This window comes from Antennarius striatus, chromosome 14, assembly GCF_040054535.1.
Source record: "Antennarius striatus isolate MH-2024 chromosome 14, ASM4005453v1, whole genome shotgun sequence".
Lineage (NCBI taxonomy): Eukaryota > Metazoa > Chordata > Actinopteri > Lophiiformes > Antennariidae > Antennarius > Antennarius striatus.
Window position 1 is genome coordinate 3,303,766 of NC_090789.1, and position 60,948 is coordinate 3,364,713.

The following is a 60,948-nucleotide window of genomic DNA, read 5'->3' on the forward strand; positions in this document are numbered from 1 at the left end:
GGTCTTCCTCTGCGATTTATTGCGCCGGGCAGGCAGACAGCGGAGAAACCTCCCTGTATGGAACGATCTGTCATCTCAACATTATCATCCAAACACACCGCCTTCCATATTGTGCTACAAGGGCTTGGGCAAATTGCTATTTTTATGGGACATGATAAAGGAAATGCTGCCTTATGTTCACATTTTTTACTGCCCAAGTGTTAAAGCAGGACATGTCATGATTCACTATACTGGAGACCACTGTAGTTTGTTGCAAAGTGTGATTGTGTGTCTGTTTGCCGGGTGGTTGAAAGGAAAATAAACACCGACATCGCCAGCGAAATTGTCAACCGTTAGACAGCACAGACGTTCGATTCAACAGATTCTACAATCGTGTCGTGTAATCATAGTAATGAGGCGTGTTGAGTCGTTCACGGTTGGGTTAAATTTCACAAAAAATATATAAATCAAGAGATTATCTCACATGCAGGGATGTCGTTGTGTAAAGGTATATACAGTGGTACCTCTACTTACGAATGTCTCTACTTACAAAATGTTCTACCTACGAAACGCCTCAACAGGAAAATATTACCTCTAGTTACCAAAGAAATTTTGGGTTACGAAAGGTAACAATTCAGTATGGGCTGATCCTCGCAGCTCCCACAGGTTCCTGAACGCAACATTCTCATAGCTGCTCTGCCATTGGCTATTACCTAGCATCCTGGCATCCCATTGGCTAAGAGGTACCTCTGTGTGGAGCTAGATCGGTGTCTATGCAGCGTCCTCGTCATTCGGCCCTCGGCCAATGAGGTGTTCTGATAGTTTTACGTAAATATATTAACTTTTAGAGTATTCTTTGTTTTTTACATTATCCACAACTCTCATTTATTGTGTAATAACCTAATCGTAACATGTATTTGTTACATGTTTTGATGCATTTTTATGCTTTATAAAACATTTATGTCTGAATTTTTTGGGGGCTTGGAACGGATTAGGGCATTTGCATGGAAAACGCGTTTCTACTTAACAAAATTTTCTACTTACGTAATTTCTTCCAGAACCAATTAATTTAGTAAGTAGAGGTACCACTGTAGATTGGTTTAAATACAACACATGTGTGTGTTAATGAGTTTTTTTAAATGTATTTATTGGTGTAGAAATGATCAAAAAACAGAGTAAAAAAAAAAAGGGGGGGAAATACAATCTGAGCGAATTTAAAGGCAAAAAAAAAAAGGCAAACCTATTAGCATGTTCTGTGGGTTAGGACGAGCGCGTGTTGACTTCATCTGTCTCCTCTCTCTTCTCCTCTCCTCTCTCTTCCTCCTCTCCTGTCTTTTTCTCGCCTTCAATCCTTCTCTCGGCGAGCCCTCGGCGTGCCTGACAGCCAGCGCCGCACCAAACTGACAGGCCCTCAAACCGTGGCCAAGAAAGCGAGCATTAATTAAGTCATTGCCGGACTGTAATTTCCTTGAGAAGTAAAAAAAAAAAAAAAAAAAAATTTCCTCACACGCGAAAAGGTTACCAAGACCTTTTCTGTGTCAAAATTACCATGCGTCATGAATATTAATGCACTTAATGAAGACAACCTTTGGTTCATCAAGAATGTTCCAGTAGCAGGTGCCAAGCTGATAAACTCGCTCAGTGAAGGCTGGGGTTTTTTTTTTTTTTTCAGCTGTTTTTTTTTTCTCAATCTCTTTCTTCTTTCTCCAGTTTTATGTCAGCTCCTTCGAGAGTCAGTTATTTAAATCAAACATCAGAGTTTACTGACTCACATGAAAACACACGCACATCTAAACATCTTTCCCTCTTATTCACTTTTACTTGTCCTTGGGTTTTGTTTTTTTTGTTTTTTTTCGGCTGGTCTTGACTTTGTTCTTCAGAAATGTGGATTTTTTAAAATGTTTACCACTTCATTTCTCTTGCCAGAGAATAAGGGCGTCGCGAAGATGTGTGAGAATAGTTGTTGTTTTTTTCCTTAACTTAAAGTTAGTTAAAGTTAAAGTGCTGCTCTTTTAGATGCATGAGCCTGTTAGCGTAAGCCAATCAAATCCCTGTTGTGAATATATTTCGGACAGACTTGAGCCGTTTAGATGTTCTTGGGTTTCAAAGCGGTGGCATAAATTAACAAAAAAATCGACAAAATAGAAGCTTATCTTAGCTTAGCTTAGCAAAGTAACACATTAGATACAGCTTAACAGCATTGCATCATCGTATTTTTTTGTACATCGATGCAGACTTCCATTCTCCCCATGCAAACACGTTTCCGATAACATTCGGAAGAAAAGTCTTAGCTAGTTAGGTAGTTTAGCTTACTTGGTTTCCTAGTTGGTGCCACTTGTCAAAAATGCATTTGCCTCCATAAATTCATGACTGAAACCAAAAGAAACGTCTTAAATATTTAAGAAAATCAATCACAGTAGCTCTGGTCAACAGTCCAGAGCAATGGAGAGTGTGGAAAAGAGGTGAAGAAGCGTGTACAGGCAGGATGGAACGGGTGGAGGAAAGTGTCAGGTGTGATGTGTGATAGAAGAGTTTCAGCTAAAATGAAAGGAAAGGTGTACAAAACTGTGGTGAGACCAGCGATGTTGTTTGGTCTAGAGACAGTGTCACTGAGGAAAAGACAGGAGACAGAGCTGGAGGTAGCAGAGATGAAGATGCTGAGGTTCTCTCTGGGAGTGACCAGGAAGGATAGGATCAGGAACGCGGATTAAACATTAGCATTTTACCGACATTCCAGAGATAAAACTTCATGCAGATGCTTCAGTTCTTCTTCTCAAGGCAACAGACTCTTAATGGGTGAATAACATACAGTACAGCATTGCTGTATTGATTGATTTAAACTGATTGGCTCGTTGGATATTTAATGCTAACTTCAACGGGAAAAAACAACAACAACCCATCGATGGAAGGATCTGTGATTTAACCAGCTGGTTTTCAGTCGCGTGCGTGTGTGTGTGTGTGTGTGTGTGTGTGTGTGTGTGTGTCACGTTCACGTTCAGTTTTACACATTGATTTTGAAAATACGACCAATTTGTAACAGAGCGACAGCAGCATTACGCCGACGTGAGAACAAGTCGCCGCTGACAGAGCTTCTGATCTCTCTGCTAAAGCGCTGCCTATTATTTCCCCCTTCGTAATTGAGACGCAGAAACATTGACAGAACTCATTTACTGCGATTGAGAAGTGTGTAATGTGTGAAGGGAACGCAGATTATTACATCAATGCACACACACACACACACACACACACAGACACACACACCAGCCGACAGACACACACACACATCCTGGTAAAAAAAAAAAAAGAGAATGCAATTTGGCACCATGTTTGAAGGGCCTCTTCAATTGTTCTACCAGAATTGGTACTTGTGGTCTTGTTCAGTCTGGATGGGGGGGGGGTGGGGGCAGGGGGGTTGATCAGGGGCGAGAAACATGTCGGGTGATTGCTTCCTGCGCCGCCGGTGCATGCTCAGGTGTTCATTATAACGGGGATTGCGCAGTGGCGGGGGCCAATCGCCCTGTTGTTTGCCGCTTTCGTTAGGCAGACAAATCGCAAACTTCAGGAAAACAAGGCAGGGGGGTGGGGGTGGGGGGCAGACAAACACGGAACTAAAGCTGTAAAGGCGCACGGGATGAAAAAAAAAGGAAAAGGTGGTTCATCCTCTTGAGACAAAGCACCTCACTCACGTGTGTGTGAGCACGCTCCAACACACACACACACACACACACACACAAGAGCACTAAGGTCTGCTGTCATACACCTCTCATTAATTCCTACCTGTCAGCCAGCTCCCCCCCCCCTACCGTATCGGCCCCCCGAAAGGTGACAGCTTTCCAATGACTGACAAAGGCTCTTTAGGTGATACAGAAGATCCCTAGCAACCGCCGGCTTCGATAAAGGACCCCTCAAATGTCACTTTTTGCGGCGCTCGGAGACGTGGGCTGCACACACACCCACACACACAGTATTTTTAAAACAGTGGCCTGCTCTCAAGTCTTCAACCATCTTTGACATCCAGAGGCTACGGGTGTCACGGAGACCTCAGCTCTTAAAGCTTTTAACATCCGAGTGAGACGGCGTTCTTTGACAGCGCTATTGGTGGATGCTGTTGTTGCAACATCAACCCCCCCCACACACACACACACACACACCTGCCCACCCACCCCCTCCACTACAGCTCCTGAGTGCATTGGATTTGCTTGTGTGTTTTTTTTGTTGTTTTTTTTCTCGAGGTGTACGGTAAGATAAAGAAGAGCAAGAAACAGAACAAAAGTTGGCCCCCGTGTCCATTCAGCTGTCACACGCTGAGTGGCAACCAAGAGGAATATTGGTGGGGGCCCGTAGCGGCCGGGGGGGAGGGGTCAAGTACATCGAAACGCCGCCGCCGCCGCCGCCACCGCCGTCTGAGTTGATGCGGTTGGGCTGTCAGGCCTGATTCCAGAGCGTAACCTCAACGATATCCTTTGTTACCGCCGCCGCCGCCGCCGCCGCCGCCGGGTTGGTAATGGTGGGCAGAGACGTGTGAAATGTGTGAGTGTGGTAAAACTTCAGGGAGGAAGAGGAGGAAGAGGGCTTCTTCATCATCCACCCAACCACACTCCTGCAGAAGCGGGTGGGTGGATGATGCACCGACGGGACGCAGGGATCAGAAGATCCATACGTGATTGCGTACGTCCGTCATCCATCCATACATACATCCATCATGAATACACACATCCAACATACATACATCATCCGTCCGTCCATTATCGATTGATCAGCCCTCTATCATTCATCTGTCATACATCATCCATCAAGCATCCATCCATCAATGCATCCATCCTTTCATTGCCCACCCATACATCCATCATTCATCCATCTGTCCATCATACATCATCCATACATCCGTGGATCATCCATCCATCATCCATACATCCCTCCTTTCTTCCTTGTGGTAGCAGCAGGCAAATTAATGGAGTCCAGAAATGTTTCCCACCTCCTCCTGGGGAGTTGGGGGTCCCAAGTACCCCTCGGTACCCTTGTGGTCTCCATCAGGGCGACGCCCATAGGATGATCACATGAACGAGTTCTCTCCAAACCATGATCAATCATCCTATTGATCAAAATGTAAGCCGCTTTCAAAAGCACACCAAAAACTGAATTTTCTCGCATTTTTTTCTGACGTAACTCATCGTGATCTGCTTTTGAGCAAATTCTCAACTCCGGAGTCAATATAGTTCCGACTTTAAACCTCGTAGCTAGACCCCCCCCCACCCCCACCCTCAGTTTTACAATCTCTAAGACCATTCGCTCCCTTTTGTTGGAAATATATGACTCAGGGTCCCCAGCAGAAATTAATTATATAACCTATTGTAGCACACCTCAAAAGTTCACGGTGCATGAAAAACTTAATATGCATGGCCTTCACCTTTTCAGGCTCATAAAACTGTAGAATTGCACCTATTTTTTTAATAATATGACAGAGATAATTTATGAAGAGCGGCATATGTTAATGGGACTCTACATGGGCGACTTTAAAAAAGTTGGGTTTGATGTCCACTCACAAAACCATGAAAAGGTCAATAATATTTTTTAATTCGGCTCTAATGATATTCATGTTCTCAGTCGCCGCTTTTTTAATTGGACTCTGTAGATAGCGTTGGAATTTATACTATTGTATTATGACTGTGTGTGTGTGTGTGTGTGTGTGTGTGTGTGTCTATGAGGTGTGATCATCCTCATCAACCCATCGAATCAGAATCATTCCTGTGGGGGGAAAAAATGTCTATCGTGCAGCACAGGATGCATTTATTATGTTTATTCATTTATTTTGGATGCAAATAAACACAAACTTTTTGTTTATCCCACCTGTTTCACCCTCTGGATATGAGATTACAAGAGTGTGTGTGTGTGTGTGTGTGTGTGTGTGTGTGTGTGTGTGTGTGTGTGTGTGTGTGTGTGTGTGTGTGTGTGTGTGTGTGTGTGTGTGTGTGTGTTGGATACACCAAATCACAGCAGCTCCATCCTCCATCCATCCAGCTCCAACAACCCGACCAATCTGGTGAGGTCAGGGGGCCACCAGGGGCCACAGAAGTGGGATGATGATCTATCTCTCACACACCTCCACTTCTCACTTCTTTACTTTGTCTTTTGTTTTTTCCCCTTTTGCATTCGCATGAAAAAGGATCAGACTTGCCTGAAAATCAGTGAAATTATGAAAAATGCTTCTTCCTGGGTTTTTTTGGATCCCATTTTTATAACTTTATTGACTCAAAGTTCAGTTGTTATCACCCCCCTTTCCCTTATTCAAAGCGTTTTGATAAGATAAAACCTAATGACTGGTATTCAGGTGACGTTCTGTCATTCATGTATCACGATGCCATCTTCATTTTCACACATTCACCCCCCCCCCAGGGGAAAAAAAAAAACAAAACTCCCAGAATACCGGTGTCTGGTTGGTGACAGCAGCTGTTCTGATCCGGATGTCTCTGCCCTGCGCGCCACGGCGGCGTCCGCGCCATGACGTCTCCTGCTGTTATAACGCGCGTAATAGCGAATATTTCACCTGATAAAGCTGCTGCTGACGTCACCAGAGAAGATGAGGTCAGGGAATCTGCTATTATTAGCTGGAGGCTCGTTTTTCCACGATTGTCTGGAAACAAGAAGAAAAAAAAAAAGGAAACCGAGCCAGAACATCTATAATGTAACTCCAGAACAACGCGGCGCTGCCAGATTTATTTCCTTTCGGTCTCGGTGTGTGTGTGTGTGTGTGTGTGTGTGTGTGTGTGTGTGTGTGTGTGTGTGTGTGTGTGTGTGTGTGTGTGTGTGTGTGTGTGAGAGTGTATGGTTGTCTGCGCTCAGGTGGCAGACACGCGTAAGGCAAATCGTTTCAGATCCATTTATTCAGAGGCCGCTGCGTAAAACGGTGCCAAATAAGTGCCACCATGTCAGCGGCTGCGTTTGCTGCTCCGACCCCCCCCCCTCCCGCGCCCACCTCACCTGTGCGCGCGTACATGCGCGCCTGCGCACGTGCACGCGCACGCCGTGTTGTTATTTGGGCGTCTTAGTGTCAAACGACTCATTCAGAGGGAGAATAACAGTGGTGGTGTGTGTGTGTGTGGGGGGGGGGCGTTCTCTGAGCAGCTTGTGTTATCGCCGTGCTGCCTTTCCAATGACTCCCTTCTTGAATCCATCTTCATCCTCTGGAGGGATGGATGAGAAGTTTGATTTGATTACTCTAATGAACAAAAAGTGGATTTCTTTGGTGCTTAAATAGCAAATTAATTTTCAAAAAAAAATGCCCAAGATTAAAAAAAAAAAAAAAAAAAGAAGATATTTTTAGTCCGGGATACATTTATTTTTTTATTTTTTTTTAATGTTTTTTTTTTTATTTTTTTGTGATGTGACAGCTGTCTTAATCTTTGTTCAAAATGAGCTCATTTGCGTGCGTCACTTGCGCGCTGACAGTCAGTTGTGACAGTTGTAAAGTGCTCTTGAAAAGGCAGCCCGACGCGGACACTCAAGGCAGCCCAGACGAAAGATTTGCGCTGCTGTGATGTCTGTGTGTCAAATTACTTATCTCGCTAAGCATATGCTGCCACTTCAGAATCATATACTTCAAAACCCCTCGCAGCCTTCAGAAAAAAAAAAAAAAAAAAAGCGTCAAAACGGACTTTCTTATTCAACACATCAGTCATGTAGCCACCAGCAAAAATGAACGAGATGTCATTTGTACTCAACAAAAATAAATTAATAATAATAATAAAAAGAAAAACCTCCCGGAGACATTTAAAAGACGCTCTCGATGACTGTTTCAATTTGGAGAGGCTGTTAATGATATCCTCTCAGCTGCGCGTTTTTTTTTTAAATCATTATTTATTTATTTCTGGAGACTGACGCGCTTAGATGCGCCCTCCCCCCTCCCCAACTTGAAATTATTAATTTGCCTACTGGAGACAATTAGTAAATCACTCCAGCGCCCCCCCCCCCCCCATCATCCAGCTGTTGCCCCGGATATCGCGCACTTTTGACGGCGCAAACTCCCATCTCCGGGGTCAATTTTAGTCAGCCGCTATAATGACGCAACGGAATAATGACCCCCCCCCCCCCCATCCTCCATCAGACGATCACACGTGTTTCCTGACAAATACAACAACAACAAAAAACCCTCCTTTGTGTGGAGAGAGAATACAAATACAAATACTACTGACCCAGTGATGGAGCAAAAAAATAATAATATATGTTTATCAAACGTTCAGTCTGCTTCCTCATTTGCAGTTTTCTTTTGTTTGAACTCCCCCCCCCCCACTACTCCTTCTCCTTACACCTCCAAACACACACACACACACACACTGATGCACAAATGAAACACACACTATTCCTCCAGCTTTGAGCAAATATCCCGCTTGGTTTGTAGTGTTCCTGATGTTAGAGAGGGTTAAACTATTTCATTGCACTAATTGGCCAGTGCCATTCCTGACGTTTGGATAAACAGTGGAAAAAGAGGGAAAGCCGAGACAAATGATGGCTAATTAAAGTCTGTGTGTGTGTGTGTGTGTGTGTGTGTGTGTGTGTGTGTGTGTGTGTGTGCGTGTGTGTGTTTTGCAGAGACAGAATCTGGCTGACAAAAAGTAGTGACAAACCACCCAGCTTGACAAAAGCAACAACTATACTTCTTGCCACAAAAACTTTTAAGGCGAAGAGGAAAATGAAAAAAAAAATAAAAAATAAAAAAAATAAAATAAAAACCTCCTTTCTGCTTCTCTTGAAGTGCTGACTGAGAGGGAAAAGGTAACGTACGGACTGGAAACACTTTACCTCAAGTATTTTGGCAGGAGCAAGCAATTTGAAGCTTGAACAATGAGTGTTTTATTTGGGTTTGGAGTTGTTGTTGTTGTTGTTGTTGTTTTGTTTTTTTTTAATAATTTTGCACACCTGAATCTTATATTGAATGAGAATTTCCACTAAAAGACGAGTTTATGAGCGGCTCCTCCCCCGGCTTTCACCCCCACCAGTGATCTGATTTTTTCAAAAAAACAAAAAAACATAAAGGAAGCAGATAGAGAAGAAGAGGAGCCAGAAGCCTCTTCATACAAGCTGGGGGGCGCCCCAGTTGAGGGGGGTGGGGGTGGGGGCGTTTGTTTTTCGAGGTAACGTGTTGGTTACCTCGGGGAGATATCTGCCTCGCCATATCTCGGCCACACCGTTTCACCTCACGTTACTGCCCCCACCTCTCTCCCACACGAGTGAACACTTGCACATCCATGCAATCCCTCACACCCAACCCCCCCCCCCACCTCGCATTTGACCACTTGTCAAGGGATGTTTATGGGCCATTGTTTGCAGTGCTGATGATCATTGTCACCGGTTGATTCCATTACCCATAGTCCCTTGATGGATGGGGCCTACCCTGACGTCCACTGATACGGGTTGTCCTTGACCACTGGGGCAGATTCGAGGAACGTGTGTGTGTGTGTGTGGGGGGGGGTGCATCTCCTCTTTTTTATTCTTTTTATATTCCGTAAAAAATAATGCATCAGGAAGCTGAAATCCTTCGTAGGCGTTTCGATACGCGGGAAGTCCTGTCATAATCCGTAGTCTTAAAGCTTTTCCATAATCATGTGACCAGATCACATGACCGAGCGTTAAGCGTCCCAAAGGGAATCGAGTGCGAGAAAATCGCAGCCAAAAAAAAAAAAGAGCAAATCAAACAAATGAGAAAATAAGTCTGTTTTTACGATTTGAAAACGCAACGGAAAAAGGTTTACGATGACGTGAGCGCTGCCCTAATGTTAGCAGGGCTTTGTCGTCGTGGTTACAGGCGTAACCGCATGCTTAAGTTTAGGTTAATGTTTCAGCGGAGGGGAAACAAGAAACCTCCAGTTCTGGTGATTTGTTACCGACATAATTAGTCCACGTCCAAGAGGGATTTGTCACTGGAGTGTGAACATATGTCACTTTTGGAACCGAAGCCACCGGTTGTGTGTTTATTCCTGGAAATCCGAGGGTTTCATTCCTCACGTAGCGCCGATTCTTCGCGGTGACTCATTCGTCGGTGTGTTTCCTGCATTCAGTGGAATTTTACTAATTTTTTTTTTTTTTTTTACATCTTTCCTGCGTTTTTCTGCTTACGCAACTTCTGAACGGCTTCGTGTGACGAATTGTCGTCATAACCGCTGCTGTAAACACGCCGAGGACTCGCCTGCAGTCCGCCCTCCTGCGGCGCTCCAGTTGTCACAATATTATTTGAATGTTTCTCCATCCGTCTCGTTGAATTAGCGCCGAAGCCGACTCGCTTCGAGCTGGACGACTCATTCAGAAGTCCGGCGATTGGAGGGGCGGTGGCTGGTTTTGGGGGGCGTGACGATGGCAAGAACATTTAGAGTATTTTCCGACCTATAAGGCGCACCTAAAAGGTTTTAATTTTCTCAAAACCAACAAAACACCTTATAAGGCAGTGTGCCTTATACAGTGGTACCTCTACTTACGAACGTCTCTACTTATGAAACGCCTCAACAGGAAAATATTACCTCTAATTACCAAAGAAATTTTGGGTTACGAAAGGTACAAATACAGTATGGGCTGATACTCGCAGCTCCCACAGGTTCCTGAACGCAGCATTCTTATCGCTGCTCTGCAATTGGCTATTACCTAGCATCCTAGCATCCCATTGGCTAAGAGGGACCTCTGTGTGGAGCTAGATAGGTGTCTATGCAGCGTCCTCGTCATTCGGCCCTCGACCCGTGAGGTGGTTTGATAGTTTTACGTAAATATATTAACTTTTTTGGAGTATTCACTATGGACCCCAAGGAAGTGACGGAAAAAAGAGGAAAAGAAAAGATTTTTAATTCCGTAGTCTATTCTTTGTTTTTTACGTTGTGCACAACTCTCATTTATTGTGTAATAATCTAATCGTAACATGTATTTGCTTACATGTTTTGATGCATTTTTATGCTTTATAAAACATTTATGTCTGAATTTTTGGGGGGGCTTGGAACGGATTAGGGCATTTGCATGGAAAACGCGTCTCTACTTACGAAATTTTCTTCTTACGAAAAATCTTCCAGAACCAATTAATTTCATAAGTAGAGGTACCGCTGTATATGGAAAAAGGTTTAAAATAGACCATTCATTGAGGGTGCGCTTTATAGTCCCTAAAAAACTCCAGCTAGCATTATTTTTCACTGCGCTTGGGCGCCATTGATCAGGAGGTAATCAGATGGGGGGGAGGACATGTTTAACAAGCTTCTCCGGCGTTTCCCAAAGAAGAACCACATAAAGACTTTCCATTATTATTCCGAGCAACCTCGTATCTGACGTTTCTTTCCACCTATCACAGGTCACGGAGCAGATTGGCGTCATTTGGAATAGATCTGACATGATTTTTACCTCGGATGGAAGCTGCACTTTTTCATAACCGCCTTATTTTATTCTAAAATCTTAATGGTGATGGAGGGAAAACACTTTCTGGAACTGTTTTGTTCTTGTTTCTTTAAGACAACAGCAACATGTAAAAAAATACAAATAAAAAAAAGAATCTAACAAAACAAAAAAAAGCAGGAAATCCTGCGCCGCTAATAAAACTAACATTAATGCCATTGCGATATGCAAAACTATGCTAATTTTATGCAAACTGTCAACCTACATAGTGGCCGTTGTTCGTCGGTTTTCAAAAGATGCGGCTGCAATTAGGCGACAATTGATTGAAATCATTTGCGTTTTATGATTCGGTTACTTTTGAGAGCTGACAGGGCGTTGTGCGATTCGGTGACAGTATATCTTCACCGCGGGGGGAGATTAACTGCGATTACTGACCCTGATGCAAACCAACGGGATATACATTTCAAACAAACTACCTCACCATCTCGCTGATTTGCATGCGGCGTGTCATTTACCATATTCCCTGATTACCTCATGATTTACGCTTTAATATAACGCACGTGGGGCGGGGGCTGGAGGGGGGGGGCGTACGTGTACCTTAGTTTTACGGTGACTTTACATGTCGGAAACAGGGAAAAAAATTGAAATGATAGTTTAAGGGCTGAAGGGAAAAGAGAAGTCTTATCAGTTAAGACTTGCTTTGGATGTAGGATTTTTTTTTTTTGTCCTGTCTGTCTTTGGAAGGCAGGGGTGCAGTTGATGAATTCTTAAGCAGATCTCACTGATAATTGTATTTCATAACTGTCATGCAGAGAGGGACGGTCCGCTGAGAAGCTATTTGTGTCACCGAATCTTTCTCCCTCCCTCCCTCCCTCTGCAGGCCTCTTCAATAAAACTCAAATCACGACAGAGATTGTTAAGTCTACCTCCAAGATTATTAAAACCAAATGGAGAATTTACGGGTGACACTTCATAACAATTAATCTGAGATGCTTGATTAATAAAGTTCCCTCACCCCCCCTTCATATCTCTCTCTCTTTCTCTCCCCTCACTCTTCACCCTCCCCATCACTAAAGTTGTCCTGTTTGAGTGGGATGAAGGAGGAAAAAGGAGGGGGGGGGGGTGACGACAGGATGGTTGTCAGGGACGACATGAGTGTCATTCTTTTTGATTAATGGAGCATTGTGACCCCGCCCCTAACCCTCCTTCTTTCCCAGGATGCCCATTCTCACCTCTGCAAACCCCCCACCCCCCACCCCCACTCCCATCCCCTTCTTCCTCCTCCTCCCCCAATCATATGTAAAAATAGATGCGGGACAAGTTATGTTCTCCATTAGGAGTCAAGTTAGACATCATGTGATGGTAGATGAAGGAGGGGAGGAGAGAGAGAGAGAGACCAAAAGAAGAGAAGAATGAAGGCAGGAAAAAATGAAATCAGACCCAAAAAAATAATAATAATAATCCAATAAAGATGTAAAGAAATAATGAATCGAATAAACGGATAAAAGGCAGCACAAAAAGAGGAGAGAGGAAAGCAGAGACAGATTTTTGGAGAATGTCACCCACCTCACCTTGTCACCATGTTAAGTCAGCTGTGATTAATTAGTGGAGTGAGATGCAATTAGGTCAGGAGTTTGGGTGTGTGTGCGTGTGTGTGCGTGTGCGTGTGCGTGTGCGTGTGCGTGTGCGTGTGTGTGTGAGTCCAGATATTTGAGTGTGTGTTCATGCACAACTTTCCTCTTCATCCTGATCTTAACATCAACATGTAAACTACAAAACCATTCCTCACACCGTGACCTTTATCAGGGCCTTTATTTACCACCACTGTTGGACATCCTTTAACGCGTATATTAGAGGCAGGTCTTTACTTTTAACTCCCTCGGGATCATGGGTGACATATAGTTGGTCTTGATTTGGTACAAAGTCCACTCCCGTAAAGTCACGTCTTACACTGTTAATGTAAACTCAAGCCGTCCTCAATCCATTTCATTTAAAGACCTCCGTTGGCTTCATCTCCAGTCTGAAGAACGTTCTCTTGTCAAGGCTGGTTTTTATCCAACCCGAACCTTACTCAAGCATCTGAGTCCTTGTCTTTGCGGTCACCCAGTTGTAATAACTCCAAACAGAGTGAATGCTTGCCAGGGCGCTTATTACTCTCTCCAGACTATTCATCAGGAATCCAATACTGTTGCTGCCTCCCTACATGCCCAAACATCCCCTCGAGTCGACTTCCAGTGGTCTCCTCAGGCAGATCTGGCCTTTCAGATGTTCAGAGCGAGTTCCACTTTGGCACCTATCGTCAGTCTGGTCCACCGGATCCACAACTGCATTTTGGAGTTGTTTTTGTACGAAGTGTCTCTCAACACCGCCCAAAGGATAACCCGGTCCGTCCCCAAGCTTTCATATCTTATTGAATTGTCAAAAACTAAAGCTGCTGACTGTCAAAGTGAAAAATGACACCACTTGTAAAGATGGAGAACAGCCCCCAGTTCCTGGTTTGAACAGACCACGAAAACTTGGAGTCCTTTCAGACTGCCAAACAAGTCAATGCCAAACAGGCCAGATGGGCTCTTTTCTTCAATCCCTTCAGTTTTTCAGGTCAGGTCATTCTTGATTCATACTTCTCCTGACATCCTGGGGGTGTCGCAAACCAGGTTGCTCCTGAAGCAACACTTTTATTGGTTGGCAATGGAAAATGAAGTAGGGGAACATATAGTACCCTGGTTTGCACCCTGGAACAAGGTCTCTCAGTGATGTCCACCAGTCATCATAGACCTTCTTAGACCTTTCTCCTCATTCCCCATAGGACCTGGTTCGATATCTCCCTGAACTTTATTTTGGGGTCACGTCAACGTCCTCAAAGGTTCATCCCTCTTCCCCTTTGTCACATCTGTTGTACCTTCTGGTTTTCCCAGCGATTTGGTGTCCATGTTCATGGTAGACATTCCAATCACTTCTTGAATCCACGATTGTCTTGCCTTCTCATCTAAAACCTACATCTCCTGCCTCATGCATGTTCCTTTTAGCTGTCATGCCCTATTGGAGTTTACTGGCGTCTTAGTTGGTTTAGTCCTTCTGTTCCCTCTGTTAACCAGTTCATCTCAGTACCTTAGTGAGCAGCGCTGCAGCTTTTATTATTCCTGGTGAGATTTCCCTGCTTTCTCCTGCCTGTTACTTCCTGTTGTTCTCCCAGCTGCTGTTTTTTGGAATTATTTTCCAGTTCTAGCTGGTCTCCTGTTTACCGAGCCTGTTCTTGATGAGACCACATTTACTCCACATTGATCCTGCCTCTCCAAGTCAAGTATTTGACTCCTCCTTTCTATGGTCACCAACTTATAACCCCAAATAACATGAACATTTGCACACTTTTATATGCAAATTTGAATGCCTTGTCATCAATAAAATACTTTTTTTAGAACTGTTTTTATGGGTTTTGCTCGGCTTGCAATTGAGGAAACCAAAAGTGGTAACATTGGGTGTTTTTAAAAGGACCCCGAGGTGCTTTATCTCCGAAATATGGTTCAAGATGCCTGTGAAAGGGGAGGATAAGAAACCGTTAGACAAATCCTTGAACCAGTAAAGGCTTACAAAAGATCATATTTAACAATGATGGCTATATATTTTCCTTTTGCAATTAAAGAGTCCCTCTGTGTAATTTAATGCTTCTTTTCAAGTGTCGGGTCCCCTGAGACTTGGCCTGTAGCTATGCCATCGCTCTTGGTGATTATCATTAATGAATGTCGGCGAGGACCATCCCTCAATGTGACTAGGGAGGAAACACAAGCCCTAATTAAAGGTTCCTATTCATAAATATATGCCTCAAACTGCATGGATGGCGTGCTTGTGCACACAAGACATTTTAATGTCTAAAAAAGCACCATTTTAAAAGCGTTTTCACACTTAATGTACAGCGTGCCAGCGGCAGTGACAGATTCCTGCAACCAAAGAGTTTTTACAATGTGCAGATTTAAATTTAGGAGTAAAATCAATAATAATTTGACATGATAAACTTCTTTTGCTTCTAATTATAGACTCGCTGTATAAACTTGAGAGATTATCCTTTTATTTCTTTTTTTGTTGTTGTTAGTGGGAGCTTCTCATCTTCGGACGTCACGCTGAGCGTGGAAAAGTATTCCTCAAAGAAGTGGAAATATTAAACAAAAAAATAAAAAATGTTGAACTGATTACAGGATGTCACCAAGGAAGGAAAATAATCCTCATCGCTCGCGTTCTTCAAAAAAAAAATTAAAAATCATTCATAATCTTTTTAATTGCTCCAAATTCTGGCTGACAATGATTCTCATAAACTCCAACACTTTCATTGTCACATCAGTTCCACAGACAAAGCTGCTGGTAATTGTTACACGAAGAAGATCATGGTTACGCCGAGGATAATATTGAGTTTTTCTGAATGCTTTATTTTTTTAATTTTTTTTTCCTCTAACTGGGGGCTCAAATAGTCTTGCCAGTAAAAGAGGAGCTCAATGAGACAAATATTTGGCTGCTTTTCTTTCCTCCTTGATGGCTGAAAAATGCTAATTGGAGTGGCTGTGTCAAAGAAAACAAAAGGCAAACGAGGAGGAGAGGGAAGGAGTGTGTGTGTGTGTGTGTGTGTGTGTGTGTGTGTGTGTGTGTGTGTGTGTGTGTGTGTGTGTGTGTGTGTGTGTGTGTGTGTGTGTGTGTGTGTGTGTGTGTGTGTCTCGGAGATGCTGGGATTTTGAAACGTGAAATGTGTCACATTTTGTAGCCGGAGTTCGTGGAGATTTTTTAGCAACGAAGAGGGACTCTCAGATGGAGTTGTGGCTATAATGCAGCTCATGTTTGCATGCATGTACTGTATATAAAGGAAGAAACACGTTCTGATGGTTATTCCATATAGTTAACGCAAACACCTCTCTTTCTTGCCGCTATAAAATAAACGCGAGACTCAGATCCTTTAATAAACTTACATCTGTCGCCGCCGTGCAGCATTCCATCACATATTCTGGTCAAACCGACAAAAATCGAGGAAACTCAGATGGGGATTACAAACCTTTAATTACATTGTCAAAAACTACAGTAATACATCTTTTCTTTTCTTTTTTAAATTCTGCACATTAAACAAGTAGTAGAAAAGTGAGGCTCTACAAAAAAATATCGAAACCCCTCTCTCACCTCCTCCATACTCACTCTTGGCATTTTAATTATGCTCCTATCTTGATAGATGTGGAGATATAGCTCACGTCAAAGCTAGAGCCCATTCTTTAATATTATTTTTATTATATATTCTTATATTCCAGGGTGTCAATGAAAACCTGATAGAGCTTCATCGCTGATTGAAGATTACTCAAGATTATGAGGAGAGAGGCATTATCATAGAGACTTGAGGCTTCATCGTTCCAAATGTTAACGTATCTGATTACCCTCCATTCCAGCCCAGTGAGGAGAACTCCAGCAGGCCGGATTCCTGCACAGCTGACGTTAGGATACCAAAAAAGGAGGTTTGTCACAGGGATGTTAAACACCTGAGACTCCTCACATCATTTGCTTCCCAGCCGAGCCCTCGCCTTTGGATATCTGAGAGATTTATGCCAGGAAGATAACTTGTGGTTAGCCACAGGCCAAAATCTCCCCACCACCTTTATTATTTATGAGTATTAAGAGGTGTTCATTAAATGCTTGGTTCACGTCATCATGATTTCCGTTGGTAAGGAAAAGCGGAGTGATGTAAAACGTGTCCTGGAATGTAATTAATGCAACAGGAAAGGGTTGAAATCATAAAGTCGCTTTTTAAACTTCTTCAGCACAAAAGCTCAAATTTGCTTCACAGGAAACGATTTGACTAAATGCGCTTTTCATCTGCTGTACAAATGCAGATAAATGATGGAAGCAGATTAAATAATTCAGGATGTTTTAGCGTAGAATACCCAAAAAAAAGAAAGACGGTCCCATGTTTTCTCTATGGGGGGGTCCTGATGAGGAGAAAAATAGAGGATTAAAAGAAAAAAAGCAAGAAATTAAGCTGTAGTTTCAAAAGCGTCGAAAATTTCCACAACATTCAGCAAAAGTTAAACACACAATTATCAGCATAATGACTTTTTATTGTTGTTTATTTTTTCAGAATTAGATTTTGGAAATAATTTCCAGAATATTCAGGTGGCAGCAGATTAAAAAGCAACTCAGTGGGATTTATAATCCATGCATTTCACCAACAATCGGATTTAGAGCTGATACACATCCTTCTTATAATAAACAACATTTATATTTTACATAAACTCATTATTAATTACATTTTTCACTTATTTTCTATTGATACCACATCAATCTCAAAACGTTCTCTCACCCCTATGTGAGACCAAGTATATAAGTATGTAATTTGTACGTTTATTAACAGATTACCTCTACATCATGAAGTCAGATCTAGAATTTAAAGACAAAAACAGAGAGAAGTAAGGATAATGTGTGTATATATATATATATATATATATATATATATATATATATATATATATATATATATGCATGTGTTTATGTATGGATGTGGTGTCATAATGCTGCGTGAAAAAGGTTTGTCTTGTTTACAAAGTGTGTGTGTGTGTGTGTGTGTGTGTGTGTGTGTGTGTGTGTGTGTGTGTGTGTGTGTGTGTGTGTGTGTGTGTGTGTGTGTGTGTGTGTGTGTGTGTGTGTGAGTGTTTGGCATGCTGCACACACACAGTCACGGTTGGTTGGAACACGGGTGGCTCAACAACTGTGTGTGGGTCATAAAGTCCTGGTCGTGTACGTGTGTGTGTGTGTGTGTGTGTGTGTGTGTGTGTGTGTGTGTGTGTGTGTGTGTGTGTGTGTGTGTGTGTGTGGCTGTTCAGGGAATATTATGTATTTAAAGTCACTGCACACTGACTGGATTCTATGTACACAGTGTAATAGGTTAGAAAGTGTGTGTGTGCGTGTATGTGTGTGTGTGTGTGTGTGTGTGTGTGTGTGTGTGTGTGTGTGTGTGTGTGTGTGTGTGTGTGTGTGTGTGTGTTACTCATGTGCAACTCAGGATGCATCATCACACACATTAAATGTGTGTGTACTCATACAAGGTGTGTGTTTCTAGCACTGAAAGCGATGACGAGCAAGAAAGAGAGAATTTGGACGACATAAAAATTTAAAGTCAGAGCAGAAAACTTCTTTTTGTTGTTTTTTTTGAAGCCCAAAATGCAGTGGTGGTCGGACAGCTCCTCTCTTGAACCACATGTCCCCCCCTGCTGGCCCAGGATCAGCCCCTACACCCGCCCGTCTGCTGGGGCTCCTGGACCATGAAGAGCCTAGAGAGGTTCCAAGTGCGCATAAAACCTCCAGTCACAAAACACACTATATGTGTTTTATAACGGGATGTGGGTTCGTTTTATTCTCTGCTTTTATTCTGAAATTACATATAATTTGTAAGCATATTAGTTGTTTTTCTGATCCACTAAAAGTAATGGAAGAAAAGAGGGTATTTTGAAAAAAGAAAAGAAAACAATAACCCCCCTCTGGAGACGTGATACCCTCTGCAACTGTGGCCACATTTTCAGCCTTTTATTTTTTGGATGAGATAAAATCTAAACCCTGCACAGAAAAATTCCACAAAGAAATCAAATAAAACCTCTAATATCCCCTAATAAGAGCTGAAACCCGGGTATGACGCGGCTCCAGCAGTGGGAATGCGTTTTAAATACACATTCATGACAAGGAGCGGTGATTTTTTTTTTTTTTTAACGCTACTTAAGGATGAAAATATCAGTGACGTAAGTCGGCTCAATCAATCAGAAGGCAGGCTGCTTTACGGACAGATGTTGGGGCGGTACTTTCAGCTTCTTCTACCCCCAAATGATCGACCTGAGACGCGCTCGCTGCGCACATCGTCTCTCCTTCAATCGGGCAGCAGCCTTTTTTTTTTTTTTTTCTTCCTCAAGGCTGGAGAGGTTAAATTCAGAAACTCACCAGAATAATCTTTAAAAAAAAAAAAAAAAAAGAAAGAAAGAGAAAACGAGGACAGGCTTGGATGCTGTTTGCAGAAAGTTTTGTAAATCCAGTTTCCGTGAATATCGTCCTTTAAATCCACGCAGCCACGAGTCGAGCGCGTCCACTTTTAGCTCTCCCGCCATCCCGAGCTGATGATCACCGCACCTTCCTCTCCATAATAAAACAAATTTCAGACTAATCTCTCCATCCACCATCCACTCCGGGGGGGGGGGGGGGGGGGGGGCTTCCGTTAACCGGATATATCTGAGGTGCCTCATTGGAGATAACATTATCCCGGTTTGTGCGCCCTTTTATAAACACTTTATGGTGGATAATAGTTCGGATGGAGTGTAGGCTATTAATGGAGCCTCTTGTGGATTCAGAGCCCCTCCCCTTCCACGGAAGCCTCACTAAAAAGGTGTAACGAATCGATCTGCTGCCTCCTTTGTCGCGCTAAAGAGGTCACCTAAAATATCCACACTTGAGTAAACTTGAAACAGGACGATAAGGGCTCGGTGTCCTTTACGCACCCAGTCCCTGTATGAACTGGCACCGTCCTTGTTTTTATTTTAAAAATGAACAGAAACTGCTGTGAAATATGATTCTGGATCTTAAAGCATGAATTTTTTTGGTGACTGATGTTTCAGGTTTTTACCCCAATAAGCAGCAGAGCCACAAACCCACCCCCCCCCCCCCTAGATTATTGACCGATTTTACGCGCAGATCTTTATTTAAATGCTTACAGATATTAAAAAATGAACCGGATTGAGTTGATATTCTGTAGTTAATACTAAAACAAAGACTTTCTTCATTGGAAAACACGTATTTTACACTTCTTTTCTTTTCTTTTTTAAAAAAAAAGTCTTTTTCTTTTATTCCAAGTTGACAAATCAAGCCCCGCACGGGACCGCGCATCTCCCCGCGTACGCGCGCGTTCCAGGACGGCGTGGAGAAAGAAAAAAAAAGCCATCCCAGCGAACAATTAAAGCAAAGCAGATTGACAGGTGGGCTTTGACTGTCAGGGTGACGCTGGTGGAGGGGTGGAGTAAAGGAAGGAGCCGGAAAGGCAGCTGGATGTGTCTGTCTGTCAGTGGGGGAGCTCGTCTGAACGCAGCGCGCATCCCCGACGTGCGCACGTTTTCTCTGCAGGAGAAATACCCGCGAAACGCTCGTGGCGCTCCTTTAGAATAAATAATTATTATTATTTTTGACAAAAGCAGAACAACAACCCACAGTTTTGCGGTTTTGTGAGGGCGGAGGTGGGGGGGGGGCCTGATCGCGGTTGGTTTTTTTTTTGTTTTTTTTTGTGGTGACTTTTCTGAGAACATCGCCTGTGTTGACAATCGGACGGACGAGCGCGTATGTGAGTATTTCAGTAAACCGGGGGTGGGGGGGGGGGTTGTAAATCGGGGAGACGGGGTGTGAGCTTGATTACTGCGGGGGGGGGGGGTTTCTCCACGCACACACTTGACTGAGTGACACACACATACACACACACAACCCGACTAACGTGTCACAATTCCCTCTACCCCCCCCCCCCCTTTTTTTTTCAATAGCTTCCCGGAGACGGTTTGAAACCGGAGCCGCCACCTGGTCGGACGGAGGGACCGAAACCAGCAGCGCACTTTGGAACCGTCTCCATTAAAAAAAAAAAAAAAAATTTTTAAATAATTACGCAAAGAAATAAGAAAGAATTTCCGTTTTCTTGACTTTTTATTTATTTTTTTAATTTTTTTTTTAAAAGGTACGATTTATTCTAAAGAGGCGTTTTGAGATTTGGATGGAAACAAACCAAAACGGGGGCTTTCGGTTGCTGCTCTTGTCCCCCCCCACCACCACCACCACCACCACCACCTCGGTACACCGGAGATCCACACGGAAGCTTTCCGCCGGGTTTCCACTCCCCGACCCCCCCGGGGATGAGTTCCAGCGAACCAGCAGAAGTTACCGGACGAGTGACATTCTCTCTAATCCTCATTTGATCACCTGGACGTATCGATTATAAAATGATCAATAGATCAAGAGATTTGCTCAATCTCTACTTTCGTCGGTAAGAAAAAGAAAAAAGACCCCCCCCCCCCCCAGACGTCCTCGCCCTTCGCAGAGAGACAGAGAGAGATCTGCACTTTAACGACCATCCCGCTAACGGATCCGAGGAGACCCAGCTGGTTCTCTCCCCCCCCCCACCACCACCACCACCCCACCCCGACCCCCTCCCAGTTCCGTTGCACCGGTTTCCTCCCCCCAGCGCGTCCCGTTATTCTGATCTCTGCATGAAAAGTCCAGCGGAAAGTCTTCCAGCAGCATGCCGAGGAGAAAGCAGCAAGCACCGCGGCGGTCAGCAGGTAAGGCCCCCCCTCTCCCCCCACGGGAGAGGACACACACACACACACACACACACACACACACACACACACACACACACACACACACACACACACACACACAGGTTTCCCTGCCTTCTAACTTCTCCAAACAAAGCGCGTCTTATCTGATCCATGCGCCTGTGACGCGCATGTGTGTGTGTGTGTGTGTGTGTGTGTGTGTGTGTGTGTGTGTGTGTGTGTGTGTGTTTGGGGGGGGGGGGGGTGTTTCCAGCCCCCGCTCCGCTCCGGGTTTTTTTGCCATCCTCGATTTGATGCTTGATTGATCGCCTGTCACGCCACTGCCTTTGATCTATTCATTCCTGATCAACATCAGTAAATCATTCACCATGGAGACACGCATGCGCCCGGCACATGGACCCCCCCCCCCACACACACACACACACACACACACACCACCTCTTTCTCTTCCAAAAGAACTTTTTTTTTTGCCCCCGCCACGGAGCAAAGAAGAGACAAATTGAAAGAAAAGTTCTCAAAGCGGGGTAAATACTTTGAGATTAATACCCGGGAGGGTGGGGGGAGAACACGGATGGAAATAGTCCTTAAACTCTGCTTGGGGAGGGGGGGGTGTGTCTAATGGTCAATGTTTTGACCTGACCTCTTTGATCACCTTCAGGAAGTGGAAATAATGGTAAAGTTTGTGCAACAATAAGAGGAGACAACTTTCTGTTTTACTCTAAACCAGCCAATTAGCATTCTGTTAATGATAATAATAAGATGATTATTTAAGTATGCATGCGTCAAAATGCTGACTCAAGTATTTTTGGGTGGGAGGTGCTTCAGCAAAAGTAAATAATTGCACATCTACTCGAAAAAACATTCCGTTTCCGCCTCCACTTCCTGTGTGCTGTTGTGTTTTTGACAAGTCCGTGTTTCCGTTGAGTCGACCAGACACCGGGAGAGACCCGCATCCATTTGATGTCCCTAAGGTGATGTTTGTGATTGACGTGCGTTTTCAGATGATGCTGTGGGGGGGTTGGTTGGTTGGTTGGTTGGTTGGTTGGTTGATTGGTGGGAGAAAAAGGCTTTGAAGTTGGCGCAGTAATGACCAGAGTGGAATAAAACAGCTGTAGAATGTTAAGCAGGCGCTGGAAATGTGAGGTTAAGCAGACTTAATCAAGGTTGTGACAGGAAGACTTTGAACTCGGTGGGGGCTGTAATTTCTAATTGACACAAGGCTTTAGTGATGGATAGAGAGAAATGTGTTTGAAGAGCCAAACCGTGAAAATGAACAGCATCAGTTCCTTTTTATTCTTTCTTTTTTTTTACTTTTTTTTTTTATTGTTGTTGGCAATCCAGGAAAAAGTTTTGTTTCTAATCAAAAAAGATGTTGCTTTTCCTGTTTTGCGGCCTCTGAAGTGACGCCACCCCACCACCACCCCACCCCACCCCCCCACCCCCGGGTCCGGATCCCCACCACCACCACCACCACCACCAACCCCCTCCCCCGGCTCTCTGATTATTGATGCAATTGTCGTTTGTGTGACACACAAATGCATCACCAAAGCTCTAAATGTTCAATCCCAGCTTGGCAGGGCTTTGTCTGTGCATTGTTTCCAGTGCGTGACATATGGTCAACACACAAACTTTAACACTTCTGATAGGCCTGTGTGTGTGTGTGTGTGTGTATATACGTTTGTGTGAGTGCCTCCTCCTCTGTGAAATGGTGTATACAACTATAAATGCGAGGCTATTTTTACAATGCATTACCGGATATTTCCGCAACCTCGATTTGTCAAGTCGCACTAAAACAAAATGTTGCTCCTCAGAGAGAGAGAGAGAGAGATGCTTCAATGGCTCTTTGTATGCCATTTCAAATGGGCTCTGTTTCATCAGTCACAGTGATGATTTTAGACCCCGTAATGGCGCTGTACCCTATCTAGTTTATGACCAGTGACAATACATCAGTGTTCTTTCATTTGGAACCACATTACTGCATCTGTTAGTTTTGGCAGTTGAGTTCAGCGCCGTGCAATTTGAGCAGCAGAGACTCTTTTTTTTTTTTTTTTTTTGCTGCAGTCATCTGTCGTCATTTTCACTTGTTTTTGTCCTCGCGCTGAAGTGCGGCGGGGTGGTGTGGTGGAGGTATTTCTCACAGGACCTCAAGTAATAAATGAAAGGCAAACAACTGCAGTAATACCGAGTAATCATGTTGGAAATGATGATGATGATGATGATGATGATGATGCGGGAGGAGGAGGCAGAAGCACCAACAGGACTTTTTGTTTTGTCCCCTGTTAGAAGTTTTAAACCTCATGTGCAAAGTGATGCACGTTTGCAAAGCCAACAACTTTTTTTTTTCTTTTTTTTTTTTACACGATTATTTGTTAAAAATCTCCATTTCTACTTTTTTTTTTTTGACCAAAGGATGCTGAGTAGCTTTTATAATTTATTTATTTATTTATTTATTTATTTTGGGATTGTTGCTCAAACATATTTTGCAATTTTGAGGAATTTAGGAGCTTCTAGATGAAGTATTATAAACGACTTGACTGCAGAGGTAGCATTAGCATGTAGCAACAGCAGGAAGTAGTGATGGTAAAGTATTATAGAAGAACTACAAAAATCCTCTGACACCGAGGTCACACTTTTTGATCTGGTGGGAAATGAATGGGATTGCTTCACGTCTAATCTTGCTTTTAGTTAGCCAGTCCCGATATCTTAAATCAAACACTGTCACACTAAGTAATGAATCTGTCAATTAATCATTCAACATGTCGGCCGTGATTACACTGTGGCGTCGACTGAAATTTATTCCGTGGGAGTTAAAGAGGTTGAGCTGCGAGAAAAAAGAAAAATAAATATTATTATTACCTTATATGACATTAAAAAAAAAAGAGAGGAAGAGGCGGAGCCACCCACACAGGGATAAAACGTATGTGTGTGTGTATGTGTGTGTGTGATCTTATGTTGTGTGTCGTTGGGCTGTGTCGGGGAGGGGTTTGGTAAACTTTGAGAGAAACGAGATTCTGTTCTGACAGCAGGGAGAATCGGTGGAGGTCGTGAAGCGACAGGAAGTGCCACGCCGCTGGACGTGCGGAAACACGTTCCTCCATGGCGGTGAGATGGTAATTAGTTCACCTTTTTGTCTGCCATCTTGACAGAAGCGTTGGGCGACCGGCTGATTCCGGACGCCACTAATTAAAAAGTTAAGCAACGCGAACATAAATCAGGCGCTCAGGTTTCCGGTGAAAGATGCCGTTAATTTCTGTATGATTCAGTGTCTCCAATAAATGAACTTCAGAGCTGCGGGGGGTTTTTTTTTTTAATGATCTGTCCGTATAGCTGAGCTCAGCACACATTTAATTAAAGCGCCCCTGCAAACACGTCCGGGTTGTGAACGCGCGGCGGCGGCGGCGCCGCCCCAACGACGTCCAACATCGACACGCGTCTAAACAGACTTTGTTGTGCCTGGATGCAAAAGGCGTCTCTTAATTATGACTTTAGTATGGTGGGGGTGTGTGTGTGTGGGGGTGTTGGTAGGGGAGAAGTCGAGATTTTCCTCTTCCCGATGGCGTCGTTAGCCGCGGTTCCTAATTATCCAGGTAGCTGATGGATCAGTGACAGGGCCCCACCGATTAATGCTTACAAATTCAGCAAGGTGTCAAGCCCACAAGCTGCCTTGATATAATCAAGTTGGTGCTCGCCACCTCTGGTAGACGCAACCCCCCCCCTCAACTGTTCCACCGCTCCGGCGTAGAGTCAACAAGCAGAGGTTGCTCGCAGCGTGACAAATGGGAAGCCAACGCCGCGCCGGACACAAACAACCCCCGTAATGAGGTTACAAGTTGGGTTGTTTGCGGCGGCGCATCGCAGGTAGGTTTTAATAGGGCAGGGGAAGGCGTGGAAAACCAGTGAAGGATTCCATTTCGTTGCTTTTAGCTCGTCAGCACCAAGCGGAAAAAGTATCGACATATATTTGGTTGTTTGTTTTGCGTTTAGTCTCCGCTGATATGCACCTGGTGGCACCCGTCAGACGAGACGGCAACACCTTGGAAAAGTTGGTTTTATCAGGAGGCTTCCGGCGCGACGTTTAATGACATTTGTCGGGAGTCGAAGCTGCGACAAGAGCAAAAAATAAATAAATAAAGTGATTTGAAGTAAAACGTCTTGTCTGGAGATGCAAACCTTGTGTCGGGATGTGTGTGTGTGTGTGTGTGGGCTCGCACGAGCAAAAAATGAGGCGTTCCAACCCGCCCGTGTGCGAAACACTCAGATCGCGCGATAAGGCGGCATATGCAAAGTGTCATTAACAGGTGACATTGACTGAAGGAGTCAGTGGATGTGTTTGCCATCCCCAACGCTCCGCTACGCACGCGGCTTCATTTGCATGTGGTGTCGGAGCCAGTGGGGGCCTCCAGGAAATCAAAGACTCACACTAATACTGCACACCCGCACAACTAATACTCTTTGTCCTCATCTTGGTGGAGGTTAAGTGACAAATGAAGATCGATGACTGCTCTTACGGAAAAAGAGAGGGGTCGGATTGAAAATACGTGGGAATTAGGCTCGCCAGCAGGGTTGACGATGTAAAGGCATTCAGCGGGCCGCGAAGTAAGACTATCCCCGGGCTTAATTAGGTTCAGAGGAAGCAGGAAAATCTGGGTTTTCACTCAGGCACAACACCAAGGAGCCATGACAAAGAGCTAAGGGAAACAAGGTCGTTCTGATGGGAACGAAACTCGTGAGCATCCTCGCCCTTAAATGCATCCTGCATTGTGTTTCTCGTCTGTGAATTTGTGGCGTGTCTGTTTTCCATTCGCCGAACTATTTTGACTTGAACGCAAAACAGCTGCACAACAAAAGCGACAATGAACAGTGGGGATGCGAAATAATAAGACGGATAAACAGAATGGCTTTAAGTAGAGAGGGGAGACCTCCATCGAAGGCAGAACTAGATCTTATAATAAAAAAATAATAGACAAACAGAAGTAGTCTGATCACATATAATCTTTTATTTCTCAAAACATTGTATTTTACACTCAACTCCATATATATTTTAAATTAAAGTGACAATCTATAGTTCCTTACACAGTATGGAATATTTTAAGGTAATTCCAATCCAGAGAGAAGATTACTTTCCTTTTTCCAATAATCCTGCAAACAGACGGATAAACAAACGCACCTACAGACGGGTGGAGGTAACATCAGGAATTAAATCATTGCTATGAACGTCCTTGTAGGGTCTGGGACACCTCTTGATGATTATTGGAAATCAGACACACTTTATTGGGAAACTTTTCCTTCCTGATAGAGAAGAGCTGCTGATTGGTCGAGAGGAGAAGGTGAAATCACTGCCTGAGGTTACAGTTATATTGATTGTCTCCTACATACACATTTATCCTTGTATCCATTGGAAATATATGGATTCCTTGACTTTTTCCCACTCTGGAATTATCTTCTTTGTTGTTATTCTATATTGTCTGTTATTTTTCTGTTTTACCACCGTAAATGTTTGATTATCAGTTATTTAACGGTTATTTCTCTGACGACGGACTCGTCTGTGGAGCTTCCTGTCGAGGTTTAACATGAATAGCAAAGTCCAGTTATTGGACCAGCGTGTGCTGTTTCAGGACTGACAGCATCTCCAATAATTCATGAATCCTACAAAGAAAGACAATGGAAATTAATGGGGGGGAGGGGTGGAGAGAAAAATTCTGAGAAGAAAGAGGAAGAAAAAAATTGCAAGTCATGATTTAAGTCCCAAAGACGGGAGGTCTGGAGTCCAATGGGAGGTCAGTGTGTCCTCATGGGAGGCCCCGTCGAGACCACCTCCAGTCTGGAGTGTGTTTTATGTGTGTGTCTCGTTGCTTTCTCATGTTTTTTGTATACACAGCTGTCTTCTATTTCTGCTTCATCTAAGTACGTGAACGTAAGTGCATGTCATATTTTTAGTTACCGGTTCCGGGGGTAATGTTAACTTCAGTGTTTGTGATTGATGCTCTGTAATCCAGACTGAAGCCTCTGCTCTGATTATCTTTGCCCGACGCTGAAGAGACCGGGCAAGAGTCAGGGTAATTTTTTTTTGTGGTAGTGCTAGAAATCGGGAACTTCAACCGGTGGTGGCGCTTGTTTGCCGTCGTCCTGCTAGCGACACGGCGAAGCAGGTGGAGCTTTAATTTACTCCCACTGTTTGTTTTTTATTGGATCTCTTGTTGGCGTTATGCTGCAGGTACTCGAGTCAAGAGCTCAGCTGGTTAAAAAGGATGGGGAGGGGGAAAACGCTGCGAGAGGAACATCTTGTCGTACGACTTGGCCCTGGAGTCGAGTCGCGTCCGTTAGCCGGCCCTTTGGGGCCCCAGACATCTGGGCGAAGAGAGGGTTAGGGTTTGGTGACGAGAGGGTGTAGACGAAGGGAAGACGACAACAGAAGGAGGGAAAGAGAGACTGTGAAGAAGAGGTATTAAAAGTGACAGATGGACAGGACTTGGGTAGACCTTCTCCTGCTGCAGCTGTGACTGCCGCCATCGCTCAGACAGGTGTCAATTAAGAATTACTGCCCAAGCCCTGTAGTCCCTTCTTTTTTTTCCTCGCCCGGCCGTCTGTCTCCGTGTCTTTTTGAGAAATAACACTTTACCCTTGTCACTGCTTTAGCGCTTAGCAGTGGACGGCGCGGAACACGAGAGCATGGTGGGCAAGGTGATCGATAACCGGTATACTTGCAATTATTTTGCCCATTGATTTACGGCGGGGCGGCGACTCCTGCCATGCTGCTATTAGCTGCTGATTACATGTGCCTTTGGTGTAGATCCTTCCACCAACACTCACGCCCTCTTCGGTACCAAATGGATATAATTTATCCTTAAATACACTAAATGAAAGGCATTTCCTTCCTATCAGTCCTTGAAGTCATGGTGAGAGCTGATTTTTCAGTCATTAATTTTCTGTAATGACTTGTCAGGGTTGGACTGATTCTGAACTACAGGCAGGGTACACCCTGGATGAGTTGCCAGGTCGTCACAGGGTCATCTAAAAAGGAGTCACAACCAATCCCGCTAAGACCTGTGGTGAATGTAGAGTACTGCTTGTTTTCGGTGGAGAGAGGAAGCCAGACTCTGCGGATGGATATGGGGAGAACATTCAGGGAGAAGTCCCAAAAAGTCAAGGTGTGTTTGGACCCAAGACCTCCTGGCTATGAGGGTAAATTGCTGCCCTACTCCACCACCATGATATGCAATGGTAGACCACATTTTAATTCACATTTCCAAAACTGAGCAGCAGCTTGTGGTAGCATTCTTTTCGCCGTTACCACAACCGTCGTACGTAGAGGAAGTTGCTTATATCACACAGATAAAAGCTAACCTCAGCATAGCTGAACAACGGTCGATGCAAGTGAACAAAAGTCAGGTGTGGATATTTCCCTCCAGAGGAGCGTTTGTTTAACCGATAAGGTGGGTTGAGAAGCAATGAATATAATTTTTTTTTTTTTTTTTGGACGCTAGTTTACTGCAGATAAGCCACCTGGGAGCGGAAACAGTTAGATGACATTGTGTCCTTGAAAAAACACACCGGGGGAAGGTCATACTGCAGCCTGTTGTAGTACCATCCCTCTCCCCCCCTGCCTCACCTCTTCATCTTTATCTCTACCCACTCCCTCGTTCTCCTTGTTTTTTGGGATTACTCCCCCATCTCCCTCCCCCCCTGTAAGCCTTTTCTCATCTTCCTATCTGTCATCAATCTCTATCTTACCGACTCAATTCTCTTCTACCCCGCTCATATTTTCTTTCATCTTCCCGGCCCGTCTCTTGCCTTCATCCATCGACTCTCTCACCGGATGCTCAAGAGTCAGTGAACTGGTTACAAGAACATGAACTCCATGTCTGAAAAGGAGAGTAATACCCTTTCAGGCCCAATGGCCTTGCTCTCATATTTCAAGAAGCACAGTGTTTGTTCGGTAGCCCGATGCTAGCGACATCTTGTAGTCACATTTTTTTGGAGATGCAAGAAATCCGAAAAGGTCACAGAGAAATTCAGTTTTGTACCATCTTCTTTGAAGTCTAAACACATGACTGTCACATAGTTTCCAAGAGCCATTTCCATAAACCATAAAGCACACTGTTGTCCATAAATCACAAAGCAAAAGGGAGGCAATCAAAGAGGATTTTTGTTGTCCGGTTTTGTTTGAACGTGTCATTCAAAAGAAACTCATTCACCACAATTTGCTTGGGGGTGGGGGGGAATACATAAAGTAATCACTTCACAGTGGTCGAACGGACGGGCAGAGAGAGGACATATTGTCTCGGGATGCCACTACCCACCCCACCCTCCCCGAAAAAAAATTCCCCCCACAAATCTTTCCTGAGCCCACAGTGTTGTCTCAGACTGGGGCAGTCCCTGCAGGGGGGGGGGGGGAGTATAAGCTCGACTCTGTCCCGTTAAGTCGTCTGTCTCCAAGAGAACAGCAGGAGTCCGTCTCTTTCGTCAGTCACACGACCCCCCGTCATCTGTCTGTCCGTCTCACCCCCCGTCTACCTGATCACCTCTCTGTTTGTGTCTGTTGACTCTTGTTTACTTGTTTATCTCTAGTCCTGTCCTCTCCGGTAGAGGCTGACGAGGCAAGGTAACTAAGTAATGTCTGCAAGATAGTCCACATCAAGACTCAATGCAGCCTTGTCCTCTGTGTTTACCGCTAAGCTACCGAGTGTTTGGTTTGTACTACGTCGGTGAGTCCGTGTTCAAATTCAGACACTTTTATGGCTTCACTGCAGCTGCTAATATAAATAATGATGGAACGGTGTCAGTAATTTAAGCAGAGTCCGTCATCATCTCATTTACTTTATCTTTGTCTTCACTAGACGCTGCTAAAGGCCATTACTGGCGGTGATAAATCTGCGAATGAGGCTTCTGCCTCGACTGGTTTCACGAGGGTTTGGGGTTTGTCCTGACTGAGCCGAATTATCATCGACGAGTCAGAAAAGTATACTTCCGTTCCTCGTCATGTGACGTCAAGCCGACTTCCAAAACTACAAATGATGCAGTAGCAGCAAAGCAGTGCAGTGAGAGTACATAAAGAACGTACTTCTAAAGCAGTTGTATCTCTTCAAGAGTCTTTTGGTTCAGTATATCGACATAGAAATGTCTCGATGCTGATCGAAATAATCAGGAATCAGAGATTGATAGCTGATATTTATTGGATCGTTATCTCCACCAAATAGAGCCAGGCTAACCAGGTCTTTATGCTAAGCTAAATATATCAGTATTGCACTGTATAGACATCTAACTGGGATCAATCTTGTAGTATGTTGAACATTAGCAAGAATAAGTGTCTTTTAAACAGTTTCTGTTCATGGTTTTCTATTTAAAAAGCTGGATCTGTCACGGACAGGGTTGGGACCCGTGTACAGAACACCAGTGGAGGAGCTTTCATTCGTAGTTTCACCGAAACAGCAAAATAACAGGAAACACAAGAAAAACTCTCGAAGTCCAACAAACTACTTGTGGGCAAGGGTACAAAACAATCTGGCACCAAACCAAAGGCCAACCCGGCTTAAGAAGCCTCAGGCTAATCAGCCTCATCAGGCACAGGTGCCGAGATGAGGCACAGGTGCTGAGACGAGACTCCGCCCCAAAGTTGGGCCTCTCCTCCTGCCCCACCCCAGCACAGCAGAGCATCATGGCACAAACACCAAACCGTGACAGGATCATTTTAATAAATTTCAATCCACCGTAGCTTTAACTTTAATTTTTTTTTTTATTGTAGACCAGAATAAATGTCTTTCCACCTTTGAGGTTTTTGTTGAATATGTGACTCATTTCTGTCCCTTAAACGCCTCTGAATCCCGCCTCGCTAATCCATTTATGTCCATTTAGTTTCATTTGCTCGTTCCTCCTGTCCTACTTAGCACTTTGCTCCCTGTTTTTAATCTTTTTGAAGGTCTCTGTAATGTATCTGTAATACCGTTGAATTCTTGCACCATATGAAGAATCTGTCCAGCCTTACATTCAAACTCCACCATTGGCCACATTCCAAACGCGAATGAGTCATTTCAAGGTGAGTGGGACGTCCTTCTTCCTGACCTGACTAATCTTTTTTTTTTTTGTGCTCCCCTGCCCCCATCTCCATCGTTTGCCACCTCATTCCTTTTCTACCTCGTCTCATGGTTTAACTGTAACTTCTGTCAAATTTCAGGAAGGGAAAATGAGCCGAGAGAAAGTTATGGCAAACTGAACTGAAGAGTCGGAAGTGATGACTCAGCAACAATATTTAGACCCGGACCGCAACCATCAGCTAAAAATGTCATTTTTCAATTTTCAGGAGAGATACTTTAGGCTTCCTGACCAATCGTGACGTCTAGTAGGGCTGCAAATCTCTTCACGTCTTGGTTTACCATTATTTATACGATCAGTAATTGTACCAATTATATCGCAACGGCGATCGTAATGAAATCTAAACCCAAACAGAATTAGAAACAGGAAGTAGAGAATATTTACCATTCATTCAACTCTGTTACAAAACGATTGGTATTAAATCGGTCGTAAAAATAACTAATAAATCTATATTTATTATATTTCAGAAGAAGAACCAGACATTCTTAACTTCCTGTTTCCTTTTTGCGGAACATCCTGTCAGTGATTGGTTTTAGTCAAACTTGATCAAACTAAACAAGATCAAGGCAACGAAGGGCATTTAATCGATAGATCTTCACTCGGGATGTGAAGATCAGAGATCGATCGATCGATCACGTTTTTCCCAAAATACGTTTTGCTTAGCGTAACAAAAACCCAACTATGGGGCAGATCTTCCACACTCGTCGGAGTCGTAAAACTATTTTAACTGTACGGTCTGGCATTTGCCTGACAGAGGAGCTACTGTGGAAGGAGTGCTGATGGCACAGTCCTGGAGGGGTATAAACGCTGCCACCCCCCCACCCCCGCCACTCCCCTCCCCTTGATATTTGGGATCTATTATGTATGGAGGAGCTGAGTGTCTGCCTGACCGGGGCAAGCGAGCTAGACGGGACATAGCGAGGCAACTATTGTGTGCGAGGAGGGGGCATAAAGAGGTGAAAAAAAGAGAGTGACAGCAGACAAGAAAGAACTGGGGGAGAAAGAGCGAGGGTGGGGGGGGGGGTGTATGGGTATGAGGGAGTGGAAAAAGAGGAGGCGAAGCAACAGAGGAGTGAAAGAGAAATGACTGGAGGGGCTGAGGGATGGAGGGAGAGGTGAAGGAAGTGAGAGAGAGAGGAAGCGCTGGGATGGTGGGGTGGGGGGGGGGGGGGGGCAGAAAGAGAGGGGGGAGGGATGTCACCCATGGCTGCCACTCATCACTCACAGCTTAATGACGCTGTTTTTTTCCCCTTCTCCTGCTTCTTTTCCGTGGGAGAGAATGGAGGGGGATTGGGGGGGTGGGGGGGGGGCGATCGGCCGGCGCCCAATCACATGGGGGTCAAACAGAGTTCACATCGTCCAGGTGGGACCGTCCTCCGCCGGGGGAATGTTCACGCACGGCCATGAGGATAGGATTCACCGGGTGGGGGCGGGTGATGGTGGTGATGGTGGTGGGGGGGGGGGTTTAATGGATTAGTTATTAATTTTAAGCCCGCGAGGAAAAAAAAATTTTTTTTTTAAATTCTGTTCCCGAGTTTGTGTTCATGTTTGAAACATGTGTGTTTGTTTTCTGGGAATATAAATCCCGTCTGTGATTGGCCTGATTCCTATTCCAGCGTCTTGAGTTTGTGTGTGTGTGTGTGTGTGTGTGTGTGTGTGTGTGTGTGTGTGTGTGTGTGTGTGTGTGTGTTCACTTGTCCTCTCACTCATTCCCGTTTCTGGGAAGCATCACCCATTTAAAACTCAAACGGCAGGATTTCTCCCCCCCGCCCCCCCCCCCCCCCCACCAAACCCCCACCCCCCCACCCCTTCGCTCTGCTCCTCACACCAAATTTGGGGAACAGCTGGGGCGGCCGTGACGATGATTTGTCTCCCTCTGCCCGTCTGCTTGACAGGTTTAGAACATACACACACACACACACACACACACACACACACACACAGTCACTCTGGGAGACACAGACATTCGCTAATAGGCACACACACACACACACACACACACACACACACACACACACACAATTAAACATGCACTCAGTATCGCAGACAGGCGCAAACACACATACACAACGTCGTTACACCCCCCCCCCCTTATAAGAGGCCGTGTTCTCAGGGCGCTGCCAAAACACTCCGATTTCCTTTAGCCCCGGCGACCATACATCAGCACAGGGGCCTCCCAGCCCGGATGGCAGGGGCTGACAGAATGACACGTGTCATTTATCAAACCGGAGGCGCCAGGCCTGAGGAAAAGAACAGACCCGCCGCGTGACAAAGCCCCCCGAGAGCCTCCGCGCGCTCCACTCACGGCGAGGGTGGGGGGGGGGGGACGGGGGGGGGAGGAGTGTGTCATGGGATCGACACTGACAAATCTGCAGAGATAGAACACACATGGATACGCGCCGGCGCCGACACACAAGCTGAGGAAACACCCGGCGAGAGGCGCCGCCGCCGAAAGATACGAAGGACGACGGATGCATGCATGCGAGATGAGCAGCCTCAGCTGGAGGAATGTATTATATATACAGTATTTTCCGCAATATAAGGCGCACTGGGCTATAAGGCGCACCTTTGAAGAACGGCCTTTACTAAAACTTGTTCCGTGTGCAGGCAAACCTCGGTTTCTGACCACAATCCGTTCCGTAAGGCTGTTCAATAGCGATTTGTTTGAATTCCAAATACATTTTCCTCATTACAAGTAATGTAAATGGTCTTAATCCGTTCCAAGACGCTAGAAAACGACCTTTTTTCAACATATGTTATTTCATAATGTCATTTATTTATCAAATTGTATAGTAATGAAACATATCAAAGAAATGTAAAAGAAGCAAACACGAGAAAGTAAAGGAAAGAAAAAACATGGACGTAATCAGGTTAGCCTGAGGTACGAGTTACCGTCGTCTTTTGGACAGAAGTTTACGGGACAGTAACTCGTACCGTAGGCAATGGAACGCAAATTAAGGGGAAAAATTTTTGAATAAACTAAAATAAACGTGACTTTACCGTCACGTTTTCTCTCAACTTTTTCTCGCCTTTTTCTCGCGCTTGGCGGCGAGAAAAAGGCGTTTGTGTCGCTGTTTGACTTCCAAATTTTGTTCTGACTTCTAAGACAAAAAAAATTCCAGAGTTTTTGGTCAAATTCCGATTTGTTCGATGTCTAAAGCGTTCGAAAACCAAGGTTTTGCTTGTATAAGGCGCACTGGACTATAAGGCGCACGGTCAGTTTTTTGAGAAAATTTTAGGCTTTTTAGGTGCGCCTTATAGTCCAGAAAATATATGTTTAAAAAAAAAAATTTCTTTTGCATGCTGGCATCGGCCTTACAAACACACACCCACATAAAAGTTTCCCCTGCAGCCAGAGAAGCTTCAGCCAAAGCTTCTCCGGTTGCCAGTTTCAGGCCCGTCCTCCTTAATGAACGTTCACTGGCTCCCGAAAGGAACTCTCACTTGGCAACGACCATCTCCATCTTCTTTCTTTCATATCCATGCCACCACATACTCACAATATCCCTCTTTTCCCCTCCATTATGTCCTCCTTCTCCTCCTCTGCCCCCTCCCTCCTTCTCTCCCTCCTTCTCTTTCTGTCATGATCCCCCCCCCCCACTTCCACCCCCGTTTACTCTTTCCATCGCCTGTTCATTTGTCTTCATAAGCCTAATTTATTTTCTCTGCCAGATGCAAGCTGACAGCCATCAGTCTCCCTCCCACACACACACACGCACACACGCACACACACACACACACCGACGCTAACACACCTGACCTCCCGAGACGCCGACAAATACACTAACATGTACGCACAAGTGCACATAGCTCCATTCTTGGGGGGGGGGTTTATTCATTTACTGAGTATTTATTACACACAAAGAGTCTGAATTACCTCACACTGCTCTGAGGTCAGCTCTGCATTCACATACCCTCTGTTTTACCCCTGTCCTCCACCCCTTCCAACCCCCCCCCCCCCTCCACCATACCCTCAAAAAAAAAAACCCCTCCCATTAACATTACTGAAGATGGATGTGTCTTCATAGTGGAGATTGATTGCGGATATGGAGTTATAGTGCCGTTTATGTGCGTGCGTGCGTGCGCGTGTGTGTGTGTGTGTTAGATGGAGGGCACTTTGGGGGGGTGGTGGGGGTGGCATTGGGAGCAGAAATGTGAGGGAGGCAGGCTTTTCTCTGGTTTCCAGAACCTTCCAGCCGTTAGTTGTCTGTCTGCAGTCTGATATTGTGCTCCGTTGAAGGATTGCTTCCTGTCTTCCTGCCTCTCTCTCACTGACTGTGAAGCTGTTCATAGCCATTGTGCACACACACACACACACACACACACACACACAGGCATGCATAGTCGCACACAGATACAATTAGGCCGAAATGGCTACTAATACTGGTCCACTTTGAGAACCCAGTACATAATTTACTGACTTTCTCCAGGGACCCTCTGCAGCCTCTAATCCCTCCTCCTTCCTATCATTTCTTCTTTTGTCACTTTATTGCCATGGTCATCAGGAAAAAAAAAAAAAAACAGGGGGTGGGGGGGGTAAAAACTCCTCACAAGCACAGAGCTTATGCTTTTGTTCTATTTTTTTTTCTTGTCACGCCCCTTTGCGATTCATCACGCTTTAAATCCTAAACTAGTGTTGAAATGAAACAGTACAACTTTGTTTAATGGAGCGCCAGACGTCGGCACTAAGTCATCACTTGAGCGGGCAGAATGAAAAACAAAATGTGGCGATGCATAAAAGATAACCGTTTTGATGGCGCACAATTGCTGGAATTTCCCCGGTGACATGCACATTTAAAAGCACTAAAATGTTCAGGGACATTTGATTGTCCTGAGCAGCTTTCTGCACGGAGGGTATGTGGTTCTAATTAATTTCCCTGAAGTGACTTTATGGTTTTTACAGTTCTGATTTCTTTGTCTATCTTTGTTTATGTTGGGAAAAGGGATGTGAGTCAAGTCTCCAAGGTCCTGCTCGGGAGGAACTCCTCCGCATTATTCTGTACGTGTTACGTATCTGGTATTCGGTCGCTTTGTGAAGATCTTTTGCAGAGGAGTGTGCGTCTGTTCGAGAATACTCACCTTTTTTTTTTTAGATGACAAGCTTTGCGGTTAACTTGTTTCATTCAGTCGCGTCTGCTGTGGGCGGCTAAGTGAATACGCAGATTTCTCTTCCCGCTGCGTCCGGTTTTAACGTCGATGACCTTTGAGAAATGAATTTGCGGCGGTGACAAATAGGAAGCTGCCTTGACAGCGCTGACCTCTGACTGGGTCAAAAACCAAGAAAGCTGTAATTTATTAACCACGTTTGCATCATTCACCTCAAAAGATAAATGGTTAAAAGAGCCAGGACTCAATGGTTCATCGAACTGGGCTAACTTATTTTGTCCGGCTAGCGCAGAGAGCTCGCTTCACTCTTCAAACAAATTGAAACCATCGAAAACGGCCTTCGAGATTTGTGATTGTCAGACACTCAGTTTGCTTCTTTCTGGTGTTCAACATCTATTTTTATGAACACACACACACCTCAGAGTTGTTAGCGAGGCCAAAGACGACAGTGAGTGTCTGATGACTTACCTGTCAGCGATCCAAAGTCACGTTCGCCCGAATCTATTACACAATTTCTCAAGAAGTTTTTGTTGTATTGTTGTTGTGTGTGTGTTTCACATCAAATAAGTGATTCATTTTTATTCAGTAACTGACCATTTTGTTCCTCATAACTAAATGATCTCACGATAAACTGGTTGTGTGGTAACCTGAACTAGTCTTGACATGTTCATGGCTTATCAAGTCATCTTAAAGACGGCTTGATAAGGATCAGATAAGATTATTGTCTAATCGGCTGATTAAATGCTCTTGGGGTGTCCAATTTGGTACCAAACATAACTTTATTATCTAATCTGTTAGCTACTAGCTCCTGCTATACCTGCATTTGTGTTTATTTGTCCCCTTTTTTCAACTAGTTTTCCGTTTTCTCTGTTTTGCTCCTTGGAAGTGCACAAAAGTGGATGGAAGTGCAGGAAGGTCTGACAGCGTGGAGAAGGTTGATTGATGGTTTATTGTGCAACCGCTCTTGGCCAGACCGAACCGGTTAGGTTGTGACCCCGTCTTGGCCCTGCGCTCTCTCGTTTTCTTTCTTTTCTTTTCTATTCTCGCCCTTTCCTTAACTCCCTCCCCTCGTATCTGCCTTCGTCACTCTTGCTCACACTCTGTCACACTCACACACTCCATAAATATACTGTACATACACGTTCAGTCACTTCCTGTTTGCACTCCCATTCATTATTCACTGTTTACTTTCCTCCTTCCTCTGGTCACTTTGGTTCTTGGGTTTTTTTAGTCACTCCAGGACAGGTTTTTGTCCTGTGAGTCAGTTGATCACATTTCAGTATGACCCTACATTCATTGAGTCCAAAATACACTTCATAAGTACTCCAAAAGTCTTGGGATTTTGGTTTTACCAGTCGGTTCCCACCATCCGGAAAAGCTACTCATGACACAGTTCAGCAAATTCACCAAAGATCAAGTAAGGCCTGTTTTTGCCTACCACAATTTTCTGCTTCTATTCTCCACACAACCATAGTGATTTATGGTAATTATCCATCTTTGGGGTCATCCATCAACTGGTTGTTGCTAAGCAATGGGAGCAGCTGTTGTTCAGTCGGAGGAAGCTCCGCTGTCAGGGGCAAATGCAGGTGAATTCAATAGATGGCATCTACAAGGAAAGATTTAGTTGATGTGTTAGCTTTCAGATTCATTCTTTGATATAAACACAACCTTTTCCTGTCAAGGAATGGGCAGCCAACTTAAATGAAGATATTCGCGCAAGACGAAACGGATGTTTCCAGTCCAAGGGGCGGCACAAACACTGCTTCTAAGGGATGCAAAGAAGCAACAATATTTGTTCTAAAAGAATATGGAAGGCAAATGGCATCCGTCTGATGCAACCTACGTCGAATCAATGCTTGGCATCGGTTGAGTAGATCTCTTTCGCATCATCTTTAATTAGCATTAGTAATGCTTTATCTGTACTTTGCCTGAAAACAAACCAGATGGTTTGAAATGTATGTGCAGCGCTAGAGCGATGGCTGATAGCTGGGTGTGGGGAGTTTGGCTGGAAAAGCGAAACAGAGAAATCTGGAATCCGCGGCGTCGATGATCTAATGGCTGTTGTTTCGTCTCTGAACAAGCAGGCACTGACAGTTGAGGGAAAAAGGTGATTTATGGACCATGGCGTGTCAAAACTAGCTCATGAGATATGTGAAGAAATGGGCTAAAAAACAAAAAAAGCATGAAAGAGATAAAGGAGAAGATAAAAAGGCAATTTCGGAAAGAAGTGAGAATTATTATTTTGTTGAGGAAAAATAGCTGCAGGTCTCCATATTTGCTTCTTTCTTTCATTTTTTTTTTTAATCTATTGCAGGAGCAGCTATCATTTGGCCTGATTCATAGCCACTGTACTCTTAGTGGCCTAATGAAGCTTAGCCAGAGGTAAAATGCGCTGCCTGTGTGACCCATTTAAAAAGGCTATTAGCATAATATGAGTTCAAGTAATTGCAAATTACTTGAAACATATGTGAAAGCCCCTTGGGACTGTCTCGAAACTTTAGGAAAAAGGTAATTACGCTTAATGTATTTTTTAGAAAGAATCCAAAGTACACAAACTATTTGCAGTAATAGAGAAGAATGTAAACCATAATGTGCACATGTAGCTACCAGCATGAGGAGCAGAGCGCTGGCCGTTACGTTTCCTCCGACCCGGAAACCCTCATGGAAGCCGAGAAGGTGGATTTCTATGAGACGAGTTATTAGAAGCCCGAGAGCTATTGTGCCATATGGTGGGCTAGTTCATGTGGGTAAAAGGAGGGGCAGGGGCTGGGATGATGGTGGGGGGGGGGGGCTGTTAGGTTGGCTTTTATATGTCTGGGCTGTTAAAAAATTATTGCTTATGCATAGCAACACTTATCTATGTCACCGAGAGGTAGCAGCGCCACAAATCAATGAATCGATCAGTTCCATCTGATACCTAAATGTAGAATGTAAAAAAATAGATAATCTATATTTATAATAGTAAATACTGGGCACTTTTGAGCGCGGAAGTATCTCATTATAATTCCCTATAAAATACGAGATTTTTTTTGGTTGCTAAGCTAAGCTATCGTTAGTTGTCCCCAGGTTGAGAGGACACTGTTTTCCCTGGTGTGTATTATCCAAAGTCCAAAGTGAGCATCTGGTTCTGTGAAACCACAACTCTGACTATCCTAGAGAAAGAAAAGAAAAAAGCCAGAATGAAGAAGAGCGAGGAAGGACAGAGATTGCCTGACATACTAAGCATTACCATAATTGGCTTTTCTACATGATAGGACAGAGGAAATAATAATGTCATTTTATTTACAGCCTTCTCTCGTCTAAGACGCACACACACACACACACACACCCGTACGCGCCATACAGGTCAATGACACACACTGATCAGGCCTGTCCAAAGCCATCAGAGGTGAGTGGCAGCGAATGGAGGGGCCGGTGACAAAGCGAAACGGGGGAGAGAAATAAGACTGCCATGCCAGGGCTCCTGTTTTGAAGGGCCGATAAATGGTGAGAGGGAGGCTTCGCCGGCCGCCCCGCTCCAAAGGCAGCGCCTGGCAACGCGGGGTAAATCAGAGGGGTGAAAGCTGGCGGAATTGGACATTAGCACTATAAATGAGAGCTGGGATTGCCCTCTTCTGTGAGACAACATGAATAAATGAAGGTTTAGAGGGGAAAGTGTGGTTTATATGTGTGTGTGTGTGTGTTTGAGGTTGTTTACCACCGGTGCCGTGTCAGACTGAAGTTATCTCACCCAGCTTCATGTTAGACCCAAACTCAACGTCTTGACTCCAACCAACGGTTGCAGGATTTGTCACTATTATAAAACCGTTTCTGGAATATCGTGAAAACGCAATCTAACATCAAACTCTGATTCTCTCTTTTAAGGTTTTTTTTTTAGGGTTTGTTTGTTTTGTGGGTCGTGTACTAGTTTGCCTAAAGATCCCAAGAACAATTTTTCGATACACATGAAATAGCTTAAGAGAATTGACCATGCATTAGAAGCGGCTCAAGATGGAAATATTACGACAAAAAGAACGTACTAAATTGTGTTTGCAAGTTTAAATTTTTCCGCTAAGAACAACAAATGTGCAAATCCTACTATGGCAACGCCTTGACCGCCTTTACTCCTCCTCTGATTAGCTCAGTATGACGATGATGTCATTTCTCAATGTGACAGAAGCCTGTCAATTCTAAAAATGTACACAAAAAAGCGAAGTGTGTGTGTGAAGGATGTAGTTTTTGGGTTGTTTTTGTGTGTGTGTTGGAGAGAGAGGGACACTTGGTGGGTGGGGTAAGAGAGAGAATAGAGGGGTGGGGGGGGGGTATCCCACTGTGGTGTCACCTGTCTGCAGCAGGAAATCCTGGACTCTGGGCACAACAATAGTGACAGGCTCTTCTCCAGACGCAGATGGCTTTGCTTTCCCCCGCCAGCCACATTGCATCTCCACATGCACCTGACACCATGTGACACTTGACATACACACACGTGATCAGATCAGACACACATACCTTACATGCAAGTACCATCTCACACACACACACACACACACACACACACAGATTTCAACGCCTCCTCTCTCCTGATGTTTCGGACGTAGTTTGTTGGATGTTGTTTAACTGGTTTCACTGTCATGTTTCTTTTCCTCCGTGAGATGCACACACACACACACACACACACACACACACGGACACACACACACACACACACACACACACACACACGGACACACACACCTCTTGATCGCTGGACTAAACACATCTTTTCTCCTCTCTTTTCAAAACTTCCCCTCTTCTCCCGATCCTCCCTGACAGCACAAAGTGGGCTTACGTTTTTGACTGACAACCACAACAGACACCTCACCCCCCACCCCCTCATCTCTTCTCCTCCCCTCCACCCACGTTTTAATCCCCTCCCTATCCCTCTCTCTCTCTCTCTCCCCCCTCCCTCCCTCTCCTCTTCCTCTTTTGTTCTGAGTGATGCTCAAAAGCCGCCATGTCAGCATCTTTTCCATCTCTGATTGCCTTATTAGCCGGCGGTGGCACCCGCAGCTTTTCTGACACAGATGGTGAAGGAAGGAGTGTTGTGTGTGTGTGTGTGTGTGTGTGTGTGTGTGTGTATGTGTGTGTGTGTGGGGGGTGGGGGGGTTGCTGGGAGGGTGGCTGACTTGTGTTTGTTGTTGTTGTTGCCTACCCCTCCCACCTCTTCTCGGGCTTGTTTGCCTGGACACTGACACCTCTAGCTGACACTGACACATTGCTGACACTGACGCCTGTCAAGGCAACATACGGACGGTGGCAGGGAAACACTCCAATCCCAGCGCCGGTTGGCTTTCCATGTGTGAATGCGTGCTGTCAGGTTTCTCTCACTTTGTCAGCTAAGCCGCTTTTGTCTTAAACAACTCACCGCATTGACTTTGAATAGGTTGGGGTTTTTGCATTTATTTCAGCGCACTCGGCTGCATCTTGATTCGCGGGACACGACAGGTTGAAAGGAAAACAAATGCAGCCGCATTGGCAAATGTTGGAAATCGTCTAATTTGGGGAGTGATTTCTCTACGGCCTTTGTGAATCGTGCAAGAAGAACTTGCAGTGAATGGGAAAAACCCAGAACGGGAGTAGTTAAACCAGGAAAATGAAAGGTCAACATTCCCTCCCTCTTTCTCTCAAATGCACACACACACACACACACATACACTTCTCACACATAGAAGGCAGAGAGAGTTGCAGCTGTTGGACATCCAGTTTTTCCCAGGCAACAGTAACTGGCACCTCACAAACATCAGGTATTATGTCCATTCAGATTATGGGATGGAGAGCTACATGCTGTTTGAAGCTGACAGCACATCTGCCTCCTCACTGGAGAGTGATTCTGGCACCTCAGACAAGGATCTTAGGAGGAATGGATTGGGGGGGGAAGCTGCCTTAGAACATTTAACCCTCTAGATTTCCTTCTCCCTCTTTCTTTGTTATATTCCTCCCTCAATCTGCTTTTCATCCTTCCACTATTGTCAGATAATTATTGCCGGTAATTTATCACTTTTGTCTCTCTTTCTGTCATCCAGGGATTAAAAAGAATGATAAATGCAGATTTTAGTCAAAATCGTACAGAACGAGCAGCCATTTCCTATAGAAAGGATAAATATCTCCCTGTTCTTTTCTGAAATGGCACAATTGAAGCTGCGAGGACTCGGGGAGCATCAGGCGGTAACAACACAGCTTGTCGTGTCCACTGGCCGTTTTCTTGCATCACGCTGTGAGGACTTCCACAGCCGATGCCAAGTTGACTCTGGCCAACCATGGCTTTGGCAAGATGACGGGGCTGGCATCTATCTCCACTATCTCTTACTTGTGTATCCATAGTATGTTTGGCATGTTGGATGAAGAGAGAAAATCACAGTCAAAAATAGATCTTTAGTTGCTATACAGCTGCTAAATGGATAATGAAATACTGTGTGTAGATTGTGTGACTGTCTTGAATTTGCTGATGGAGGAATAAGTTTTATATTTGATGAATACGCTGAAATGTTTGTGCCTATGCAGTACATTCCATGTTACCAGCCGGTAAAACATCAGAGGGATCTTTAGTGCAGTGATCAATGAGATATTTTCCGCTGTTTCTGATTTTTTTTCTTTTTTTAGGGGGGTTGGGGGGGTAGTATACACTTGCGAACATCAAATCTCACCATGTGATTAATAGCAACTGTCTGCTCATACAACTTCCTGTCTGTGTAATTTGAAAATTTTTGCTTGTTTTTTTACGTGTGCAGAAAAAAAAAAATCTGTCGCTCATTTCCGCTTTCTTTGCTCAGTTGTTGTGTTCAATAGCTTTATTACGTAGAACTGAGAAGAGTACCATCTGTCATTGTCAAGATATGGATGTTTGCACTTTATTTTTGCAAACACATGTCCTCTGCAGGGACTATTGACAAAAAAATTTCAGGATCACTGCACATACCACCATCATATTGTAAAGGTGGTAGATGTATAATTTGTACATTCCAACTTATTGAAAATGTAGGTAAAAATATATCTAATGTCACCCTTCCTCTCTTTTTTTATCTTCTAGCTTATGGACCTGAGGATGACTGTAAGGTGGACAAGACTGAGGAAGAGGAACATCTGCAAGATGATGGGCTTTCCATGGATGGTCAAGATGCAGACTATCTTTTTAATGACGATGACGAGGCAATAGATCATTACAGCTGCCAGAACTCTCCTCTCAGCAATGGCACTAATCCAGATGCTGGTTACGCCTCTCCACTCAGCACCACCAGTGATCAGCTGGCGGACCTTAAGACCATGTCCGCCAATGATCAGGACAAAGTAAAGGAGAAGCAAGGGGAGAGCCCAGAGTCCATCAATGGTCTCTCACTACAAGACAGTCTGGCACAAATGAAAGCCGTCTATGCAAATCTGATCTCTGATGCCTCCTGGTCAAGCATTGCTCTGGACATGCTTAAACGTAAACAAGGAAGCAATGATGCAGCTAGCAATGGCAATGGTAGCAGTCTCAAAGGCAGCAATGGATTTCTGAACAGTCACATCCATTTGAAGAGCAGATGCAGTGCTAGCAATGCTTCAGTCACAGCTAACATTAACACCAGCAATAGTGTCACTAGAACAGTGTCAAGCAACAGCAACAGTGGCACCAGTGTGAGTTCTGGCAACACAGGAGGATTAGCCTATGACTGGCACCAAGCAGCGTTGGCCAAAACCTTCCAGCATACACCATACCAACTCCTTCCAGAGCCAAGCCTTTTCAGTACTGTGCAGCTTTACAGGCAGAACAATAAGCTCTATGGTCCTGTGTTTACAGGTGCCAGCAAGTTCAGGTGCAAGGACTGCAGCGCAGCCTACGACACTTTGGTTGGCCTGACAGTGCATATGAACGAGACTGGTCACTACCGTGATGACAATAAGGATACGGAGGATGATCGAAGCAAGAAGTGGTCCAAACCTCGCAAACGTTCTCTCATGGAGATGGAGGGCAAAGAAGATGCCCAGAAAGTTCTTAAATGCATGTACTGTGGCCACTCTTTTGAGTCCTTGCAAGACCTTAGTGTTCACATGATCAAAACAAAACACTATCAGAAAGTGCCTCTAAAAGAACCAATGCCAGCCCTAACCTCCAAGCTGGTACCTCCAACCAAAAAAAGAGCATTTCAAGACGTGATGTCCCCAAGTTCGCCAGAGTCAGTCTCATCTGGTGTACTGCTAGGAGAATCACCCAAAGACCAAAAAGTTGCCAATCCTTATGTCACTCCAAACAATCGGTATGGTTACCAAAACGGTGCCAGTTACACATGGCAGTTTGAGGCACGAAAGGCACAAATTCTCAAATGTATGGAATGTGGAAGCTCACATGATACCCTTCAACAACTGACGGCCCACATGATGGTCACAGGACACTTTCTGAAAGTAACTAATTCAGCCTCAAAAAAAGGTAAGCAGTTGGTTTTTGATCCCATCGTTGAAGAGAAAATTCAGTCAATTCCTCTGCCGCCGACTACCACACGACTCTCAGCAACCAATGGCAAGTCACAACCTGACTCCCCAGTACAGTCCAGTAACCACGATGAAGAAGATGAAGACAGGAAAGATGAAAAGGTAGAGGAAGAGAAATTAGAAAAAAGAGAACCTGAGAAAAAAATAAAACAGGAAAAAGAAGACCCACCTGAAAAAAATCATAAACGCGGTAAGGCCAGAACTTACCAATATCTGAGAGAAGAAGACTTGGAGGAGACACCTAAAGGGGGCTTGGACATTCTTAAGTCATTAGAGAATACAGTTTCAAGTGCAATCAGTAAGGCTCAAACAGGCACCCCCACCTGGGGTGGATACCCTAGCATTCATGCTGCCTATCAGCTCCATGGGTCCTTAAAGTCTACCTTGCCATCAAGTGCACAGGTTCAACCTTTGTTCAGCAACAACAGTTTCAAGGTACTGCCTTCTGATTTAGGCACTCTTATACATTCACCAAACAGCCCCTCTCCACCTCCAAGTCACAAGAGCAATGTTCTAGCAATGGAGGAGCTAGTTGAGAAAGTGACAGGGAAAACCTCCGTGAAGAATGAAAAAGAGGAAAATCCTGTGGAGAATAAATACAGGACAGCAACGTCTCCCTTGTCAAACTTTAAAGACAAACAGGCTTCACCCAGTCCAGAAAACATTGCGACGATGGTGGCAAATGCTGCACTTGATGCTCAGAATGAGTCAAAAGGCAAAGAAGAGGAGCAGATAGAGAGTGAGACCGAGACACACATTAAGAGTGAGGTTGAGTCACCAAACAGACCCATCAGCAACGGCTGCAGCAACTTGAGCATCATCACGGATCACTCACCTGAGCAACCACTCGTGAACCCTCTCAGTGCACTGCAGTCTATTATGAACAACCATTTGGGTAAAGCTGCAAAGGTCCCTACCCCCTTCACAGATCCATTTGCAATGCTTTATAAGATAAACAGCAACTCTGGTCAGGCTAACTCAGCAGAGCCTGTCAGTCAGAACTATGATGATAATGACCAGCCCATGGACTTGACAAAATCCAAAAACTCCAATGGAAATACACCGAAGGCTATTTCTACACCGAGCACCAATGACAGAGTGATTAACAGCAAGACAGTCTTCAAGAATTTCTCACAGTCTTCAACTCCACCTCTAAGGGAGAACGCTTTGATGGATATTTCTGACATGGTGAAAAATCTGACAGGCCGTTTGACACCAAAGTCTACTACCCCTTCCACTGTTTCTGAAAAGTCAGACCTTGACGGTTGTACTTTTGAGGACACCTTGGAGGAGCTGTCTCCCATCCAAAGACGGAAAGGTCGACAGTCGAACTGGAATCCCCAGCACCTCCTCATCCTCCAGGCCCAGTTTGCCTCTAGTCTTAAGGAGACCCCTGATGGGAAGTTTGTGATTAGTGATTTGGGACCACAGGAACGGGTCCACATCTGTAAATTCACTGGTCTGTCCATGACTACTATCTCACATTGGCTGGCCAATGTAAAATACCAGTTAAAGCGGACAGGGAGCACAAAATTCCTGAAAAATATTGACTCTGGCCAACCTCTGTTTTTGTGCAGTGACTGTGCTTCCCAGTTCAGAACTCCTTCTTCCTACATCCACCATTTGGAGTCCCACCTTGGGTTTACCCTGAATGATCTCTCAAAGCTTTCCATAAGTTTAATAGAACAACAAGCAGTCAACAGAATAGAGGACAAAACTCTTAGTCCCTCTGGACTTGCAGAAGAAGACGCTGGCTCAGTGTATCAGTGCAAACTGTGCAATCGGACATTTGTGAGCAAACATGCAATCAAATTGCACCTTTGCAAAACACATGGAAAGTCACCAGAGGACCATCTTATCTTTGTGAAAGAGTTTGACAAACAGTGAAGATAAGGTCGAAAGCATGACAGATTAATGTTGCACTATAGCTTTAAGCCACAATCTGTCAAAATAGATAGTGCCACAACTGTGTTGAGAAATGTAACCACAAAGAATTTGTGAAGAAAACGTAGTAACTTTAATACCACATACTATAGTTACGTTAGCCTACATGACAGGGCCTTGAACTGCAGAGGCTTAAAGTTATATTGTAAATTACAATTTTCGGTACCAAATTAGTAAGCAGCCATGGCACTATGTAGTCACTGACTGATTGTTGCTTTCTCAATGCACTGCATTTTATCTGAGCCTTTGGGAAAAGTCCATCTGTTGTTTTAAAACTGGACCATGCTCTTATTTTGATCACTGTTTTGGAGTTGTTCCTTTTTTTTTTCTTTTTTTTTGAGATAAATATATTTCAACATGACTTCCATATTATTTATGAGACGACTTGTGCATGTTAAATGTAAAACAGTGAGCATATTGTGTCTAATGAAATTTCAACTATGTTGGCAAAACCGACATCCCTGCTCGACAAATTGCGGATATAAATATTTGTATGAAGGTGTGTGGTTAGAAAAGTAGCCATGTGAAAAATGAGAAGATGATTCCAGCACTTTAAAGGAAGTGTAAATTGATGAAGAAATGTAGAGGTAAAAATTACAATAAATCACCCTTTTGAGTATTTCCTTGATCAATATGGCAATTCAGGGAACTATAACCTTGTTTTATATTTGCCATTAAATCACCGAAATTCTGAAAAACGCTCAGAATATTTTTTTCTCCCTAGTAAAATATAATTTCCCAGTGGTTTCAACATGTACAGTATTTGTGTTTGTAAGCTACCAATTTTATCATTGTGAAGCTACAGCTGTAAAAAATAATGAAGTTTAAAACTTATTGTATGAATAATCAGCAAGTATGTATACATGTATGTTGGCATATCTTGCTCTTTACAGTTCAACATTATTTGTACTGTGTGCATTTTTATAATGTTATTTCCTAGGCAAATGTGGAGGGGGGGAGGGTGTATGAAACTACAGAATATTGTTGGGCCACAATGTCTGTTTTCAGTGAAAAGAAGGGCCCACAATGTGGTTTACATGAAATGACTGATACATGCTGTACATAACATTGTAAAACAGAATTCTCACCCAACGATAGATTTCCAGGTTTTATCGTCAACCTTAATATTCAGAATTCATTCTTTAAATCTCAGTTGTAAAATAAACTCCATGTCCTGGAATGAACTGGTGTTGTTATTTTGAGTGTAAAATCCCATCAGATGCAACGAAAACCGGAGGTCAAACACAGTATCATCGATTTGTCTGTTCAACCGCACTTTATTTTTTATGTCGACATAATATCTCAAGAATGTATTCAGGAAATTTTGGCACAAAATATCTTCTTGAAACCAGAGGATGACCTGGTTAGAATTCGGTGGTCACGGGTCAAGTCATTGTGGCCGCATAAAATGTGTTTTTGGCCGCAACTCAAGAATTCACACAAATGACAGACAGGATTAAATGATGAAGTGATGACGTTTTTTTTTTAATTCAGGAGTTCAAAGGTCAACTTGGCTATGACATCATAATCTTCTGTAAACAAAAAGTTTTCAGCCCAGTGTCCAGTTTTATAACCGTTGAACAAAAATGAGGGATTGTTACTAAATTTCCCATGACACCAGTGTTTGGTTCTGTGCTTCTGGGTGGGAGGCGTGTGGTGGTGCATTATGGGTTTAGAACTTCCAGCTTTCTTTGCAGCAACATTCAAATTTGAAGCGATTTCATTATGAAGTGTGTCAAAAGTTGCTGTCAGTCAACAGACTGTATTTAAGTGCCGTGTTTATAAAATTATAAGCTGTTGCCTTTGAATTCAGAGCACTTTGGGAATTCAAATATGGCATCAGTCCCTTCTCGGGGGTTTTTTTGGCAAGTTTCAACGTGATGCACCAAGAGAGCCACCGTCATCGCTGCTTCGACAGGGACAAACGCTCCACCCATCACATCAAAAAAACGCCAAATTACTTTCCTCAGAGGGTAGGGGGGGGTATGTGGATACTCGCCACTCAGCTGTCCTACAGAGTTGTGATCTGCGACTGATGTGGAGCTGCCAGGTTGTTGTTCTGTTATTCAGATAGAGCCAAGCCCACTATGCTAAGCTAAGTTATCAGGCTCTGTCTTTCTATGCAGACGAGGCAGGAGTATTTATATGACTTTACTCTTAGAAATAAAACCAAATTAGCAAGTTTATCAAACTTTCCAAAGTTACGTACAGTATATCTGCTGCATTAACAAATAGGTAAAAACTTTCCGTCTTTGTTTTCATGTCTCCTTATTTCTTTTACCACACCTTTGTCTTCACAGTTTGTTTTCATAGGGTGTCATAAATTGTTTTTTATTAATGTGAGGTTTTCAAATCAGAAATTGTGAGCAATTTCAAGACATAATCCCTTTAAGGAGGAAAACAGTGAATATAACATTGTCACACACACACACACACACACACACACACACACACACACACACACACACACACACACACAAAAAAGCTTTGACTTTGGTTTAACACAGAGCTAAGCTTTACAGTTCAGCTAGTGAGACACCTGATAAAAGAGGCCGTGGCAGGTCTCCAGCGAAGGTATTTAAGTCGACATGCTCCCACCCCACACGGCTCTTGAACACTCGCCTGAGGCGTTTTTTTACCCCGAGAAACAATAGACTTTCAGCGCCGCTACGCTGTGCTCCGTGTGGCGATGTAACGCAGGAATCAGCAGCCAGAAAGGCAAAGGAGAGCCACATAAAACGAGGACTGAAAGCAGCGAGCGTGACAGACTTCTACTAATTTGTTGAAGGCAGCGAGGAGGATGAGGAGACTTCATTCTTGTTTTTAGGAACAAATGTATCCAGAAAGCACATTTAATTCAAATTTAATGTTTGTTTATTATATAATTTACTCTCTCATAGATTATTTTTGTTCTCTTAAGAGAGGTTTGTCACTTTAATCAGTTGAAAATACACACGGATTATCAATCAGGTATATGTTTCTGACTGAATATGTGTTTAAAATCAACAAGTTTCTCAAATTTGCGCCCGAGCTACTTCTCATATTCTTAAAAAATATTGCGGTTGGTAAGAAATCGCACAACTTTTTGGCATAATTAGAAAAGTAGGCCCTTAAAAATGATTGTGTAGGAATGTCAGCGTTGAGGTCTTCAATCCACTTTTGGCTCAAGTCCAGATCAGTGTTGATTGTTGTGTTTATTCCATCCAGGTAAAGATGCTCGGTGTTGCGTGAGTTTCCTCTGACAGGGGCCTTTTAACTGTCAACCCAGATTTGATTGATATACTCAACGTTTTACCCAAACGAAGCAGGTCGCAAAGCACAGGTAGTCTCCACCTACAGTCCCAACATGCAACAGAGTGTGTTGTAACACCAGAGCCTCGGCTGAGTTGAAATGACTGTATTTTCCATCTCTTGAACTGCCATTAATATTTACGAGTGCAGTTCCTGCTCTAAAAGTACCTCAACTCACGACAGTAACATCATCTCCCACGTCCTGCAGCAAAAAACACATCATTTATCCTCCATTCTAGGCAGATACATCCATATCAGACGCTGCGGTGGTAAAACTTTTTCTTTTCTAGCTTCGCTGCCCCTACAATTTCTGCTTTCAGTCGAGCCCTGAAGCATCCTTCTGTTCATGCTAAATGTATTAATTCTGACCACATTTCAAAACTGAATTACTTCCAACACCACAAAGGATCATATTTATAACCGCTTCTGTAGACCAACTCCATTGAAGTGTCCCGTTTAATGACCAGTCGCTCCATTTTGTGCCGCACGCCGTCTTCCAAAACCAAGTCGTCTTGTCACAACATGCAGAAATCTGCACACGTGACTCCGTCAGGCCGTCAGCGTTTTGTTTGTTCTCCCACAACTCGTGTTTGTTTTCAAGGAAACCAAATAAATTGGCTTTATGTCATCACCATTAGCGACGAGAGGCTCACTAGACAGCAGCGCAAATCTGATGTTCAACAAAGGCCTGTTTATGACAAGAGGCATGGTGATGCCGCCTGTTACCCATTTATAATAATCAAGATGGAAAGCCCTTAGTCACAATCAGCTGTTTCACGACGCACCAGTAACATCTGCACAGACACCACGTATTTCAGACGAGGGAGGTGCACACAGTCGTGCAAGGCGGCGTTTTGAATCCCTGACATGCAGAGCGGATGCCGATTTCTCTCGTCCTACCTCCCCAACGGACGGGCAATTCTCTGCCAATCACACCTGTGTTCGGACGTAGGTCCTCTTGACGTTCCATCATGTAGGAACCCCACCCCCCACCCCCATGATGTGATCATCTGGAGGAGGTGCTCTCGGTTTGAATGTTAGTCAAACCACATTTCTACGTCGAGACAATGAACAAGTGTCGGTTTGAGTTGAGGAGCGATGGGAGCACAAAGTTGAGGCGTTTCCAAAATCTCCATTACATTCACCAGTATCATTTTGTGATCATGATGTGTCTCAAAATGGGGTGAAACCTCATCGTCCTTCAAAGGGGGGGCCTCCTTCTTACCCAGTCACACCAACCCACTGTTTCCAGATAACCTGCTTACGTGTGGAATTTCCAAACCGGCATTTCCGAGCATTCCACAAATTTACCAGTCTTTCAAATCCAGAAGATTAAGGAGAAATCAAGAAGGTTGATGATTAAACACTCACTATTATCGTTCCTAAGAAAATAAAAATATCTTCGATTTACATTCCCAAGACTGTGTTTGCAAGTGGTGTGAATGTTGATGTAACATCCAGTAATTCAAGGTGTTTGTTGACTTGGTGATGATTCCTGATGGAGTCATTATTCTAAAGACTTTATATGGTACAAACAACATTTACTTCAAAATGATCTTTTGTTATTTCTGGCTGTAGGGTGAATACACGGCTAAAAATCTGACCGATATGTGGTCACATGATCAAAAGTACTTCATCAGGTCCAGCGTCCTGAGAGAAAGACGTGAGTAAACCGTATACGATGGATTGGGTATGGGAACCACTTGCTAATGCGCTTTGCTGTGAATTATAGTAGTTTTTTTGTGGTGAAAATGATTATTCTCCTTCCTATTGGATAATAATGTTATTACAAATGTTAGGAATCGATCAGTGAGTCGGTGGATGGCTCTTTCATTTCATTCATTCGCAGTTTTTTGGTTTTTTTTCCAGAACTGTTTAGATCTGATGTGTAAAGCTTAACAAATGATTGTGATGTTTTTCTACTTCAAGCTAAACGTTCAAGCTAAATGTTTAAGAACATCCCAGTGTTTTTGGTCATTTATATCCTTGCCTATTAGTAGAAATGATCCCTCGATTCAGATGATGACTGATGGTGTCTGAAGATATTAATCACATGTAAATCAAATTGTTCCTCATATTAGATTTTACCTAGGGGTTTAGTCTCATTCTATTCTGACAGAAAAAACAATAAGATGCCTTTAAGTTGTTTTTTTTTTTGGTGTGAAAACATTAAGCTTCAATAAAATGACTTGAAGGGAAGCTGAAGGTTTTAAATCACCCGAGACATCCCATCATGGACAGAGACTTCAATCCGATCGCTTGTTGACACGCCCGTCCCTGCAGAAATCTGCAGGCAGTCAAAATCATCTTGTAAAGTGTTGTGTATTGTGTACCTGTCAGGAGTGAACCTTGTTTCGGTGATACAGGAGACACAATTCGTCAGGCTGAGGGAAAGGCTCTTGAAGAATGGAGAAGTGACAAAGTCGATTCTTTTGAGAATAATGACGACTGCCAGTGTGCTGAATGGATGAAGTGTCTTTCAGGATCTATCAAACCTCCTTTTTTCCATTGCTATAAAGCCCACTTGCATGATGTGAAGCATTGCCTCTGTTGTGTCAAAGTATCTCAAAAATATAAAGATATTCATATAAATATTATCTTTTGATGGATACCATAATTTTACGTGTCTATTCTTTTTTTATATCACAATATAAATGCAACAAATCTATCTGTCTTTAATCTGCCTATCATGTTCCTCTGATCTACTCTACAAGGAAGTCATTTCTCCCATAATAAAATATTCATATTAAATAAGTGGGGGTGGGTATTTTGGGTCAGCATCAGGCGTCCAGCTCCGAGGCTCTGACGGAAAGGAGCGACGACGCCGGAAATGATGGAGTTGGTGTAGCTACAACTCCAGCAAGGTACGACGGAGGTGATCGGCACCAACGAAGAAGAAAACACGAACGAGAAACGAAATGTTGTCTGTTAGGGTTCCTGTTGGACAGAACGTCACTGCCTCTCCAACCCCTGATGGCATTCGGACAGGGTGTGGTGCCAGACAAACATGCAACCACACACTCACATCTACACACTATATGAAACTGGCCAATCTGAAGTGTGTGTTTTTGGTGGAGGGAGGAAGCTGGAGAACCCATGCAGACACAAGACAATGTACACGTACGTATGTCGATGTATTTTCCATAACTGCATGAGCCCAACACAGTCAACTATGTACGTCTTTTATCATGGCCTGAGTTTACTCTGATGACTTGCATTGAATGGAATCAGTCAGGGATGCATCGTCCGGATAGTAGCTGCTGACAGCCTCGAGCACACTCCCAAATGATCATCAGTTATGGTGGAACGGTATTTGGACTTAATGATCTTCATGTGGGAAAAGACTGAGTCGCATAAAGAAGTGAAGCCGAATAACGCAGTAAAGGAGGCAGCACATGTCCTCATCTTGGGGTACTGTTCTTGTGAGTCAGTTCCAGAACTCTCTGTGAGCTCTGGACGTCATCTGAGTGAAGCATCAGGTGAAACGTTACTGCAGTTTTTTGATGCGAGTGAATCAACCTCAGCTTCTTCCAGAAAAGGATCAAACGTAATTGTAGCGACTGGCTCAAGCAAAGAAAAGTCTTGAAAGTGTTTGTCAAATTCTGACAGATAATTATCGATCTTCTCAGTATAGTGTTGATGGTGAGGTTACACACAGGACTTCCCTTGTATCTCCAGTTCTGACACCAGGTTCTGGAAGTTTGAGAAATCTTGATGCTGTAGCTTTGAGGCTACATGATTAAATGTATTGTGATGTAAGTCAGACCAGTGGGCAAAGCTGTTGCCTCACAAGAAGATGAATGAACGAACGAATGACCCAACGAACATCTCTTTTCATTTCTAAAAAGAAAGACGGTCCCCTCGAAGACCATCACAAATGTGTTTCTGTTCTACAGACCATTCAGATCATTTAAAACAAAATAATGAAATTCTCAAAATTGAGAAGTTATTCCACCTGATCCAGTGTCTTCAAATCAGACAAACAAACCCAGAAAAAAAAAGTATTCTTTTGAGTGTGGAGTGGACTCATAACAGTAGACACAATAAAAAAAGATGTTTGTTGTCTTTAAAATATTATTCTAGGTTTAGGTCTTTATTACCAGACACTTGGTTTGATTGTGCTCTTTTGATAATGTTTCAGATGAGCGGTTGAATAAATAATAATTTAGCTCTGAATTATTGTGAATAAAAGGTCGAATCGCTCTTTAATGGAAAATAAAATCTTTTCAGCTGCAGGTTGAGCGTCTGAGTGTTTAATGACAAACCCTGCTGGGTTTCATTGGAGTTCGGATATGTGCTATTTAGCACCTAAGGAAAGGTAAATAGGTTACATTCTATGTATGCTGTGGTTCCTCTCTCAAATTCCTCATTATTTTGAACTATTCCTGGTATTGGTTGCCAGGTTTGAATGTCAAATGTCGTATTTATTTAATCTTGAGCTGTGCGAGAGAAACCACTGTCATGTGGTCGGGTTTAGACCCTTGGACAGTGTGACGAGTCTCATTCACATTCTGTCCAAATCTGACATCATTTGCATGAGAATAAGTCCAAAGTCTGCAAATGTGACACGTCCCAGACAAGGGATCACAACTTGGCTGTCATATTAGGCCGGTAAATTCAGGTGACATGGATCCTGTGTCCTCATCTGGGCCAACCTGACAATGGTTCATGTTCCCTGCTGTCTTTTTCTGAGGGGCTTTGTGGGAGGGGGTTGCTTTTAATCAGCATGACGAACCCTGCCACCCCCTGCACGCATACACACAGTCTTTTCTCACACTGACACACATATGTGAGAGTGGGCATATGCTGAGGGGCAGTGGGCTGGCCGCCGTGCCATCATTAGTCCAAGCCTACACGGCAAGCTTCTGACACATGTCGAAGGAGCTTCATTCGACCTACAGAAGGTGCATTCACATTATGCAAAGGTAGCAGTGTCTTTATGTGCAGCACTACTGTCAGCGGCTTGAAGGAGGAACTGAGGAAAAGGGAGTACGGGGGCCCCGACTGGGGAGGAGAAACAAACATGCAGACGGAGAGGCTGCAAATCAAAAGAGTAGCAGAGATTTTTATTTTTTGACAAACTGGATGAAATCATTGGAGTCGTTAGTAATTAAACAATTTCAATGACATTATTAAACCAAGTAAAATTTCTGAAGAAAATTCTTTTATTATAGCCTGTGATTAAACACGCAGCATAGGCATGAATGGACCCAGTGTGCAAGACTTCATGTGGTACATGAACGCGATTGTGTATAGCTGCAAGCTATACACAATCATATAATTCTGCTATCATCTAATTGTACCTCAAATATAGAACCCTGACCCTTATAATACGACTCTGTCTGGACTATAACGTGGATCCAGATCAGACTAAGAGGTGTTTTGGGGGTGGATGTCTGAGCATTGAAAGCCCAAAGTTAAAAGTTAAAAGAACCCAATCTCGTAAATTCCCCTACCCTGAGGAATCCTTACAAACGAACACCAATGAGTTGTTTGTTTTACAGAATTGAGGCTATACTTTTTAGCAGTATAGTTTTTCCATTTGTTTTTTACATCGGTCTCACCATCCAATGCATCCCAACCCCTGCTCTAGCGGCCAAGCAGCTCCGCTGACATAGAGGTAAAAGTTGTAAGGAGATGTAAATTATCACGTCATCTTGTGTTCCTCTTCCGTGGCCTTCAAACAGCCACTCAAAGAGTTTAAGAGATGTATTAATAGAGGAATCAACAATCCACTTAATGCCCAAAGTGAAGGGTAGAGTCATTTTTACAAGTCCGGAGATGGGATACCGCTTTCATTGCCCATGTCAGGACAATGATTTAGTACCAGTCCCTGCCAGTCCTTTGTCACATGGGCACTGCAATCTTTCTCTGTCAGTTGCCAAGGGGGGAGGATTGAGATTCCGTTTTTCCAATAACGCTAAATGCATTGCCAACAGCACACGGTCCAATAGCTCATGAATATGAATATACATATAAATAGACAAGTTGAGGAGGCGGATGGATGTTGGCCTGTCACTTTTGCCTTGCCTTACATTTCCACAGAGGGTAAGTTGTGTCCTGGATCCATGAGACAGGCAGCTTGCAAGTTAGTTAGACCTTGCATTTGTGTTATGCACCACACCTCTGCTTTATTTGTTGCTGCTATCATTAGCATGAATTTGTCACGTCTATAATTATCAGGTTTTTCTTTTTTTAAACAATTTTGATCACTGTCAGAAAAGAGACCCATAAAAACAATTTGTGGATGAGTTGGTGGTGAGCTTGATGGGTAAACTTAGCCAACACCATACTCTGGTGTATGTCTGTTTAACTTCCTATCTTTTACTTGCTACTACCGCATTTGGGAAAACTACATTTGGGGTACCCCAGGGACAGGTGATTGGCCCAACACTCTTGATAATCCTCATTTAAGTGCAGATCTGCTCCAGGATTGAATAATCATTTAATGAAAGTCTTTTTGACAACTTATCGAGGTATCTTGCAGACACTTGTGTCACTACAAACACTCGTCTAACTCTTAGAGACACCATCAGGTGTTGTAACGTCTTATTTCAATGTCAATGCATTGAACTCGTAATATCCTCAAAACAAGAAAGAGTTTACGATATTAGAGTCGTTTTTGTTCAATGGAATGTAATACAAATCAAGATCTCAGTGACTGATCCGTCCCCAGCCAGCTAACATCTGACAGGTAACATCAGATTCCAACTGTGTTCAATACCAATGAAAGAAAGGATATAAGGTGAAAACTCAACATTGAACTAAATAACTTCCTGATGATTATATGTTGGTTGGGTTGGAGAAACCGCTCTTTAAATCACTCAGCCCTATAAATAAATGTTGAATTTTTTCCTTAAATGTATCGGCAGTGCACCTTGAGAAGCTCCTAGAGCATTCTTCTAGTGAAACTACACATATTGCTCTTGTCATACCTGTCCACCACACAATACAAGGAGCTTTGTTTGTCAAGATTCTCACCAAAACTCAGCTCTCCAACTCCTGGTTTAACTCCCACACTGTCACTATCTGGCTTGCTTCTCCACATCGTGGGAGTAACGCATGACATCTACAACGGCCTTAACACAACATACCGAGATTGAGTTCCACAAGCTGCCTATACAAGTCTCGTCTTACCTTCACTCTGAGTTAAACCAACCCCACTGCTGGGAGAAAGATGTGACAAAACCAGGGGGAAGGGAAGTGGAAAATAAGGCAGAGCCAAAGCAGAGCTGCCACTCACTGACAGGCATTTTGACAATCATAGGCTGTCATCACTTTCTGATCAGACCTGTCAGCAAGGAATGCGGCAACCAGACAGCGGCGCAGAAAGATTTCCCCTTTCTTAACGCAGATATTCAGAGCTGCGTTATTGATGTACACACACGTCACACCGAGACACGCAAACACATCAAGTATGTCAGGAAGTGCGACGTTACAGACCCTAAGAATAAAACAGGTTTGGTTGCACTCTGTACAGTCAGTTGGTACCACTGTCTGCCAGAGTTGCAAGGATGTGTCCAACGACCCAACGAGAGGCAATGCAATGGCAGATGATGGGGGGGGGGGGTTTGATTAAGCAAACAAATCCTAATCATTTGTTTCAGAGCAGAGAAATATTTGATGCAGAAATGCAAAGATTGACCAACGCAACACGAAGCTGGAACACGCAATGAGGGAAGAGGAGGATGTTTTACAAATTCATTCAGTAGATCCAATTATTATTCTCCATCCAAAACGGAGGACAACAAGGAAACAGAGAAATGAAATGACATTTTTCCATTTCATATGAATCTGACTGCCAATCAGACGAGCCAAGCTGCTATCTGCACTCTTTGGAAATGAAAACTCGTTTGAATTATTTCAAGACGCGCGGTGACGAGAGGGCATCGTCTCACTGGCTTTAACGCGTTTCAACAGATTTCAGTTGGACGTCTGAACAACGTTCACGTTTAGACAAGTTTTCAAACTTAAACCTGAGAGTTTTATCTCGTGCTGCAGGTAAATAACCTTAAAATCTGCTTTTCCAAGTTCACAAACATTTCGGATTGCTTAAAATAACGCTAATCAAGATTTGCATACTTTTTTTAAAGAGTTTGACATTTATTTCATTTAAATATTTTATACAAAATCTCTTAAAATCTGCATTAAAAACACCAATACACACTATTTGGAGGACAAATAAACCAAAAACAACATTTTTATTGATTCTAAAAAGACATTGTTGGATTCATTTTTTTTAAAATGACCGCTAAGGTAGATTTAAGCTACGAGTTCTCGCTCTCTTCCAGGGAGATGACTGCAGATTTACACATAGTGAAGAAGTTTAATCCTAATGTATATGAAATATCAATAATTTATACAAAAGTAAGAAATAAAAACCAGAAACATCCACAACGCCGTCGATCACAGGTCAAAGGTGTGTAAAATATCCCCACGTTTCCTTTGGCGCCGCATGAAAAAGACCTTCAGATGCAACTTCTAAGGATGTTGCGTTTTACCTTTAAGTATAAAAGTATATAACAGAAAGCAAGGCGCGCTAAACCCCAGCTGATGTTCAGTAACTAGCTCTAGTATGTGTGGGTTTAGCTGCATATGAAAACACGCCACCTGTCCATCACCACACCTTGAAACGTGACATCAAGGTAGAAGCAGCGCCGTCTATTTATTTGTGTGCTGGCGGTGGGGGCCGGCCTGACCGCTCCGTTCATTAGCTGCACGTCTGTCAGCGCTTATTATCATTACAACGTTGACGGGCTCGGCTCCGGCGGAGATCGGAGGGGCCCGAGTGGCAGCTGTCAGCTCGGCCCCGAAAAAAAAAAAAAAAAAACCACGCCTGAGATGAAGCCACCCTGACACAACCCGTCCCGTCTCCGCAAAAACGAATGAAACGTCGCAGCCGGAGACGCGCTTTCATCCTTCATACCAGCTTTACTTTTTAATCATTCTGATGACAATTGAATCATAACTTGAATTCATGGTGAATGGAACGCATACCGACGTAAAATCAGCGCAATTCATTGTGAAACGGGAGTTTTAAACGAGATTTCTGTGGAAATTTTTTGTGAGAGAACACTGAAATGTTTCCCGCCATTTTTTTCCCACATCTTTTTTTAACGGATTTATAAATGTAATTGTATAAATCATACATGGCGATAGAATACACACCAGTTATCCATCAGATTAAAGCGATGCGCCGTTATAAACAGCATTTGATTCAGATGGTTATCATTTTTCTTTTTCATTCTACATGAAATACGTAGAACTAACAAAAATAGTAAAAGTTGAGTTTATTCCACTAGATTTCATTGATTTGCGGGACTCCTAGTGGTTTATGTGTATATTTTTGTGCAAAATTTCCATATCAGGTGCAGTTGACCAGCCGTCTGTCATTTTGATCTTATATCTTATACAATTCTTATGTTTTCTTACGTTGTGTCATTTTCAAACTTTTGGACTCAAGAAGAAAAAAAAAATGATTTTTTTTTTCCCCCTCAAAAATCAACAAAATCTTCCTTCCAACTTTACATAATTAGAAACATGTTTTTCCTGCAAGGAGCTGCATTTCCGTGTCCAAGTCTCCGCAAACATCTCTCAAGCACTTTTTTTTTATTTTATTTTTTTTATTATTATTTCTTTCCATCCAAACATTCTCAATCTCGCACCAAACTTTTTACAGAGCAGCATTGTCCTCCAGGATAATTATGACAGCAGAGAAAAAAGGCGGCATTGGTCGGACGGCGTGGCAGGCGTGGACCGGTTTTGGGGACGTCTTCCTGTCACCCCTCGGCGCCCGTCGGCAGGAGATAAACAACAAAACAAGCCACACCGGGATGATCTAAATCAGGGCTCTCGCACCGGCTTCCTCTGCTTGCTTGTTTGTTGTCTTTTTTGTTCCTCACACTAACAACCAAACAAACAAACAAACAAACAAACACAGCTCCCCCCCCCCCCCCAATCATCTGACTGACTGTTAGCCTTCAACGCTTTCTATCTTTTGTCTTTTTCTCCCACCCAGACGTCACTCCGACTGGCTGAGGACATCGCTGCAGATTTTAAAACGATTGTTACTCTCAGATTAATTAAAAAAAAAAAAAAAAGGTGAATTTCAAAAGCGGCGAATGAATATGTATACTGTCGGTGTCTGTCTGCGCCTCGGGTTTCTGAAGCGGCGATAACAATGTGGCTCTAAGCTCTTCTCTTAACTCTAATTTTCCTGATCCACCGTGACAAACAAACAGAAATGATAATCCTATTATATTTTTAATGGCACGGTTCTGTTTTCTCCAGGCGGCCTCTGAGAGATGTTGTTTTGTGTGTGTGTGTGTGTGTGTGTGTGTGTGTGTGTGTGTGTGTGTGTGTGTGTGTGTGTGTGTGTGTGTTG

At 43.6% G+C, this 60,948-nt stretch overlaps 1 protein-coding gene across 1 annotated transcript; it reads left to right on the forward strand.

The window, feature by feature from the left end:
• The first annotated feature begins 21,510 nt into the window (after window positions 1-21,510).
• LOC137607271 (teashirt homolog 1-like) lies at window positions 21,511-48,439 on the forward strand. The gene is made up of 2 exons (XM_068332919.1): window positions 21,511-21,650; window positions 43,891-48,439. Exons 1-2 carry the CDS (start codon window positions 21,611-21,613, stop codon window positions 47,214-47,216), a joined length of 3,366 nt encoding a protein of 1,121 aa, XP_068189020.1. The 5' UTR covers window positions 21,511-21,610; the 3' UTR covers window positions 47,217-48,439.
• Window positions 48,440-60,948: the final 12,509 nt, after the last annotated feature.

What these genes read in the sequence shown, in the direction of transcription:
- LOC137607271 (XM_068332919.1), top strand. Translation starts at nt 21,611, where the DNA reads ATGCCGAGGAGAAAGCAGCAAGCACCGCGGCGGTCAGCAG. An exon ending in AGCACCGCGGCGGTCAGCAG is followed by an intron (nt 21,651 to 43,890) that starts GTAAGGCCCCCC and finishes TTTATCTTCTAG; the next exon opens with CTTATGGACCTGAGGATGAC.